Source organism: Lepus europaeus, chromosome 12 (assembly GCF_033115175.1).
Source record: "Lepus europaeus isolate LE1 chromosome 12, mLepTim1.pri, whole genome shotgun sequence".
Lineage (NCBI taxonomy): Eukaryota > Metazoa > Chordata > Mammalia > Lagomorpha > Leporidae > Lepus > Lepus europaeus.
The window spans coordinates 105,590,967-105,663,055 of record NC_084838.1 but is presented as its reverse complement, the minus strand read 5'-3'; the positions used below and the strand labels follow the sequence as shown (position 1 = coordinate 105,663,055).

The 72,089-nt window shown below is 44.4% G+C and overlaps 2 protein-coding genes and 1 pseudogene across 2 annotated transcripts; 1 reads left to right on the top strand and 2 right to left on the bottom strand.

The window, feature by feature from the left end:
• Window positions 1–16,969: 16,969 nt before the first annotated feature.
• Window positions 16,970–21,501, top strand: LOC133771104 (steryl-sulfatase-like). Its single transcript, XM_062206821.1, has 9 exons — window positions 16,970–17,228; window positions 17,589–17,710; window positions 17,857–17,979; window positions 18,336–18,759; window positions 19,201–19,337; window positions 19,556–19,693; window positions 20,411–20,570; window positions 20,779–20,900; window positions 21,164–21,501. The coding sequence occupies exons 1-9, from the start codon at window positions 17,071–17,073 to the stop codon at window positions 21,499–21,501; spliced, it is 1,722 nt and encodes a 573-aa protein (XP_062062805.1). The 5' UTR covers window positions 16,970–17,070.
• On the bottom strand, window positions 21,293–27,357 carry LOC133771103 (anosmin-1-like). The gene is made up of 9 exons (XM_062206820.1): window positions 27,214–27,357; window positions 26,101–26,148; window positions 25,429–25,491; window positions 25,123–25,345; window positions 24,198–24,382; window positions 23,947–24,076; window positions 23,555–23,742; window positions 23,240–23,372; window positions 21,293–22,932 (listed from the first exon to the last, which is right to left on the bottom strand). The coding sequence occupies exons 1-9, from the start codon at window positions 27,355–27,357 to the stop codon at window positions 22,748–22,750; spliced, it is 1,299 nt and encodes a 432-aa protein (XP_062062804.1). The 3' UTR covers window positions 21,293–22,747.
• Window positions 27,358–33,520: 6,163 nt separating this feature from the next.
• Window positions 33,521–35,820, bottom strand: LOC133771102 (SRSF protein kinase 2-like; annotated as a pseudogene).
• Between the last annotated feature and the right edge of the window lie 36,269 nt (window positions 35,821–72,089).

Sequence of the window (72,089 nt, the reverse complement as noted above, 5' to 3'; positions counted from 1 at the left end):
AGTTTCATCATGGATCGATCAACAAGGTGAAAAATCAAAAAGCAAAGAGATAATCTACACTATAGACAAATGGATCTGATATCTAGAATGTTTCATCCAACAGCCACAGAATACAAAGTTTTCATCTGTAAATTGAACATTCTATAGGATAAACTCTATACTAAGAAATAATGCAAATCTCAATTTTTTAAAATGAAGTCACATCATGTATCATTTCTTATCACTATGGAATGAAGCTGGAAAATACTAAAATAAGACACTCTAGAAAGCATAAAAACACCGGCCACCACCGCAGCTCAATAGGCTAATCCTCTGCCTGCAGTGCCAGCACCACCAGGGTTCTAGTCTCGGTCGGGGCATAGGATTCTGTCCCGATTGCCCCTCTTCCAGCCCAGCTCTCTGCTCTGGCCCGGGAGTGCAGTGGAGGATGGCCCAAGTTCTTGGGCCCTGCACCCACATGAGAGACCGGGAGAAGCACCTGGCTTCTGGCTTCGGATCAGTGTGGTGTGCTCTCTCTCTCTCACTGTCCACTCTGCCTGTGAAAAAAAATTTAAAAAAAAAGAAAGTATAAAAACACATGATGGCTGAACAGAAAGCTCCTGAATAAATAAAGGATCATAGAAAAAAATAAAGAGAGAAATTTTAAAATTCCTTGAAACGAATGTCAATAAAATAGCATAGCAAATATTTGTGATACAGCAAAAACAGTATTAAGGGGAAAGATTATAGCAATTACTATCCACATCAAGAATTTGAAAATACATCAAGTATATAACCTAAGAACAAATCTCATGGACATGGAAAAATAAGCACAAATCATTAGAAAATAATAAAAATTAGAGAAAAAATTTTAAAAAGTGGAAACCAAAAATGATACAGAAGATCAGTGAAACAAAGAGTCTGTTTTCTGGGCTGGCACCGTGGCTTAACAGGCTAATCCTCTGCCTTGTGGCGCCGGCACACTGGGTTCTAGTCCCATTCGGGGCGCCGGATTCTATCTCGGTTGCCCCTCTTCCAGGCCAGCTCTCTGCTAAGACCCGGGAAGGCAGTGGAGGATGGCACAAGTCTTTGGGCCCTGCACCCACATGATAAAAAACCTTAAGCAAAATGAGTACAAAAGGAACAAAACAGCCTGCATCACACTGAATGGGAAATAATTGGAAGCATTTCCATTAATATCCAGAACCAGAAAAGTATGCCTACATCCACCATTGCTATCCAATATAGTTTTGGATTTGGCTACACTGGAAAACAAAAATAAAAGGGATACCATCTAATTATCCCTGTTTTGTTGTTGGGAAAACAAAAGAACCCACTAAGAGAATTTTGTAACTCAGATGTGGTAAAGTTGTAAGTTATAAAATCAATACTCAAAAATCAATAATATTTGTATAAACAAACAATGTCATTGCTGAGAAAAAACTTCTAAGATCAGTCCAACTCACAATAGAGATAAAAATTAAAATAGCTTGGTATAAATTTAATCAAGATGTGAAAGATCTCTACAATGAAAATTATAAAACATTAAGGAAAGAAATAAGACACAAAAAATGAAAAAAAATTTCTATGTGGATTGTAAGAATTCATATCACCAAAATGCCCATAATACCCAAAGCATTTTACAGATTTAATGTAATCCCAATCAACATACCAAGGGCATTCTTCATACATCTAGTTCAAAAATCCTAAAATTGATATGGAAATACAAGAGACTCCAAATAGCTAAAATAATCTTAAACACCAAACAAAGCTAGAGGCAAAATATCAAATTTCAAGACATATAGGATAGTTGTAATGAGAACAGTCAGAGTGGTAGAAAATATTTATTAGGCACACATACAAAGAAAGATTAACATCCATGATAAATAAGAAGCACAGGAAACTCAACAACAACAAAATAAACAACACAGGTAAGAAATAGGTGAGGGACATGAAAAGACATTTTTCAACAGATGAAATACAAATGGCCAACAGACTCATGAAATGCTCAGGATAGTTATGCAAATAAGACACAATTATGTATCATATCACCCTGATTAGAATGTCTATATTCCACACAATCAAAAATTCTGGTGAGGACATGGGGATAAGTGGACTCTAATACCCTGTTGATGGGCATGTAAACCATTATAGAAGACATTATGAAGATTTCTAAGAAATCTACAGATGTACCATATAACACAGCCATCCCACTACTGGGAATTTACCCAAATGAAATGACATTGGTATAAGAAAGGGCTTTCTGTACCCGATTTTTATAGCACTCTATGCACAATATCTAATATATGGAATCAATCTTCCTGTCCACTAACGGTTGACTGGATGAAGAAGTGTGAGAGATTCCAAGATGGTGGAATAGGGAATGATGTACCACACTTGATTAGGGATTAATAGTTAAAAAATAAAAGGGTAGGCAGTGCACTGTAAGGGCAGAATTAGAAACTGCAGGACTGGTGCTAGCATCCCGTATAGGGTGCAATTGAATTCCTGGGTGCTCCACTTCTAATCCAGATTCCTGCTATTGACCCCAGTAAAGTAGTCATTGGTTCATTGCAACAATGTGGGAGACCTGGAAGAAGCTTCTGGCTCCTGGCCAGACACACACACACACACACACACAGAGAGAGAGAGAGAGAGAGAGAGAGAGAGAGAGAGAGATGTACATTAAATATTGTCTTAAAAAGTGAAAAACTTGGTGGAGTAATAATAGAGAAATTAGCATACATGAAGGTATTTGGTGAAAAATAATTCATTACAGCAAAGTTTAACATATTTTTTACAGCCTGGTGCTGTGGCGTAGTAGGCTAAGCCCTGCCTGTCGTACTGGCATTCCAGATGTGTGCTGGTTCATGTCCTGGCTGCTCCTCTTCCAATCCAGCCTTCTGCTACGGCCTGGGAATGCAGTAGAGAGAATGGGCCAAGTACTTAGGCCCTCAAACCTGCGTGGGAGTCCCAGAAAATCTCTGTCCTTGGCTTTGGATTGGCCCTGCTCCAGCTGTAACAGTGATTTGGGAAGTGAACTAGTGGATTGAAAAACTTTCTCTCTGTCTCTCCCTCTATATGTAACTAAAGGTACCTCTAAAATAAATGAAAATCTTTAAAAAATATTCTTAATTGGAGTCCCTTAAATCATGATGAGATGTTTCCATTTTACATGGCATATTACAGGAATTATAGCAGTGTCTAGAATGCATGATAGAAAATTTCATACACAAGTGGTAAAGATCTAGAAAAGGTAAAATGTGTTAATTGGAAAGGAAGAATGAATACAACTGACCTAAGACTCTGAAGTATATACATGAAATATTCCAGATCTTACAGAACTTTGAGCAATCCGATGAACTAGCAATGAAAATGTAAGCCAAGCTTGGCATGGGATCATAGTATCACCCCTGTCTTACTAGGATGTTAGTGATACATAGGTTATAGCAATACATTAAAAAAAATAAAAAGTGATACAACTGTTATAAAAACATGGTGTGATTACTGACAAAAGTAAAAATGGACATACACAGTATGAAATAAGATATGATTACTGTGAGAAGTAATAAGTAATTTGAAAGGGGAAATAATGGTTTGAAAAACAGAAAGTTTTTTATCAATAACAGAAGTTACTGATAAATAGTTCAACACAATTTCATTAATATTAAAAAATATGAAAAAATCTCAGAAATTTAAATAATACAAAGGTCATGTTATGTTCTACAATATATGAAAGGATAGATTCACATATTTTGAATTACAGTGTGGAAGTTTTAAAAATCAAAGGCAAAATTTAGAGTTTCATAAACATGCAAAAAGTATAAAACATGTTACCTGCTAAATGAAATAACATGACTGTGAAAAACTGTGTACATGACAGTTTTCAGAAAACCTACAGATTTTGTGTTGATGCCTTCAAAAAAAGCTAACCAGGCTAAACACATAGTGTTTGGCTGGCTCAGACTAAGATATTAAAAATATACACTGGTGGGGCTGATTCTGTGGCATAGTGGTTAAAACTGCTGCCTGCAGTGCTGCATTCCATATGGGCACCGGTTCATGTCCCAGCTGCTCCACTTCTACTTTATTTATTTATTTGACAGGCAGAGTGGACAGTAAGAGAGAGAGAGACAGAAAGAAAGGTCTTCCTTTTCCATTGGTTCACCCCCCCAATGGCTGCTGTGGTCAGCACATGGCGCCGATCTGAAGCCAGGAACCAGGCACTTCTCCTGGTCTCCCATGCGGGTGCAGGGCCCAAGGACTTGGGCCATCCTCCACTGCATTCCCGGGCCACAGCAGAGAGCTGGACTGGAAGAGGAGCAACCAGGACAGAATCTGGCGCCCCAACCAGGACTAGAACCCGGTGTGCTGGCGCTGCAGGTGGAGGATTAGCCTACTGAACACTGGTGCCGGCCCCAGCCACTCCACTTCTGATCCTGGCCTGGGAAAGCAACAGAAGATGGCTCAAGTCCTTGGGCCCCTGCACCCACGTGGACCAAGAAGAAGCTCCTGGCTCCTGGCTCCAGCAGTCACAGCCAATTGGAGAGACAATCAGTTGATGGAAGACCTCTCTCTCTCTCTCTCTCTCTCTCTCTCTCTCTCTCTCTCTCTACCTCTCTTCTCTGTGTAACTCTGATCTTCAAATAAATATATGTGTGTATACACACACACACACACACACTGGTAATAGATAGATATAATTGAAAAAGTCAGGCAATTGTGAAAAGCCTATTATTATCACTGTAAGAAAAAATGAATAACTTGGGAGGAAAAATAGAAATAAGTTAATATAGACCAAATGACAGAAGCAAGATTATTTCAATTGAATTGAAAAAGAATGTTAAAAAATCCAATATAGTTATAGCAAACATAATACCATCTATCACAGAAGTAAAATAAGCAGCCCAAGGAACATGTTCTGGTGCAGTAGATTAAGCTACCAATGGGCATGCCCTCATCAAACATTGTGGTGCTGGGTTAGAGTACCATCTATTCTACACTACTGCTCTTGCTTCCTGATAATGTGTCTTGGAGGCAGGAGATTATGACCTAAATAATTGGTTTCCTGCCATCCCCATCAGTGGCCCAGATGGAGTTCCTGGATCCTGACTTAGGCTTGGCTTGGCCCCAGTTGCTGTGGCAATTAGGTGGGCAAAAAAATACACAGAATTTCCCTCCTCTTTCTTTTCTACTTTTCAGTTAAAATAAAACTTTAAAGAAGCTAAAAGGCTTAACTATGTAAAAGTATGCCATTTTCAATAATAAACGGTAAATTTAGATCCCCAGAATCATCAACAAAATCTGCAAAATGTTACATATAAAGGGTTAATGGCCAGGTCTCACCTTAAATTTCTCTGAAAAAATATGTATACAAAGTTGTGAGGTGAAGTTACGTCACAGGGTTGATAACATCACAATGAGTGGTAGGTAAAATGTCAAGGGCAGAATCTCAAAATGATAAGGGGATGTAAAAGTAATAAAATAGATACCACCTGTGATGCCAGCCTACGATATGAGCACCAAATGCTCCACACTTATCCAACTCTCTGCTAATGACCTGGGAAAAGTGGTGGTAGATGGCCTAAGGGCTCGGACCCTTGCCACCCTTGTGGGAGACCCAGAAGAAACTCCTAGACCAGAGCCTGGATCAGACTTGGCTGTTGCAGCCAATTAGGAAGTGAACCAGCAGTTGGAAGATCTATCTCTCTCTCTTCCTCTGTCCCTCCTCATAGCTCTGATTTTTAAATAATTAAAACTTTAGAAAAAGGAATGAGGTGTGAAAAACCAATGTCAGACAAGGTGCTAAAAACAGTCCATTATAATTGTATTAAAAGGAGAAAACAAGCCGGCGCTGCGGCTGACTAGGCTAATCCTCCACCTTGCGGCGCCGGCACACCAGGTTCTAGTCCCGGTGGGGCACCGATCCTGTCCCGGTTGCCCCTCTTCCAGGCCAGCTCTCTGCTGTGGCCAGGGAGAGCAGCGGAGGATGGCCCAAGTCCTTGGGCCCTGCACTCCATGGGAGACCAGGAGAAGCACCTGGCTCCTGCCATCGGATCAGCGCAGTGCGCCGGCCGCAGCACGCCTACCGCGGCGGCCATTGGAGGGTGAACCAACGGCAAAAGGAAGACCTTTCTCTCTGTCTCTCTTTCACTGTCCACTCTGCCTGTCAAAAATTTAAAAAAAAAAGATAAAAGGAGAAAACCATTTAAATCTCCAGGAAACAAATTAAGGATATATGATGATGCAGCGAGTTAACGCCCTGGCCTGAAGCTCTGGCATCCCCTATCAGTGCCAGTTCTAGTCCCCGCTGCTCCTCTTCTGATCCAGCTCTCTGCTATGGCCTGTGAAAGAAGATGGCCCAACTCCTTGGGCCCCTGCACCCACGTGGGAGCCCCAGAAGAAGTTCCTGGCTCCTATCTTCAGATCAGCGCAGCTCCAGCCTTTGTGGCCACCTGGGGAGTGATCCAGCAGATGGAAGACCTCTCTCTCTGTCTCTACCTCTCTCCATTTGTAATGTATATATTTGTTATATTCAGTGGCAATCACAGGAAATATCTCCTTAAAGGATTCAAAAGGATATTTCTAAATAATCCTCAGAATTTACACTACCATAAAGATGACAGCCATAAATTCAGTGATGTCTGGGGGCTGCTGCTGAGGCATAGAAGGCTAAGCCTCTGCCTGCAGCACCAGCATCCATATGGGCGCTGGTTCACTTCCTGGCTGCACCTTTTCTGATCCATCTGTCTTCTTGTGGACTAGAAAACCAGTAGAATATGACCCCAGTGCTCAGGCTCCTGCACCAATGTGGCAGACCCAGAACAAGCGCTTGACTCCTGGCTTTGGATCTACTCAGTTCTGGCTGTTGTGGCCATTGGAGGAGTGAATCAGAGGAAGGAAGACCTCTCTCCATCACTCTCTGTAACTATACCTCTCAAATAAATAAAATCTCTTGGGACCCCCACTTCTGGCTTCCAGATCCCCTGGGAGGAGCCACACCCCCACTACTGGTTCCCAGACACTCCACTTCCAGCCGGCCAAGGCTTATCCGTAGAACTTCTAGAACATACTGGGTGCACTAGGCATGAGTCTTGCCCAGGGGAGCAGGTCGATCAGCCGCCCCCCCACCCCCGCTGTAACGCTGCAGCCCCGGTTCCTACCTCCCCCGCAGCCCAAGGGCATCAGCGAGGATCTGCGCGGCTCCCCGCGCCAGCTGCTCGCCCCTCACATCCTCAGCTCCCAGCCAAGCGCCCGAGCCTGCACCAGGAGCTCCATCCGGGTCTCCAGCAGGTGCATGGGGCCCTGAGCCTGCACCAGGAGCTCCATCCGGGTCCCTAGCAGGGCAACGGGACCCTGAGCCTGCACCAGGAGCTCCACCTGGGTCTCCAGCAGGGGCACGGAGCCGGACCCTAGCCACCCCAGAGCAAGCCCATTTCCCAGTTGCAACCCCCGAGGCCAAAGGGCCGGACCGTGGGAAAATTCAGGGACCTTGTGAAAAAACCGCAGAGCATGGGAAATTTCCGGGTTGGCGCCTTGGGGCTCGGGGCGGGGAGTCCAGGGCCCGCCCGGGGTGGTCTCCAGGGAGCGCGCCTCCCGTGCACGCGCCCGGCGGACCGGAAGCCGCCCGCAGGGGGCCGCTTAGAGGCCGCTAGCTGCGCTCTCGGTTCGTTTCGGGGGTCGCCGAGCCGCAGCGAGGGTCTGAAGGACCCTTATGGGGGAGAGGGACAAGAAACTAGGCCTGGGCAAATATCAGGGGCTTCTTAAGAGGTTAGATGTTCCCCAGAGTCCAGCGGGCAGGACGTTCTCTGGGAAGGAAAAGTCAATCCCCTTCAGAGAACCTCTAGGCATGCCCAGAGCAGAGCTGCCACTCCCCTTCGGAGAGTCTCTAGGCACTCTCCTCAGCTGGTTCCCTCAGCACTCTCCTCAGCACGTTCCCTCAGCACTCTCCTCAGCACTCTCCCTCAGCACTCTCCTCAGCACGTTCCCTCAGCACTCTCCCTCAGCACTCTCCTCAGCACTCTCCTCAGCACGTTCCCTCAGCACTCTCCTCAGCACGTTCCCTCAGCACTCTCCTCAGCACTCTCCCTCAGCACTCTCCTCAGCACGTTCCCTCAGCACTCTCCCTCAGCACTCTCCTCAGCACTCTCCTCAGCACGTTCCCTCAGCACTCTCCTCAGCACGTTCCCTCAGCACTCTCCGGTATGCTAATTGTCCCTCCGAACCAGCCAATCCCGTGCCACCTCTGCATTCCATATGCTAATGGTCCCTCTGAACTGACCAATCCTATGCATGCGCATTAGGAATATGCTAATTCGTTGCCTATATAACCTGTGTGAAACTGCCGCTCAGGGCTCCTCACCGCCTGAGGTGGGGGCCCATTTGCGCAAACGTTCAATAAAAACCTCGTGCTTTTTGCATCAACTGGTCTGGAGTCTGGATCTTTGGGCGTCCTCCCGAGCAAGTGGGCATCTCTGCAACTGAGAGGTCCAACATTTGGTGGCCCGTACGGGGATTTTAGGTCGCCCTCAGACCCATTCTCTGCGGACCAGTTGGAGGTATAATTAAGTGTTTTCTGTTTGTTGTTCTTCGTCTTGAGTATTCTGATATTCTGACTGGCCAAGTACCTGACTCTGTGAGACCAGTGGGGGAGGCAGGCGTGCCCAGCAACCCCTGGTCCGTTCCCCGGAGGACGCTCCGGTCTGTGAGACCAGTAGGGGAAACCCTCGGTCCGTTCCCCCGGAAGACGCTCCCGGGGTGGTCTGGAGGTGGGTCGGAGACCAAGTCTCCCTCCTTCCCGGGGAGGGCTGGTCAGGCAGCCACTCCCAAAAATAGCGCAATAGCGTTCGATTTGTCCTAGCCATGTGGTTTGTCTTGCTTACTGTATATGTCTGTGCATTGGCTGTTCTTTTTGTTTGGGCTGAAATCCTTGCACCCATGGGTCAACAAATAACCACCCCTTTAAGTCTCACTCTAGATCACTGGAAAGACGTTCGAGAACGCGCGCGCCACCTCTCAGTGGAGGTTAAAAGGAAACAATGGGCAAAATTCTGTTCCTCAGAGTGGCCGGCCTTCGAGGTCGGCTGGCCAAGGAACAGCACTTTTAACCTCGATATTATTTTACAGATTAAGGCGCGAGTCTTTCAGCCAGGATCCAATGGACACCCTGATCAGGTGCCCTACATTACCACGTGGGAGGATCTTTCACGTAACCCCCCTCCCTGGATAGAACCCTTCTCCTTCCCGACGGAGCCCATACGGACCCCGTTACCCCTTCCTCGGCCATCCCCAACTCCTTTAATACCTTCCTCCCCGATACCCCCTCCTCCTATCCCGGTTGTGCCAACCTCCTCCCTATACCCTCTGAAGGAGATTCGAGATCCAAAACCTGACAAGCCACCGGTTCTTCCGGCTGATCAGGACTTTCTGCTCTTTGACTCTCCCCCACCCTATCTTCCCGGCCAGCCTACTCCCCCGCAGGAACCCCCACAACAACCAGAGCGGGATGTGCAACCTTCTGCACCATCCCCTGATTCCACGAGGGCAGGGGAAGAAGTCTCAGCGCCTTCCCCGCCCTCCAGCCGCCTGCGCCTCCGTCGGGGGCAGGCAGGGGGCTCGGGAAGCGTATGGACTTCACAGGCCTTTCCTCTTCGTTCGGTGGCTGGCCAGATGCAGTACTGGCCATTTTCTGCTTCCGATCTTTACAATTGGAAAACCCATAACCCCTCTTTCTCTCAGGACCCCCAGGCTCTGACTGGGCTGATCGAGTCAATTTTATTGACTCATCAGCCCACCTGGGATGATTGTAGGCAGCTTCTGCAGACCCTCCTCACTACTGAGGAAAAGCAGCGTGTCTACCTTGAGGCACGGAAAAACGTCCCTGGAGCAGATGGCCGACCGACCCTACTGCCAAACGAAATCGAGGAGGCGTTTCCCTTAACCCGTCCTGATTGGGACTACACCACCGTTGCTGGTAGGGAGCGACTTCGTCTTTACCGCCAGATTCTCCTTGCGGGTCTCAGAGGGGCTGGAAAGCGCCCCACCAATTTGGCCAAGGTATGTGCAGTAGTGCAGGGGGCTGAGGAAACGCCGGCAGGCTTCCTAGAAAGATTAATGGAAGCCTACCGTGTGTACACCCCGTTTGACCCCCTGGCAGAGGACCGGCAGGGAGATGTAATCATGTCCTTTATAGGACAGTCAGCGCTGGACATCCGCAATAAATTGCAGCGGCTAGAGGGGCTTCAGGGGTATACTATACAAGATTTAATGAAGGAGGCAGAAAAGATTTACAACAAAAGGGAGACCCGAGAGGAGAAGGAGGAAAGGATCCGCAAGGAGCAGGAGGAAAGGGAAGACAAAAGAGACAAAAGACGTAATCGAGAGCTTAGTAGAATTTTGGCCACCGTAGTGCAGGATACAGAAAGGAGTAGACCAGGACAGAATAGGGACTTGGGAGACAAACGAAAGCCTCGGGTGGAAAGAGATCAAAAGACAACTGAGCCCACCCAAGTATCGAGGGAACCACCTTTCCTCTATTCGGACCAAGACTTAGATACGATCCAGCGACTCGGTGCAGAGTATGATGAACAAATAAGGGTTTGGAGGCTCGGAGAGAAAATAGTCCTGCCACACCAATTGGCTAAAGAAATAATTACCAGCCTCCATCAATGGACTCATTTGGGACACAAAAAGCTAAAAGCAGCCTTACAGGAAGATAGGCAGTCTTATTACATCCCCGGACTTGACTCTTTAGTCCAGCAGGTGACTGAATCCTGTGTTCCGTGTGCCAAGGTAAATGCCAGACACCTCAAGCTCCCGGAGGGAGCTAGGGTAAGAGGAGACCGACCAGGAATCAACTGGGAGGTCGATTTCACTGAGATAAGGCCGGGCAGTTATGGGAATAAGTATCTTCTAGTTTTTGTAGACACCTTCTCCGGATGGACTGAGGCATTCCCCACAAAACGGGAAACCGCCCGGGTGGTCGTCAAGAAGATCATAGAGGAGATCTTCCCCCGGTTCGGCTTGCCTAAGGTAATCGGGTCTGACAACGGCCCAGCGTTTGTCTCCCAGGTAAGTCAGTTGGTGGCCAAAGCATTAGGCATAAATTGGAAATTGCACTGTGCCTATAGACCCCAAAGTTCAGGACAGGTAGAAAGAATGAACAGAACAATTAAAGAGACCTTGACCAAATTAGCGTTGGAGACTGGCGTTAAAGACTGGATCCAACTCCTCCCTATGGTGTTGTTCCGGGTCCGAAACACGCCCTCTCATTGCGGGCTGACACCATACGAAATCCTTTATGGAGGGCCCCCACCAGTAGCAGGCTTGCTTGACCTTGCCAGTGACTCCGTTGCCGATGCCCCTAAGTTACAGGCCCGGTTGAGAGCGCTCCAGATCATCCAGAACCAGGTCTGGAAACCTCTTGCAGCAGCCTACCAACCCAAGACGACAACCATCCCACATCCTTTCCAAATCGGAGACGCTGTGTATGTCCGAAGGCACCAATCTAAGACTCTAGAGCCCCGGTGGAAAGGCCCCTTCACTGTGCTGTTGACAACTCCCACCGCTCTCAAGGTCGATGGAATCGCTGCTTGGGTCCACGCCTCACACGTGAAGCGAGCACCACCTCCCCAGGGCCCCGAGGATCCGGATAGACCAGCCAAATGGAAGCTCCAGCGCACTCAGAACCCACTCAAGCTAAGACTTTCAAAAACTGTTTAATATTTGTGATGTTCCTGGCCTTTCCCCATTGTTTTTCCAATCCCCATGCTCCACAATTGTTAACGTGGAACCCAACCCAGTCCAGCAAGAACAGAGTTCCCTCCCTCCAGTGAGGCAGGCTCTCCCCAGGCCGGTCCAATAGATTTTAGGATTAAAATCTTTGCAAAAAGAAAAGGAGGGAATGAAGGACCCTTATGGGGGAGAGGGACAAGAAACTAGGCCTGGGCAAATATCTGGGGCTTCTTAAGAGGTTAGATGTTCCCCAGAGTCCAGCGGGCAGGACGTTCTCTGGGAAGGAAAAGTCAATCCCCTTCAGAGAACCTCTAGGCATGCCCAGAGCAGAGCTGCCACTCCCCTTCGGAGAGTCTCTAGGCACTCTCCTCAGCTGGTTCCCTCAGCACTCTCCTCAGCACGTTCCCTCAGCACTCTCCTCAGCACTCTCCCTCAGCACTCTCCTCAGCACGTTCCCTCAGCACTCTCCCTCAGCACTCTCCTCAGCACTCTCCTCAGCACGTTCCCTCAGCACTCTCCTCAGCACGTTCCCTCAGCACTCTCCTCAGCACTCTCCGGTATGCTAATTGTCCCTCCGAACCAGCCAATCCCGTGCCACCTCTGCATTCCATATGCTAATGGTCCCTCTGAACTGACCAATCCTATGCATGCGCATTAGGAATATGCTAATTCGTTGCCTATATAACCTGTGTGAAACTGCCGCTCAGGGCTCCTCACCGCCTGAGGTGGGGGCCCGTTTGCGCAAACGTTCAATAAAAACCTCGTGCTTTTTGCATCAACTGGTCTGGAGTCTGGATCTTTGGGCGTCCTCCCGAGCAAGTGGGCATCTCTGCAACTGAGAGGTCCAACAGGTCCTTGCTCTGAGGAGACCCGTCACCTCCGCACGCGGAGACTCCCGCCCCTCCCGCGCGCCTCCGCCCGAGTTGTCTGCGCACCCAGCAGGGAGTCTGCCGAGGTTGAAAATGAGGTAACAGGTCGCGGGGTCCTGGGCGCCGCCAAGTTGAGGGGCTCTGGGGCAGTTTGAGACAGAGACAGAGGCGCCCAGGAGGCCTCGCGCATGCGCATTGGAGGCGGCCGCACCCAAGGGCGGAGACAGGCATAGCGCATGCGAGAAACACTCTTTCCTCATTGCCGCATTGCTAGGCAACTCCGCGCACACGCGTTCGGCGTTCCAGGGCGCTGGGACTTGGCGCACGCGCCGTCCGGCTTTCTCCCCGTCGTTAGCAACCCCGCATAGCCGCGTTTTTGCCCCCGTGGGCTGGGACTTTGCGCCCGCCACGCGTGCTTCGGCCTTCTATGTTGCTAGGCAACCCCGCGCAAGCGCGCTCGCGTTCTGGCACTGTTCAGTTACCTCAATGGGCGGCTCCGGCTCCAGTGATTGACAGGAATGGGGCCGGCGCATGCGCAGTGCGGCTTCTGCGTCAGGCCCTGGCGGGATAGCAAACCCACAATACAAGTGTCTGTTAACAATCCTTAATAGAGGCCCGACGAAATTGTTTTCCCCCTCATGATGTGTTACGCACGGCTTCAGATCATAACGCCTACACTTTCTGGAGGCCCCACTTCCCCTGGGGGCCGTTCGTGCTGCGAGGGCGGAGCCTCCCCAGTGTGTGCCTCGGGTGCGAATTCTGACTTCTGACGGGGGCGGCAGCCATGTTGGAATCTGGCAATGACAGGAGCAGCGGCTATATTGGTTGCTGGCAATTTCTCGTTCTCACAGAAAATGTTGCCACATTGGATTCCAATGTCTTTTGACAGGAGTGGCAGCCATGTTGGATTCTGGCAATTTCTCGTTGTGACGGCCCCGAAAGCCATGTTGGATGCTGGCAATTTCTCATTATGACGTGACCGACAGCCATGTTGGATCCTGGCAATTTCTCCTTGTGACAGGAGCAGCAGCCATATTGGCTTCCGGCAATTTCTAGTTCTGATGGGCACGGTAGCCATATTGGATTCTGGAATTTTTTTATCTGACAGGAAATGTAGCCATCTTGGATCCTAGCGATTTATTGCTCTGATAGGAGCGGCAGCCATATTGGAGTCTGGCAATTTCTCGTTTTGACTGGAGTGGCAGCCATGTTGGATGCTAGCAGCTTCAAGTTCTTACAGGAGCGGCAGCCATATTGGATCCGCCCATCACGGATCCTGCCAACATTGATGGACAGGGGACAGCACACGGACAAGCCGCTGCTTCTAGAATTCCCAGAATTCCCATTCCCCATTTCTCTCCTCAGAAATTCGAATTTCTGACGGAAAATTTTCTGACAGAAACACGGGTACGTTTCTGTCTGAAAGGGTGTTTTTATGCCAAAGAGAATTTTTATGATTAAACAGAGCCTTCGCGAATTAAAAAAATTTTATGGAGTGACTGACAGGGTTCTGATGAGTGATTGACAGGCTTTCCGGTGTGATGGACAGGTGTCTCCACCTCTGCAATATTACAAAGTTCCAAACAACCAAGGCCCAGGGCTATGTGCTCAGTGATTGCCTCATCCTTTGCTAGAGCCTACCGTCCACACTGGTGACGCTGGCCTTGCACAACCCCGGGTGTTGACACAGGGAACAAATTCCTCACGGCTGTTGTTTGTGTGGCTCAGGTACTGTGCCCTCCGGACTGAACGTTCCGGACACACACAGCCCAGGGAGGATTACACACGGCCCTGAGCCTGCACCAGGAGCTCCATCCGGGTCTCTGGCAGGTGCACGGGGCCATGAACCTGCACCAGGAGCTCCATCCTGGTCTTCAGCAGGTGCATGGGGCCCCCAGGAGCTCATCCGGGTCTCCAGCAGGTGCACAGGAACCCCGAGCCTGCGCCAGGATCTCCATCCGGGTATCCAGTGGGTGCACGGGGCCCTGAGCCTGCACCAGGAGCTCCATCCTGGTCTCCAGCAGGGGCACGGGGCCCGAGCCTGCACCAGGAGCTCCATCTGGGCATCCAGTGGGTGCACGGGGCCCTGAGCCTGCACCAGGAGCTCCATCCTGGTCTCCAGCAGGTGCACGGGGCCCCTAGGAGCTCATCCGGGTTTCCTGCAGGTGCACGGGGCCCCCAGGAGCTCCCTGTCCCTGCCATGACCCTGTACAGGAAGTCCTCTGATGATTGACAGCCTAATTATGTGTGCCATGGGGCCTGGCAGGTACACTTAGCCACCCCCGGGGTGGCTCCATCACCCTTAGACTCAGCTGTGAGTTTTTTCTCACTGAGTCACAGCCGGGAGCCATTGGCCACCGACCTCTCTCTCTCTGACGTGGTGGTAATGATTGATTGATGTGGGGGTTGACACATGCTAGCTGTCGGCCAAGGCCCCAGGCAGACGGGGTCTGGCTCTGGCAGCGGGAAGTCGTGTCCTGGAGCCTCTGAGGGAGCGGTGAGTTGGGGGTCAGGGACGCGCAGGAGGGGGCTGTGCCAAGGTCCTGGGGTCACCTTGCTACATGGTACCAAGAAATCGCAACATGCATCAAACTTGCAACATTGTATTGAATTTGGCAGGTTGTATTGAATTGCTACAGTGTGTCAAGTTTGTGAATTGAAGCTGCCACGGTGGGTCAAATAGCTACAATGTATCAGAATTGCGACCTGTAATTGCTGCAATGTCTCAGATTCATAAACTGCAATCAGATTCAGAATTGCTACAATGTATCAAATTGCTACATTGCATCGAGTTTGTGAGTTAAATTTAAATTTAGAATCGCTACACTGCATCAGATCGCTATGATGTATCAGATTGGCGAATCAAAAAGCAAGTTAAATTCGCTACAATGTATCAAATTTGTGAGTTAGAATTGCTACAATGTATCAGATAGCTGGGATGTATTGCATTTGTGAGCTAAGGTTGGAGTCAAAATCGCTACAGTGTGTTGTATTGCTACAATGTATCAAATTTGACGAATTAGAGGTGGATTAGGAATTTCTACAATGTATCGAATTGCTACAGTGTATCAGGTTTGTGTTTTGAGACCCAAATCAAAATCGCTACAATGTATTAACTTTGCGAATTAGAATTGCTACAATGTATCTGGGCTATCCAGTTGTGGGTGGAGCCATGGTCGTTTCTGCTGCACAGAGTCTCCGCCCGCTCTCGACACTCCCCCTGGTTCTGTAGCTGGGATAACTCAGCATCCAGCACCCTACCCAGAGGACTCCAGAGTCTTCTTCGTAGCCAACTATTGATCCATCTATTCTGGGAGTGGGCCTGATTGAGTGATGGACACACAGGCCAGCGTGAGTCAGCATGACTCAGCAGAAGGCGGTTGGGGTTTCCGGAATGTTCTCTATGTGTGGTAGCCTTGAGGGATGAATGTGTGTCCCCAGCAATGAATGTGTCTTAGCATCTGGGTCAGAAGTTCATGCGGTTGATATGATTGACAGCTGTCAGTCTGTGCGGATTTGTCTGGAGGCCAGAAGATTCCAGCCAGGGCCGGTGCAGAAAGTTCTAGCACCCAGGAAATGGGCATTCGAATCTGACCGTGTCCGACTGCTGTGGGAGAGGGGACCGCCAGTGAAGACGTGTCTGGATCAGGTTATTGGTTAGGTATTTGTTATCGATTGGCTATGGCCGATTGGTCAGTGATTGGTTTTTGGTCTGTGATTGGGTATTGGTTAGTTATGGGTCAGTGATGGGTTGGTGATAAGTGAGTTATTGATAAGCCATTGCTTAGTTATTGGTTATTGGTCAGTTACTAGTTGGTTATTGATCAGCTATTCCTTATTGGTCAACAATTGGTTTTTGGTTAGTTAGCAGTTACCCATTAGTTATTGATTAGTTATTGATTATTATTTAGTTGTTGATTAGCAATCAGTTATTGTTAGCTCTTAGTTATTGCTGTTGGGTATTGGCTATCGATCAGTTACCAATTATCGATTAGTTAATGATTATTAGCTATTGGTTGGTGGCTGGTGATTATCGGTCACTTATTGATCATTTATTGGTCTGACTTTGATCCCTCACTCCCAGAAAAATGAATAAAATTTAAGCCTCAATTTCAGAAATTAATGAAAAATAAACTTAAAACTAACCATTAACCAATAATTAATCACCAATAATCAGCCAATGACCAATAACCGACAACCAATCAATATTCGATAACCAATCAATAATCTATAATTCGTCAACAACCAATAATTGATCAATAAACAATAGTGATCAATGGGTAGTCCATAGCTAGTCAGTGACCCGCCCATCACTAATGCAAACCAGAAAGCAAATCAATCAAAGCCCTGTCTCCTCCTGACATTGAATGGAGAGCCCGCCACTCAAGGCTCAGAGCCACGCCCTCTTTTATTGTAATAAAAGCTGTGGCGGAGAGCCTTGAAACAGAGAGGAGCAGGGAGCTTTGACACCGCTGTCTCTCTGTGCAGGATGATGAGAGCCTCATGCCTCCTCCTCCTCCTCTTCCTGGGTCCGAGCCAAGGCCACGCCCACACTGCCACCACAGCCCCACTCCCCAACATCGTCCTGCTCCTGGCCGATGACCTCGGCATTGGTGACCTCGGCTGCTATGGCAACAGGACGCTCAGGTGGGACATCAGGGTCTCTCAGGCAGCCATCTTGTGGCACTGTCATCTGGGTCTCTCAGGCGGCCATCTTCTAGCCTCCAGGGCTCATCCGGGTCTCTAGGGTGGCCATCTTGTGGCCATCTTGTACTTCCATGGTGGCCATCTTGCATCCTCAACAGTTCATCCGGGTCTCTCAGGTGGCCATCTTGTACCTCCATAGAGACCATCTTGTAGCCTCAATGGCTCATCCGGGCCATCTTATAGCCTTGATGGCACCCATCTTATAGCACAGTCATCCGGGTCTCTTGGGCAGTCATCTTGTAACTGAACAGTGGCCATCTTGGAGCCTCCATGGCTCATCTGGGTCTCTTCTGCCCCCAGAACCCCAAACATTGACCAGCTGGCACGTGATGGCGTGAAACTGACCCAGCACTTGGCTGCCGCCCCACTGTGCACACCAAGCCGTGCAGCCTTTCTGACTGGACGCTACCCGGTGCGCTCGGGTCTGTGGTTCACGGGAGTGGGGCTGGGAAAGGGCGGGGCTTTCCTTAGGGGTGGGGGAAGGGCCGGGGAGGGTTGGGCTTGTCCTCGGAGGTGGGGGCGTGGCAAGGGGCAGGGGGTGGGGCTTCATCTCTTCCCGGCCCCGCAGGCATGGCTACGCGGTCGCGGGTGGGTGTCTTCCTGTTCCCAGCTTCATCTGGGGGTCTCCCGGCCACCGAGGTCACATTCGCCAGGCTAGCCAAGGCCCGCGGCTACACCACAGCGCTTGTCGGTACAGAAGGTTCCGGAATGCCTGGGGCGGGGGCGGGACTTCCAGGGTGGGCAGAACTTTCAAAGTGGGACTTCTGGGGTGGGCGGGAATTCCGTTTATAAAAATGATAGGCAAAGCGTGGTCAAGTAGCAGCAATATGCAAGGGAGGACCCCACCCAGGGGAAGGCAGCAGAAGGTAGTCCAGTCACATGACTGGAAGTTGGCCATTGGGGTGGGTGTAGGCTGTCCATCACCTGCCCTCGGCCCTGTCAAATGCTGACAGGGAAGGCAGGAGAAGGCATTTCCAGTCACGTGACAGGAAGTTGGCCCTCTGGGCGGGACCAGGCTGTCTGTCACCAACGAACTTCCGGTCCCAGGGAAGTGGCACCTGGGCCTGAGCTGCTGGCACCCGCGTGACTTCTGCCACCACCCGCGGGTCCATGGCTTCGACCAGTTCTTCGGGCTCCCGGCCACCAACCTGCGGGACTGCAAGCCAGGGGCTGGCACAGTGTTTGAGGGTGCCGTGCGCTGGATCGTGGTGGTCCCTGTGCAGGCCCTGGGCGCCGCTGCCCTGACCCTGGCCGCGCTGCGCTGCCTCGGCCTGGCCCGGCCACCGCCTGCCGCCTTCCTGGGCCTCCTGCTGCCCGTGGCCATCTTGCTGGGTGGCCACTTCCTGTTCCGGCACTACTTCCGGCCACTCCACTGCTTCCTCATGCGCGACTTTGAAGTGGCCCAGCAGCCTCTGGACTATGAGAACCTCACGCAGAGGCTCACAGAGGAGGCCGCGGGGTTCATACGGCGGTGAGTCCGCGGTGGCCATTTTGAGTGGGTCTGCATGCTGTATGCCCATTTCCGGTGGCCGTTTTGGATCAGCTCTGAGCTGCTTTGCCCAATTCCGGTGGCCATTTTGAATTAGCTCGGAGAACTTTTCAGCCCACTTCCAGAGGCCATTTTGGGTCGGGTCTGAGGGCTTTCTCGCCCACTTCCGGTGGCCATTTTGGGTAGGGTCTGAGCATTTTATGCCCACTTCCAGTGCCCACTTTGGATCGGCTCGAAGTGCTTTTTCATCCACTTCCAGTGGCCATTCCGGATTTGCTGTTATACCCACTTCTGGCAGCCATTTTAGATACACTCTGAACCCTTTTTGCCTATTTCCGGTGCCTATTTTGCATCACCTTCTATGAACCAAAAAATTACCTGTTCAAGTGTTTCGCCCATTTTTTCTTGCCCACCTCCCTCCAGGAACTTCCAGAAGCCCTTTCTGCTGCTGCTGTCCTATATCCACGTGCACACAGCACTGTTCGCCTCCCCAGAGTTCACCCACAGGAGCTGGCATGGGGCTTACGGGGACGCCGTGGAGGAGTTGGACTGGAGCGTGGGTATGCACGTGTGTCTCTGGCGCCACCTGGTGGCCGGATCCCAGAATGCAACGTGAATTTATCTGGCGCACCGGTTGGCTGAATCTCATATTGCAACTTGAATTTGTCTCTGGCGCCACAGGGGGCCGAATCTCATATTGCAATGTGAATTCGTCCCTGTCAGCCATCTTGGTCCCCAAGCTGGTTGGCACCAGATAATCTGTTTTCTTCTGGTCCAGGCCAGATCCTGCAGGTCCTGGACGAGCTGGGCCTGGCCAGCCGCACCATCGTCTACTTCTCGTCTGACCAGGGCGCCCACGTGGAGGAGGTGACGGCCACGGGCGAGGTCCACGGGGGCAGCAATGGCATCTACAGGGGTGAGCAGGGGTGCAGACCGGTCTCAGGGTCACAGTGTCACAAGAAGAGTCCCCCAAGGCCCAGAGGGAGGCATCAGGTGCATCCTGGAGGGGACCCTGTCATAATAAGTGTCTCTGCCAGAGCAGGCCCTGTTATAATAAAAGTCCCTCAAGATCAAGATGGAGGCATCTGGTTCGTCATGGAGGGGACTGTGTCATAATAAGAGTCTCTCCTAGAGCAGACCCTGTCATAAAATTCCCCCATGGTCCAGATCGAATCTATGATGTCATGAAAAGGACCCTGTTATAATAAGAGTGCCCCGTGGTCGAGGTGGAGGCATCTGGGTAGTCTTGGAGGGGATCATGTCACAATTATAGTCCCCGCTAGAGCCGACCCTATCACAATAAAAGTCCCTCCTGGTCAATATTGAACCTAAGATGTCATGGAGTGGGCTGTGTCATAATAAAAGTCCCCAGGGTGGAGCTGCAGGTGTCTGGGTCATCACTGAGGAGTCTGTGTCAAAATAAGAGTCCCTTCTAGAGCATACTGTCAATATAAAAGTACCCTATGGTCCAGATCGCATCTATGAGGTCAGGGAGGGGACTCTGTCATAATAAGAGTCCGTCATGTTCAACGTAGAATCACTGAACCTGTAGGATGAGACCAGACCATGTCATGAGACCCTGTGGACAAGGCTGATCCAGCAGCCACCTCTCCCTCCCATCTGTCTCCTGCAGGTGGCAAAGCCAACAACTGGGAGGGCGGCATCTGGGTGCCGGGGATCCTGCACTGGCCTGGGGTCATCCCTGCCGGACTCGAGGTGGATGCGGCCACCAGCAACATGGACATCTTCCCCACCGTGGCCGGGCTCACAGGGGCGCCACTGCCCCACGACAGGTGATTGACAGATGCAGGCCCTGCCCCAGGGTGATTGACAGATGGGACATGGGACCCCCAAAGTCAGTCTCACACAAGCTCGCCCCTCAGGGTGATTGACAGAGTCAAGACCTGCCTCCAGGGTGGTTTACAGATGGGACCTGGGATTCAAGGGAGACCCCCCCCAGGGACCCCCAAAGTCAGTCACACACAAGCCCCACTCCCCCAGGGTGATTGATGGGTGGGACCTGATGCCCCTCCTCCGAGGGCAGAGCCAGCGGTCGGCCCACGAGTTCCTGTTCCACTACTGCAACGCCTACCTGCAGGCTGTGCGCTGGCTGCCACGCAACAGTGAGTGTGCACCCCAGGGCATGCTGGGAACGGCGGGCGTGGGCCTTGGGACATGCTGGGTAGAGGTAGATGTCAGCCCCATGATTGATTGACAGTTCATCCCCATGACTGACAGGTCATCCATAGTTGATTGACAGGTCCTCCGTGACTGATAGCCCTGGCCCAGCCCTTCCCTGTGACTGACAGCCCTGGCCTCCCCCTCCCCCCGACTGACAGCCCAGCTCTGTCCCTCCCCATGACTGACAGCCCGAATCCACCCCCAGGCTCAGCCGTGTTCAAGGCCTTCTTCTTCACGCCCAAGTTTCACCCGGCCGGCGCCAACGGCTGCTTCCCCACCCACGTGTGCCTGTGCCAGGGTCCCACCCACGTGATGAACCACGACCCACCCCTGCTCTTCAACCTGGCCCGCGACCCTGGTGAGGCCATGCCCCTCATGCCGCACACCGAGCCGCGCCACCAGGCAATCCTGGAGGCCATCCTGGAGGCGGTGGCAGAGCACCGGAGCTCTGTGTCCCCCAATGTCCCCAACCAGCTGGCCCCGGGCCATGTGGTCTGGAAGCCATGGCTGCAGATTTGGGCAGCTGGGGCCTCAGGGCTGTAGCCATGCACCTGCTGGGCAGCTGGGGCCATGCGTGGCTCCCAACGTGGCTGTTGGCCATCTTTATCTTGGGCACGGACCTGGGGCCACGTGTGGCTCAGTCGGCCGTCTTTATCCTGGACACAAACCTGTGGCTCCATCTGTGGATCAGTTGGCCACCTTTGACACAGACAGGAACCTGGACTCAGGGTTCACAATGAATCCCATAAAGTGTTCACTGCAAAGGAAGCAGCAGGTGTTCCTTATAGATGCAGATGAACCGACTGGGATCCTGTCCGTCTGCCTCAGAGTCTGCCCCGGACTGTACCAGGAACCTGTCACCCTCAGAGCCCGCCCCGACTGGACTGGGAAACCATCAATCTGGCCCTGGTTGTGCAGAATGGAGTGGGGATCAGGGGTGGCCACCCAGAGGGTCCCGGGTCTCTTGGAGCAGCTGTCAGTCACTGCACAGCAGTCGGTCCCCGGCACAGAGCACTTTCTGCTGTCACCACAAGAGCCTATAGCTGCGTGACTCAGCAAGTGTAAAACCATGACTCAGCATGTATAGAAAGATGGCTCAGCAGGTATATGACTCAGCATGTATGGAAGCGTGACAGCAGGTATAGAAATTATGACTTGGCAGGTATGGAAGCATGACTTGGCAGGTATGGAACCATGACTTGGCAGGTATAGAAATAAGATTTGGCAGGTATAGAACCATGACTCGGCAAGTATGGAACAGCAGCTTAGAACCAGGAACTCTGGTCCAGGGGCCCCAGGGTGAACTCCAGGGACCTGAGGGTTCCACCCATCACTGGATTTGATGGTCGGGGCAGCCTGGACCCTCAGGACAACAGGGCCACTGTACAGAGACCCCGACCATGTTTATTGCAGTCAATAAATAACCAGGCGACAGGAAGCCATCTTGCAATTTTCCACATGGCCCAATCGGGAGGAATGAGAATTAAATAAAAAAAGTCACATGGTCACACGGCCGCCTGTCCGTGTCACATCAAACGTTGTGACCCTGGGGTCATGCAGCTGCCTCTCCATCAAAGATCGTGACCCCGGATCTGCGTGTGGCTGCCCTGTGGGGTGCACACGTATGTAGCCGGGTTTGCACATGCATGTTCATGGGTGTGGCAGTCATGCCTGTGTGAATCGAGGACTGTGCACCAATTGATAGGAGCCCCGACTGCAAAGGCTTCTGGGAAGTCTATTAGGCATGCAGATGATGCATGACTGACAGGAGCACTCCCTGCAAAGGCTTCTAGGAAGTCCTCTTGGCATGTCCATGGTGACATATGATTGACAGGAGCCCCAACTGCAAAGGCTTCTGGGAAATCCGTTCAAAATGTTGATGACCCATGATTGACAGAGTGCTCACTGCAAAGGCTCCTGGGAAGTTCGAGGGATGCTGACTCAGTGTCAATGCCTTGGGCTGGAGCTGGGGCCCTGTGGAGACGATACATCCATCAAGGTGATAGATACTTGTCAACCAGAAAGACATTCATGTCTGACGACAGCTCTAAAAAAGTCAGGAGATGTCACAGGGGGACTTCCAGTGTGCGGAAGTCAGTGGGTGGGACTTCCAGTGTCACTGTGTCACTGACTGAGAGCAGGAGTGGGCGGGACTTACAATGTGCAGAAAACGTCACTCACCGTGAGCAGATGTATGTGGACCGGATTTCCGGTGCCCGGAAATGCCACTCACTGTGAGTGGGGGTGGGCGGGACTTCCGGTGTCCGGAAATGTCACTCACCGCCGGCGGCTGTGAAGTGCAGGGCAGCCTTTGGGCTCTGCAGCCGTGTCGGCCTCCACTGGCTCACAGCCTGCAGCTGCACGGTGTAGACGCCACCGGGACGCAGGCGCTGCAGGGTCACTGAGCTCCGGTGCTGCGGGGTCGGGGGGAGGTCCCTAAGATCCCAGGGACCCATCAGATTACCTGAATCCCTCAGTCGGATCTGTCCAATTACTGGGATTCCTTAGAGATTCCTTAGATTACCTGGGATCCCAGGGATCTCAGATTACCAGAACCCCTGCGAGGGGGCCGCAGCCCCTCCCCCGCCCTGCTCACCCCGTCTGCTGTCTTCCTCCACCGCTGCCCCTCGGCCACGCGGCCCCAGGAGACCCTGTAGTGGTGCACGGGGACGTCGGGGTCCTCAGGGGGCTCCCAGGCCACGGTGGCAGCCACAGTCCCATCAGCGCCATGCACCGTGGAGTTCCGCACACGCAGGTTGGCAGGGGCCGGTGGGGCCGACGGAGCTGCAACCCAGTGGAGAGGGGCCATGAGGCGCGACGGCATCACCCAGGGGCCGGCCTGAGCATGGGCATGGGCCATGGAGCCCCGGCCACGGGAGCCCCCGGTGGACCAGGTTTGGGGGTCCATAGCCCCATGGGAGCCACAGCCACGGAGCCCCCGATCGACCAGGCACAGAGGAACCTGGAGAGGCGGGGCCCTGCACTGACCTCTGGATGACCGGAAGTGCCTGCCAGGAGTGGTGAAGCCCCGGGTGCCGTGCACGTTGACGGCGGCCACTCGGAACTGGTACCAGCGGCCTGGCCGGACATCGGGCAGCCGGACTCGCTGGTCTGTGGTCTGGAACAGGGGACACAGAAAATGGCCCGGATGTGAACCGGAAATTAAATAAAAATGATGGACGGGGACCCAAGATGGCTGCCAGGCCCCGCCCACCAATTTAAATATTTCAATGACTGACCTGGGCCACTGTCTCCCATGCAGTGGCCCTATGCTCACTGGGCGCCATCCCATAATTCCACCGGCGCTGCACCACGTACACCACGGGCTCCAGGGAGACGTTGAACCTGGACGACCACCGGACCTCCAGGGGCCCTGACCCCAGCTCCCTGAGCCGTAGCTGCCTCCGGGGTTTCAGGGGGACCCCTAGGGTGGAGGAGCCTGGGTCAGGGAGACCCCAGGGGACCCCTGGGAGTCACAGAGACCCCTGGGGACCCCTGATAACCCTCAGAGGCCCCTGGGGGCCCCTTAGAACCCCTGGGACCCTTGGAGACCCCCAGAGACCCCTGGGAGTCAGAGAGACCCCCAGAGAACCCCGGGGACCCCCAGAGACCTCCTCAGACCATTAGAGACCGCTGGGAGTCACAGAGACTCCTGGAGACCCCTGGAGCTCACAGAGACCTCTGGGGACCCCTGAGAACCCTGGGACCCTCGGAGACCCCCGGGGACGCCTTAGAACCCCTGGGACCCTTGGAGACCCCCAGAGACCCCTGAGAGTTAGAGAAACTCCCAGAGAATCCCGGGGACCCTCGGACCATTAGAGACCCCTGGGAGTCACAGAGACTCCTGGAGACCCCTGGAGCTCACAGAGACCCCTAGGGATGCCAAGAGACCCCTGGAAACCCCTGGGACTCACAGAGACCGCTGGAGACCCCTTGGAGTGCACAGAGACCACTGGAGACCCCTGGGACTCACAGAGAGCCCTGGAGACCCCTGGGACTCACGGAGACCCCTGGAGACGCCCTGGAGTGCACAGAGACCCCTGGAGACCCTCTGGAGCTCACAGAGACCCCTGGAGACTCCCTGGAGTGCACGGAGACCCCTGAGACCTCTGGAGCTCACAGCGACCCCGCCCTGCCCCCACCATAATTGACAGCCCCGCTGACCTCGGAAGGCCCCCCGGGGTGCCTGGCAGGTGCGGCCACAGCCATTGGAGCAGCACTTCCGGCCCCCGGGGCACTCGGCGTCGACCTCGCAGCCAACCACGCAGGCCGCTGCGAAGCCGCTGGCTCGGGCCGGCGCCGGACACGTCCCCTGCTTGGCCACCAGCAGTGAGCGAATGAAGGCGCAGCTGCTCAGGCACTCGTGGCTCCACACGGGGAACAGCGGCTGGGGGGAAGGGAGAAAGACGGGGGGCTTTGAAACCGACAGTCAGCTGCTGGGGGGGGGGGGGCAGAAACCGACATCCTCACCTCACAGAAGCTCTGACATGGCTGCGTCTCCAGCTCCCCTGGGTGCTTGCAGGGCTCCAGACACTGTCAGGAGAGAAGAAGGAGGTTAATCAGGTGGCAACAGGAGTCCATCTGGGGCTCAGCAGGTGCACCAGGAGCACCATCCGGGGCTCAGCAGGTGTACAGGGCCCCCCAGAGCTCCAACCCGGTCTCCAGCAGGTGCACGGGTCCCCAAGTCTAAATCAGGAGCTCCATCCAGGTCCAAGCAGGTGCACGGGGTCCCGAGTCTACACAAAGAGCTCTATCCGCGTCTCCAGCAGGTGCACGAGGGCCCCGAGTTTACACCAGGAGCTCCATCTGGGTCTCAGGCAGGTGCACAAGGGCCCTGAGCCTGCACCAGGATCTCCATCCGGGTCTCCAGCAGGTGAATGGGGCCCAGAGCCTGCAGCAGAGGCTCCATCCGGGTCTCCAGCAGGTGTACTGGGCTCTGAGCCTACACCAGGAGCTCCATCTGGCTCTCCAGCAGGTGCACCGGGTCCCCGAGTCAATGACAAGAGCCTGGGCTGATCCCTGACATCGTACATGAGAATGTCCATCAACAACCTGGGCAACTGTGCACCTGCTCCCTGTGGAGTTCCCGTGTCCGACACGTGTGTTTCATACATGGATTGCATCCACGTCTAGGAATCCTACCGTCGAACACTGCTTGTCATTCTGGCACCAAACCAGGGAACCATTGTTCTGCGGAAGAAAAAAGAAAACAGACACACATTCACACCCTCATCCCCAGGCACAACACCCCACAGTGATTTTTTTTCCAAGTTTCAGGACCCCATTAAGTATTAACCAACAGACACACATTCTCACCCCCCATCCCCAGGCACAGCACTCCACAGTGTTTTTTTTCCTTTATTTTCTCCCCCACGCAGTTCTCCTTAGGGCCCTAGGAGGGTCCCCTAAGATTCTTTAGGACCGTGGGGGGTCCCCAAGTCTCCTCTAGTAAGAGCCCCCCATGCCCCTGGCCCCCAGGCCCCACAAAATGGCCTGGAACCCTGGAGACTCTGGGGGCCCTGCGTGAGGGGCAGTGTTGCTGCTTCTGCCAGGGGGTCTCAGGGGTCGCTGGGGTTCTCTGTGGAGCCATGGGGGTCTGAAGGAGCCTAGGCAGCCCAGCAATCCCATTTTGGGCAGATTTCCACCTCCTGAACTCCCCTGGCTGGGGACCAGGGTCCCTCTAAGAGGACACCAATGGCTGATGCCAGGGCACCTAAAGGGACACCAACGGCCGATGCTAGGGAACTTTTGCAACGATGCCCGTTTACGGGGGTCTTGGGGATCCGTGGGGGTCCCTGACGGTCTCTGGGGTTCCGGGCGCCGGGGGAGCAATCGCGTCCTGGCCCGATTTCCACGTCGGGAGCACCCCCTTGGTGAGAGACGGGTCTTCTCTAGGGGGACACCGAGGCCGAGGCCCGGGCACCTTTGCAACACCGCCGGTTTACTGAGAACCGTGGGGATCCGAGGGGGCCCGTGGGGGATCTAGGAGATCTGTGGGCGTCTGGGGGTGCTAGGGAAACCCCGCGACTGCGTCCAGGCCGAATTCTGTGTCGGGAACCCCCTGGTTGGGGACCGGGGTTCTTCTGAGGGGACACCGATGGCCGATGCCCGGGCACTTTTGCAACGCCGCTGGTTGAAGGAGACCCGCGGGGGTCCCTGGGGGTCTCGGGGGTCCCTGGGGAGCCGGGGGAGCCCCACGATCGCGTCCCGGGCGGATTTCCGCGTCGCGCATCCCCCTGGCGGGGCCCCGCGTACCTGCAGCAGCCGCAGACTCAGGCACCGGGCCGCGCAGCGCGAACCATGGAGGACCCCGACCCACAGCGACCCCGCGCCCACCGCCCCGGGGCCCGAGCCGGCGGCCAGCACCGCACCCAGCGCCAGCAGCGCGCCGGAAGCCATGATGGGCGCGGTTGTCCGTCAGCGCGGGAGGCGGGTCCTCGCCAGGGCGCCGGGGCATTGGCTGGAGAGGCTGTCAATCTAATTCCTGGGCGGGAGTACAGGGGCCAAGGCATTGACCGGAGGGACTTGACTGCTATCAGGGGGCGGGACCAGAGTACAGGGGCCAAGGCATTGGCTGGAGAGGCTTGAGTGACAGGCAGGGGCGGTCGCAGGGTGATAGGCGGCTGTGCCATTGGCTGGAGGGACTTGAGTGACAGGCAGGAGGTGGGGACAGTGCGCAGGCGCTGGGGTATCGGAGGAGGGGCTGTTCGGGTCAGGGGGTGGGCGCAGCGGCTGGGAGTGACAGGCGGCTACGCTATTGCCTGGAAGGGCTAGAGTGACAGTTCTGGAGGCGGGCGCTGGGAGTGTGAATGATAGGCGGCTGTCCCATTGGCTGCAGAGATTTCAGTGACAGGTCCAGGGGCTGCGCCGGCGCCCAGAGGAGGCCGCGCCATTGGGTGCAGGTACTTGCTTGACAGAATTAATTTAAATTCTTCCCAAACTATTCAAAGCAATTGAAAGGGTGGCAATCCTCCCAAACTGCTTCTACAAAGCCTGCATTTTCCTAATGCTTAACCTGGAAACTATGCAACAAAGAGAACTATAGACCAATTTCTCTAATGAACATAGACACAAAACTCCTCAACAAAATATTAGCCAGTCGAATCTAGCAACACATTACAAAGATAATGCAGCCTGACCCCATGGGATTTGTCATCGGAGGGCACCAATAGTTCAATATTCACAAATCAATCAATGTGATAAACCACATTCACAAATAATAAGAATAAAATCATATGATAATATCAATAGATTCAGAGAAAGCATTTGATAAAATACAACATCTTTTATGATGAAAACCTCAAGGATAATGGGTATAGAAGGAACATTGTTCAGCACAATGAAGGCAACATAACAAACCCACGGCAAGCATCCTACTGAATGAAGAAAAGCTGTCAACACCCACTCCCAGAAATGACATCAGAAAAGGATGTCGAGTCTATTTTTTTTTTTTGCAGGCAGAGTTAGACAGTGAGAGAAAGAGACAGAGAGAAAGGTCTTCCTTCTGTTGGTTCACTCCCAAAATGACTGATACAGCTGGTGCACTGTGCTGATCCGAAGGCAGGAGCCAGGTGCTTCTCCTGGTCTCCCATGCCTGTGCAGGGCCCAAGCACTTGGGCCATCCTCCACTGCACTCCCGGGCCACAGCAGAGAGGTGAACTGGAAGAGCAGCAACCAGGATAGAACCAGCGTCCCAACTGGGACTAGAACCCGGGGTGCCGGCGCTGCAGGCGGAGCATTAGCCTAGTGAGCCACTGTGCTGGCCTTCACTATTATTTAATATAGTTCTGGAGATTTTAATTAGAGTCATCAGGCAAGAAAAATAATCAAAGGGGTAGAAATTAGAAAAGAGGAACTCAAATTATCCTTATTTGCAGATGACATGATGCTACTTAGAAGATTCAAAAATCTTCACTCAGACTATTGGAACCATAAAAGAGTTGGTAAAGTGGTGCTATATAAAATCAACACGGAAAAATCAAGAGCCTTTGTATGCACAGACAACGCCATGGCTGAAAAAGAACTTGTAAGATCAGTACTATTCACAGTAGCTCCAAAAAGAATCAAATTCATCAAATATCTTGGAATAAAGTTAACCAAAGAATTCAAAGATTACTATGATGAAAATTATAAAACACTAAAGAAAGAAATAGAAGAAGACATTAAAAATTGAAAAATCTTCCACATTAATGGATTGGAAGAATCAACATCACCAAAATATCTATACTTACGAAATCAATTTAGAGATTCAATATGATATCAATCAAAATATCAATGACATTCTTTTCAGATCCAGAAAAAAAAAATGATGCTAGAATTCATATGGAAACACGAGATGCTGGATAGCTAAAGCAATCTTGTACAACAAAAACAAAGCTAGAGGCATCACAATCCTGGATTTCAAGACAAACTACAGGATAATCAAAATAGCCTGGTACTGGCACAAAAACAGACATATAAATTAATGGAACAGAATAGAAACTCCCAAATTCAATCCTTGTGTCTATTGAAAGCTGTGATGTTATTATGTTTAATAAAATAGCAAAAATCAATCCATGTACAGGGACAGTCTCTAACAAATGATGCTGGAAAAACTGGACCTCCAAGTGCAGAAGTAGGAAATTGGACCCCTACTTTACACCCTACACAAAAATCCACTCAAAATGGATAAAGGAATTAAGCCTATGACCCAATTTCATCAAATTATTATTGAACAGTGAGGAAACTCTGCAAGTCACTGGCATAGGCAGAGACTTATTGGATAGACCCCAGAAGCACAATCAAAGCCAAAATCAACACATAGGATTAAATCAAGCTGAGAAGCTTCTGCCCTGCAAAGAAACACTCAGCAAAATAAAGAGGCAATTGACAGAATGGGAGAAAATATTTGCAAAGTGTGCAACTGATAAAGGGTTAACATCCAGAATATATAAAAAGCTCAAGGAATTCAACAACAACAAAATAAACAATCCAATAAAGAAATGGGCAAGGAACATACACAGGTGTTTTTCAAGAGAGGAAATTTAGATGGGAAACAGACACTTGGGAAAATGCTCAGGTTCACAGCCATCAGGGAAATGCAAATCAAAACCACAATGAGGTTTCGTCTCACTCCAGTTAGAATGGCTCTCATACAGAAAACAATAATCCACAAATGCTGGCAAGGATGTGGCAAAAAAGGTACTCTGATCCACTGCTCATGGGAATGTAAACTGGTGCAACCACTGTGGAAGACAGTATGGAGATAACTCAGAAACCTGAGTATAGACCTTCCACATTATCCTGCCATTCCACACTTGGCAATTTAACCAAACCAAAAGATTAGTACATGAAAGAGATACCTGTAACCCCAAGTTCATTGCAGCTCAATTCACAATAGCTAAGATGTGGAATCAACACAGATGTCCATCAGCTAGGCACTGAATAAAGAAATTATTATATATATGCATTATGGAGTACTACTCAGCTGTAAAAGCAAATAAAAAAAATGAAACTCTTTATTTTGCAACAAGATGATCCCCACTGTATATCATTATACTTAGTGAAATGTGCAAGTCCCCCACAAAAAAGAAATTCCATATGTTTTCCCTGATCTGATGCAACTAACAGAATACCTGAAATGTAATGTATTCAAGCAAGATAGTCATTTGGAGAATGGATGATTGCTTATAGCCCTGGTTTCTTCCATTTATGAACAATCTTCAGTTTTGCTTTATTTTGTTTTGTATTCTTTATCTTTACACTATTTGCTGAAATCCTCTACTTAGAGTAAGGCTAACTATAAGATAACTAAGTGAATTGATAATAGGTCATCATAAAAATTAAGAATGGGAACCCGGGAAGGAGGGAAGATTTGAAATGTGGGTGGGAGGAGGGAAAACCCCACTTTGTTCTAAACCTGCATACATGAAATATATGAAACTTGTATAACTTAAATTTAAAAAAAGACTCCATATTGATTATGACATCAAATGGTTGGTTTATGACATAACAATGATTGATTTTCGTATCTCAGTTGATTATGCTAACATGAGAGATTTTATGGCATAACAATTGATTATAACACAGCAATGGTAGTTTTATGACAACACAATGGTATTCTGTTTCATCACAATATTGGTTTATTCCATCACAGTTTATTTTATGACATCTAATTGGCTATAACATGACAATGGTCATTTATGACATCACAACTGATACAAGATCCCAATGGTTTATATGGCATAACAATTACTAATGATATCACAATAGTGGGTTATGGCAACACAAACTGATTATGACTTAGATTGGTAGATGTATAACATCACAATGATTTTTATGAATTGATTATGACATCACTATGGTAGACATGTGATATAACAATAATGGATTCTCACATCCTAGTTGATTAGGAAATTTCAAAGATTTTTATGAAATCACAATTAATTATGACATAAAAATTATAGGTTTGTCATTTATAACATGGTTTTTCATGCCATGATATCTGTTGACATCAAAATGGTTTTAATTAGATCACAGTTGATTATAACATTATATTTGTAGTTTTATGGCATTACAATGGAAGCTTAGGATAACAAAATATTGGTTTATGAATTCACAGTTGATGATGATATCACAATGGTAATTCATGTCATGTCCAGCCAGTGTCATTTATGATATCCCAATTGATTATAACCTCATGATGGAAGTTTTATGACAGCATAATAGGTTATGGTGTAAGAATTTTAATGAGTCCATGATTGATTTGACACTACAATTTATATATATATATATATATATATATATATATATATATATATATATACTAGACCATAGTACTGCTTTATGGCATCACAATGATTGTTGTGACATCATAATTGATTGTGATATCCCAATGGTAGCTTTATTATATCACGAGGTTTTTATGTTATAATGTTGGTTTATCTATTTATTTTTTATTTTTTGCAAGGCAGAGTTAGTGAGAGAAAGAGACAGAGAGTTATAGACAGTGAGAGAGAGACAGAGAGAAACGTCTTCCTTCCATTGGTTCACTCCCCTAATGGCCGCTATGGCTGGTGCTGCGCTGATCCAAAGCCAGGAGCCAGGTATTTCCTCCTGGTCTCCCTTGCAGGTGCATGGACTCAAGCACTTGGGCCATCCTCCGCTATCCTCCCTGACCACAGCAGAGAGCTGGACTGGAAGAAGAGCAACTGGGACTAGTACCCGGGGCCCCAACCGGGACTAGAACCCAGGGTGCTGGCGCCGCAGATGGAGGATTACCCAAGTGACTCACGGAGCCAGCTATAATGTTGGTTTACGAAACCACACTGGTTTTTATAACATGACTGATGTTAGCATCCTATTGGTGGTTTATGACATCATAATAGATTATGACATTAAATTAACCTAATAGTGTTTGGAGGAGGCACACCACATGGTACCTGGTCATCACATTTTTAAAGGAAAATCACCTTTAAAAGTCCTTTCAGAAATACGCAAAAAAATACAAATAGGGCTGCTAAATAAATAATAACGCATATTTTAGAATGATAAGCATGTCAGCCAGTGCCATGGCTCAATAGGTTAATCCTCCACCTGCGGCACCAGCACCCCGGGTTCTAGTCCCAGTCAGGGTGCCGGATTCTGTCCCAGTTGCTCCTCTTTCAGCCCAGCTCTCTGCTGTGGCCTGGGAGTGCAGTGGAGGATGGCCCAAGTGCTTGGGCCCTGCACCCACATGGGAGACCAGGAGGAAGCACCTGGCTCCTGGCTGGGATAAGTGCAGTGCACCGGCTGCAGTGCACTGCACTTGCCACAGCAGCCATTGAGGGGTGAACCAACAGAAAAGGAAGACCTTTCTCTCTGTCTCTCACACTGTCCACTCTGCCTGTCAAAAAAAAAAAAAGAATGAGAAGCATGTCTTTTCCCTCTTTAAAGTGCCATATGGGGAATGGCGTCTTGTAACCCAGAACCACTTCATTTCAAGTCCAATATAAAAGGACTGTTATGGAATGAAAATCTGCACAATGCCTTGGAGCAGTTAAAATCTGCCACATGCAGCTCAGGCTATAAAACACTCAAGACTTGGTAACTTTTCTGCATTTGAGTCCCCATCCCATTTCTAATGAAAGTTAACATTTACAGAGTGCATTTACATACACTATAATACAGGAATGATGTCCCTTTGCCAGAAGGTAAAATTGTACATTTCCTTGCTATTTCTTGGTTCCAACTTGGTAATATCTTATGATTTAAGTTATAGAGTACTCAGCTAAAATATTTCTTCATAAATAGTTACAAAACCTGCCAAAACACAAATGGGAAAGTATTTTTTATTCAAATCAATGACACCTGAATGTCACACAGCACAGGAAACAATGCTTAGAGACCAGAAGAAAGAGGGCAGTGAACTACTTAGCTGAAGACAAAAGACTACCCTTCCCCAGGACCACAGTGCACAAAAAGAAAAATCTCAAACAATAGCACCTCAAAGCAAAATGAAGGTCTGAGGATGAAGCCAGCCCACTCACAATCCTGTTAAAGAATGAGAGTAACCATTTAGGTCCAATGTACTGGAAAGCATTTGCTAGCACAGAATGCTATATTTGCAGAATTTGTTAGAATTCAACCACAGATGCCAAAGGCATTCACCAGCAGAGGCTTGCTTTTCTGGAACCATTTCTAACTTTGGGATCAGGAAATCTGTGAACTGTGCAGCATCTTCATGGGGCCAGCCATACCTTTCCACAAGTACATCAAACAGGCTCCAGGGCTTCAGCTTGGTGAAGTGCCACAGTTCTCCATGCATGCCGTACTCCAATGTCAGCAGGTGTACTGTAACCTGTGCCTATCAAAACCTCTAAGGACCTATACTACCATGTCTGGATGTCTTCTGTGAAGTGTTTATATACCCAACAAGCATTACCCAGATTAACAATTTTTACTCTAATTTGATCTGCTTTCTGAGGATCTAGGGGGCTCACCAACAAGTCAGCTGCCTGAGTTTTTGTTTTTGGCAAATCTCCATTACTGGAGGCTGAAACGGTCCTGATTCTGTTATGGGATGGACTGCTTTCCTCTTGCTTGGTTAGTGGTGATACCTCTGACAGGACAGAGCTGCAGGCCACAGGTTCTTAGGACCCTGAGAACAGGGAAGTAGAAAACTTGGGAAGCTGTGACTCTGGAATTTTATATTCCATTTGGCAATTCACCATTGAACTATTCGTGAGAGCTGCTATATGTGTAATCACTTTCTGCATTTGGCTCATCAGAGTTATACTCATTGGGATTTGGGCAGTCATCTTCATCATCTTCCTCCTCCTCCTGCTGCTGATCCAGTGAGAAGGGTCCATTCTCTATATGGTCATTGGTTTTCGGGGATTCTATCCATCTGGGATCTAGGTTTGCAAGTTCCAGTTCAACATAGTCTTCATCTTTCTCAATGTTTTCTTTCTCGGCATCTTCTTTCTCGCCTTGGTCCTCAGCTTCATGGCTGTCCTTCGCAGTCACCACCTTGGCAGCCTCCTCCAATCCGGCAGCTTTTAGTTGCACTTCTGGGCAGTATTCACCATCTTGCTCATTGGAAGGTACAGCTGAGGTGATGTTTTCTTCTATTATTTTCCTTCCAGCTCCGCACTCCAGTTCTTCTATCTCCTGCAAGTGTTTCTCCAATAATTCCGCCTGCCTCTCCTGCTTCTTTTTCAGCTTTTTCTTTTGGTTTTTAGTCATTTTTCCTATAGGTTTCTGCTGTGGAGACATACTTACTGCAGACCCTAAAGTAGGAGGAGCATCTGCTTTCTGCCACTCAGTGGACTCGGCAGCCATTCTTGTCACATAGGAATCATCCACACACATTAGAATGTTTTCTGGCTTTATGTCCATGTGAATGACCTTGCATTTACCGTGCAGATAATCTAATCCTCGAAGCACCTGTAAAATGATACTCTTCACACAGCATACTGAGAGGCCTTGATAGTTGGACTTGATGACCCACTCAAGGAGATGGTGGCCAAGCACTTCAAATACTATGCATATATGTGTTCCACTCATGCCTGAAATATTTAAGTTATCGATGAGCTAAGCCATCATGTCTGTGGGTCACTGGGAATACTTCCTCTTTTTTTTTGACAGATGGAGTTACACACAGAGAAAGAGAGAGAGATAGACAGAGAGAAAGGTCTTCCCTCCATTGGTTCACCCCCCTCCCCAATGTCTGCTATGGCTTGAACTATGCTGATCTGAAGCCAGGAGCCAGGTGATTCTTCCTAGTCTCCCATGTGGGTGCAGGGCCCAAGCACGTGGGCCATCCTTCACTGCCATCCTGGGCCACAGCAGAGAGCTGAGTGGAAGAGGAGCAACTAGAACCTGGTGCCCATATGGGATGCCGGCACCGCAGGCAGAGGATTAACTAAGTGAGCCACGGTGCTGGCCCCTGGGAATACTTTCTTGAACACATTTGAGCAATTTTATTTCATTCAAGGCTGTTTCTGTATAATGCTGGACACTTTTTACAACTTTCATAGCAATAAATCTTTTCCTCTGCATATCTCAACACAGCCAGACAGTAGAGAAGTGCCTCCATCCAGGCTTCCTAATAACATGACAATGGCCATTAAAGAGGTCTCCAATTTTCACTGGATGATTGGCACCTTTCTTAGTAGTCCCCAGGATCCTCTTGCTTCTCATCCTCTGATCCCAGGATTTCTTCCTCTGGCTCAGGGGGTGTGGGGTCTGGCAGATGTGGTGGAGGTGGTGGCGGTGGCAGCTAAGCTAGGAGTAGAGTACTCATTTCTGCCTTTCTCCCAGGTTCAGAGCTTGTGCACATGAAGAATTTCCAATGAAATTTTCAACTCATTTCTTCACCCTCTTGCCAGCATCCTTTAGCATGATCTTTAGGAAAGAATCTCAGTTGAGGACAGTGAGTTCCGCAAGCACAATGCCTGGAAGATGGAGGGAACACTGGCTTCATTGGAAGAAGTATTTCTATTCCTGATTTCAGAAAACCATCTTTCTATTTAAGTATGTCTTTCTCTTTGAGGCTAAAATTTTAGTCCTGAACTCATCCATACTCTGAAGAGACCAGGAGGTATTGAATGCAGGTACCAGGTTACAGCTTTCTCACCCAGCCAGAAAATAAACCAAGCAGAGTAAGGATACTTGGCTTTGTCAATTTATGGATACCTTGCCAGTAAAATAGGACAAAAGAAATTGACTTTACAGAGTTTAGGCCATTTATTTATTTTTACTTTATTTCTTCTTTATTACTATTTCTTTTCTTAAAAATTTTATTTAAGCTACAAAATTTTCATGCATTTCATATATACAGATTTAGGAACATAGTGATAGTTCCTTCACTCCCACTCATGCTCCGACTGTTTTTCCTCCTCCCTCTAACATTTCCAATCTTAATTTTAAGAAAGATCTACTTTCAGTTTACTTAATTATCGTAAGGTTAACCCTAAGCTAACTAAAGGGTTCACCAAATAGTATGAAGAAAAAAGCACTTCCTCAACAGAAGAGACAAGGACTGTAAACAATCATCAAATCTGAAAATGTCAATTTAGTCCTATACATTACCATTTAGGTACTCTAATAGCTACCCTTGATCACAGAATATGATAAATTTCTTTTGGGGGCTGGCTTATTTCACTAAGTATAATGGTTTCCAGTTGGATACATTTTGTTGCAAAAGACAGGATTTCATTTGTTTGCAGCTGATTAGTACTCCCTTAGTGTGTGTGTGTGTGTGTGTGTGTGTATATATATATATATATATATATTACAATTTCTTTATCCAGTCTTCAGTTGATGGACATATGTTAGCTATTATGAATTCAGCTGCAATGAACTTGGGGGTACAGTTAGCTCTTTCAAATTCTGATTTCTTCTGCTTTGGTTAAATTCCCAGGAAGGGGATCGACAGATCAAATGGTTGCTCTATGTTCAGATTTCTGAAATATCTCTGTACTGTCTTCCACAGTGGCTGCATCAATTTACATCAGCACCAGCAGTGATTTAGGATACCTTTTTCTCACATCCACAGAAGCATTTGTTGTTTATTGATTTCTGTGTAAGAGTCAATGTAATTGGGGTGAGGTGAACTGCCTTGTCATTTTGATTTGCAATTCCATAATGGCTAGTGATCCTGAACATTTTTTTTTCAAACATCTGTTGGCCTTTTGATATTCACTCTTGAAAAATGCCTGTTCAAGTCCTTTGCCTATTTCATAACTGGATTCTTTGTTTTGTTTTTGTAGAATGTCTTGAGCTCCTTATAGATTCTGGATATTAACCCTTTATCAGATACATAGTTTACTAATATTTTCTCCCATTCTGACAGTTGTCTATTCACTTTGCTCTTTCTTTTGCAGTGCAGAAGCATCTCAGCTTGATGTAATTCCAGTTCTCAATTTCAAATTTGCTGGACTATGCTTCTGGGATCATTTCCAAGAAGTCTTTGCCTATGAAAATATTGAGCAGAGTTTCTCCAATATTCTCTAATGATTTGATGGCATTGGGTCATAGATTTAGGACTTTGATCCTTTTTCAGTGGATTTTTATGTAAGGTGTCAGCTAGGGGTTATGTTTCTTTTTCCGCATGTGGTAATCCAGTTTTCCCAGCCTCGTTTGTTGAATAAACTTTGCTTGCTCTAGGGATTGATTTTAGGTCCATTCTCAAATTTAAGTAGGTTATAGATGCATGGACTGGTTTCTGGACTTTCTATTCTGTTCCATTGGTCTACACATCTATGTTTATGCCAGAACCAGGTTGTTTTGAATATAACTTCCCTGCAGCATGTCTTCAAATCTGGTATTGTGAGGCCTCCCATTTTGTTTGTAGCATATTATATTGCTTTAGCTATTCAAGGTCTCTTGTGTTGGTATATGAATTTTAGCATCATTTTTTTCTAGATCTGAAAAGAATGTTATTCATATGTTGGTAGAGATCACATGGAATCTGTGAATTGTTTTCAGTAGTATGGACATTTTGATGAAGTGATTCTTCCAATCCATTAATATAGATGATTTTTTTCCATTAGAGAACTTTGACATCTTTGGCTAAATTTATTACAAGGTATTTAATTCTTTTTGTAGCTATTGTGAATGGGATTTATTTTAAAAGTTCTCTCTCAGAGATGGTATTGTCTGTGTATACAAAGGCTATTGATTTTTGTATGTCCACTTTATATCCTGAAATTTTACATAACTCTTTCATGAGTTCCAATAGTCTCTTACTGGAGTCTTTTGGTTCCCCAATGTATTGTAATATACCTTCTACAAGTAGTACTTGTAGAATATTTGTAGTAATACTTGTAGAATACTTGTAGTAATAATTTGAATTTCTCCTCTATAGTTTTTATCCCTTTGGTTTTTTTTTCTTGCCTAGTAGTTCTGGCTCAAACTTCCAGGCTATACATAGAATCATATTATCTGCAAATAGAATAGTTTGAATTGCTTCTTTTCAATTTCTACACTTTTAACTTGCTTTTCTTACCTAATGGCTCTCCTTAAAACTTTGAGGACTATATTGTGTAGCAATTTTGAGAGTGGGAATTCTTGTCTGGTTGTGAATCTTAGTGGGAACACTCCCAATTTTTCCCCTATTCAATAAGATCCTGGCAGAGTATTTTCCTATATCCAATTTGCTTAAGGGTTTCATCCTTAAAGGGTGTTGTATTTTATTAAATGCTTTCTCTGTATCTATTGAGGTTATCATATGGTTTTTGTTCTTCAGCTTATTAATTTGATGAATCAAATTGATTGGTTTGTGGAATGTTGAACCATCCATGCATACCAAGGATAAATCCCACTTGGTCCAGTGAATCATCTTTTATGTGTGTTATTGGATTCAATTTGCTACTCTGTTGTTGAGAATTTTTGCATCTATGTTCACCAGGGATATTGGTCTCTAGTTCTCTATCTGTGTTGTATCTTTTTCAGATTTAGGGATTAAGGTGATTCTGGCTGCATAGAAAGAATGTGGTAAGATTCCGTTGCTTTCAGTTGCTTTGAACAGCTTGAGAAGTATTGGAGTTAGGTCTTCTTTAAATGTCTGGTAGAATTCAGCAGTGAAGCCATCTGGTCCTGGGATTTTATTTTTTGGGAGTGTCGTTATTACTGATTCAGTCTCCATTTTGTTTTTTGGTCTGATTTGGTTTTTTATATCTTCATGACTCAATTTTGGCAGACTGTATGTGTCCAATAATCTACTGATTTTGTTCTGAGTTTCCCAATTTGTTGACATACAGCTCTTCATTTAAATTTCTGATAATTTTTTTTGTGGTATGTGTTGTTTCAATTCCTTTTTCATCTCTAAATTTATCAATTTGAATCTTCTCCCTCTCTTTTTTTTTTTTGATTAGTTTGGTAAAAAGTGCACCACATATATTTACTGTTTAAAAAAAAGCTCTGTTTCTCCACTGGTCATCAATATTGATTTTTGCTTCAGCTTTGTTGATTATTCTCTAATTTTTGTTATTTCTTTAATTCTATTGAGTTTTTTATTTTTTAATTATTTTTTAAACTTTTATTTAATGAATATAAGTTTCCAGAGTACAGCTTATGGATTACAATGCCCCCCCCATAACTTCCTTCCCATCCACAACAGTCCCCTTTCCCGCTCTCTCTCCCCTTCCATTCACATCAAGATTCATTTTCAATTCTCTTTATATACAGAAGATCAGTTTAGTATATATTAACAAAAGATTTCAATAGTTTGCACCCACATAGCAACACAAAGTGAAAAATACTGTTGGAGTACTAGTTATAGCATTAAATCACAATGTACAGCACATTAAGGACAGAGATCCTACATGATATTTTAAAAAAATTGATTAATTTTCTATGCAATTTCCAATTTAACACCAAGTTTTTTTTATTTTCAATTATCTTTATATACAGAAGATCAATTCAGTATATACTAAGTAAAGATTTCATCAGTTTGCACCCACAAAGAAACACAAAGTGTAAAAATACTGTTTCAGTACCAGTTATAGCATTACTTCACATTGGACAACACATTAAGGACAGATCCCACATGAGTCGTAAGTACACAGTGACTCCTGTTGTTGACTTAACAATTTGACACTCTTGTTCATGGCATCCGTAATCACCCTAGGCTCTATTCATGAGTTGCCAAGGCTATGGAAGCCATTAGGGTTCGCTGACTTCAATCTTATTCCAACAGGCTCATAGTCAAAGTGGAAGTTCTCTCCTCCCTTCGGAGAAAGGTACTTCCTTCTTTGATGGCCCCGTTCTTTCCACTGGGATCTTACTCACAGAGATCTTTCATTTAGGTATTTTTTTTTTCTTTTCCAGAGTGTCTTGGCTTTCCATGCCTAAAATACTCTCATGGGCTCTTCAGCCAGATCCGAATGCCTTAAGGGCTGATTCTGAGGCCAGAGTGCTATTTAGGACATCTGCCATTCTATGAGTCTGCTGTGTATCCTGCTTCCCATGTTGGATCCTTCTCTCCCTTTTTGATTCTATCAGTTAGTATTAGCAGACACTAGTCTTGTTTGTGTGATCCCTTTGACTCTTAGACCTATCACTGTGATCAATTGTGAGCTGAAATTGATCACTTGGACTAGTGAGATGGCATTGGAACATGCCACCTTGATGGGATTGTATTGGAATCCCCTGGCAGGTTACTATCTCTACCATTTGGGGCAAGTCCAATTGAGCATGTCCCCAATTGTACATCTCCTCCCTCTCTTATTCCCACTGTTATATTTAACAGGGATCATTTTTCAGTTAAAATTTAAACATGTAAGAATAATTGTGTGTTAATTACAGAGTTCAACCAATAGTACTAGAACAAAAAAATACTATAATGGATAAAGTGTTGCATTGTACATCAACAATCAGGACAAGAGCTGATCAAGTCATTGTTTCTCATAGTGTCCAATTCACTTCAACAGGTCTCCCCTTTGGTGCTCAGTTAGTTGTTGCCAATCAGGGAGAACATATGATATTTGTCAATTTGGGACTGGCTTATTTCACTCAGCATAATGTTTTCCAGATTCCTCCATCTTGTTGCAAATGGCCAGGTTTCATTTTTTTGACTGCTGTATAGTATTCTATAGAGTGCATGTCCCATAATTTCTTTAAACTGCCAGCCCAGAATATTGTATCCTGCAAAACTCTCATTTGTGAATGAAGGTGAAATAAAGACCTTTCACAGCAAACAGAAATTGAAAGAATTTGTTGCCACTCGTCCAACCCTGCAAAAGATGCTTAAAGATGTGTTACACACAGAAACACAGAAACACGGTCATCAATATGAAAGAAAGTAAAGGAAGAAAACCTCACAGCAAAAGATCACAGAAAGTTCAAAGCATATATTAGAAAATATATTTGGCAAATGGCAGGGCAAAGTTACTCCTTCTCAATAGTCACATTGAATGTTAATGGCCTGAACTGTCCAGTTAAAAGACACAGATTGGCTGATTGGGTTAAGGAACAACACCCATCTATTTGCTACTTACAAGAAACACATCTTTCCAACAAAGATACATACAGACTGAAAGTGAAAGGCTGGAAAAAGATATACCATATCATACCAACAGAAATGAAAAAAGAGTAGGCGTAGCCATCTTAATATTGGACAACATAAACTTTAACACAAAATCTCTTAAGAGAGACAAAGAGGGGCACTATATAATGATTAAGGGATCCATTCAACAGGAAGATATAATGATTATCAATGTATATGCACCTAATTACAGGCCACCAGCTTATTTAAAAGACTTGTTAAGGGACTTAAAGGGAGACTTAGACCCCAATACAATAGTAACTGGGGAACTTCAATACTCCACTCTCAGAAATAGACAGATCAAAAGGACAGAAGATCAGCAAGGAAACAGTAGATTTAAATGACACTATAGCCCAAAGGCATCTAACAGATATCTACAGAACTTTTCCTCCTACAATTAAAGAATCTACATTTTTCTCAGCAGTACATGGAACCCACTCTAGGATTGACCACACACTAGGCCATAAAGCAAGTCTCAGCAAATTCAAAAGAATTAGAATCATACAATGAAGCTTCTCAGACCATAGGGGAATGAAGTAGGAAATTAGCAACTCAGGAATCCCTAGAGCATATGAAACACATGGAGATTGAACAACATGCTCCTAAATGAACAATGGGTCATAGAAGAAATCAAAAGAGAAATCAAAAATTTTCTGGAAGTAAATGAGGATAACAACACAACATATCAAAACTTATGGGATACGGCAAAAGCAATGTTGAGAGGAAAGTTTATATCAATAGGTGCCTATATCAAGAAATTGGAAAGGCAAATATATCATATTTCTGTGCAAAACCTTGAAATACATGAATATTTTAATGATACACATTGTTCATGAGTTTTTGAAGTATCAGTCTATGCACTGATATCATATTTTCTACCACCAAAAATAAACTTACCTTTTAGTTTCATTCTCCACAAACTTTCCAAAATTTTCATTGTTAATAATATATATGATATGGAAAGCCAAGACACTCTGGCAAAAAAAAACCTAAATGAAAGATCTCTGCGAGTGAGATCCCAGTGGAAAGAACAGGTCATCAAAGAAGGAGGTACCTTTCTCTGAAGGGAGGAGAGTACTTCCACTTTGACTATGACCTTGTCTAAATAAGATCAGAGTTGGAGAACTCAAAAGGTTTCCATTGCCTTGGCAACTCATGACAAGAACCTAGGGTGATTACTGATGGCATAAACAAGAGTGTCAATTTGTTAAGTCAACAACAGGAGTCACTGTGCACTTACTCCTCATGTGGGATCTCTGTCCTTAATGTGCTGTACAATGCGAATTAATGCTATAACTAGTTCTCAAACTGTATTTTACACTTTGTGTTTCTTTGTGGGTGCAAACTGTTGAAATCTTTACTTAATATATACTAAATTGATCTTCTGTATATAAAGATAATTGAAAATGAATCTTGATGTGAATGGGATGTGAGAGGGAGCGGGAAATGGGATGGTTGCAGGTGGGAGGGAAGTTATGGGGGGGAAAAAGCCACTGTAATCCAAAAGCTTTACTTTAGAAATTTATATTTATTAAATAAAAGTTAAAAATAATATATGTGATATATATTTTTCATTTTTAAAATAAAAAATGTAATTTTATTTTTCAAATAAGTAAATGAAAATAAAAACAAAATGAAAAGTTATTGATAGGTTTTAAGCTTGTTTTTTATGTATGTTTTTTATTTTTTTAAAGATTTATTTATTTATTTGAAAGACAGAGTTACACAGAGAGAGAAGAAGAGGCAGAGAGAGAGAGAGAGACAGAGAGAGGTCTTCCATCCATTGGTTCACTCCCTAGATGGCCACAGTGGCCAGAGCTGTGCCAATCCAAAGCCGGGAGCCAGGAGCTTCTTCCAGTCTCCCATGTTGGTGCAGGGGCCCAAGTACTTGGGCCATCTTCTACTGCTTTCCCTGGCCATAGCAGAGAGCCGGATCAGAAGTGGAGCAGCTGGGACTAGAACCGGTGCCCATATGGGATGCTGGCACTTCAGGGCAGGGCTTTAATCTGCTGTGCCACAGTGCTGGCCCCTCATGTATGTTTTGAAAGAATTACTTGTTTTGTTGAGACTGGATAGTAGGATGTTATAAGTAAATGCTAATGTATAAAAAGGAGAGCATAGAAGTTCTGCAAGAGAGAGTAATGGCATCTTGAATCAGGCAAGTTACAATAGAGAAATTGAGATCCTGACATCACTCACAATATTAGAAATATCTCCTAAGATTTACTGATTATATGTTAGCGAATGGTATAAGTATATATTATTTCTAGGTTAAGAGATTGGGATAAAATATGGTTTTTATTGACATTACTATTGGAAGGAAAGCTTAAATCAAAGAAAAAATTGGGTATTGTGGTTAGGAATTCCTTAGTAAAATAGAAAATTAATGACTTTGAATTGAGGAACACAAAAGAGAAAAAGCCTTTACTAAATAGGGAGAATATTTTCCTGATGAGTGGTATGATATTTCCACTAATTAAATTTGGAGGACTATGAAGCTTAAGGAAAGATAATTAAATGTTCTGAGCTTGCTCTCAGACCTGCACTCTCAGGACCTGGGGGACAGTGCACATGTGCTGTGTGAAATCATCCAGGGCTTGGTGCTATGTGATGGGAGCCTTGGAAAACTAACAAACACCAAGGCACTCTTCCTATTTTCTCAAATGCAGTCAGGCAACTCAGAGGAGTCAAAAACTAGTGCAATCATTGACCAAATGCTTGGAGACATAAGACTGTAGTGAGTCCTTCCATGATTTTTCATGAACCCCTGGAGCTACATTTTAAAAGTAATTTACTCAGATCCACAGGCAGACTGTGCTGTCAGAGAAATTGCAAGGATAAATGAGGAAACAGCTCCCAATTGCTGTGGAACAGACTAAATACGGTTCTCATTCTACCTAAGTCTTTCACATTTATCATTTTATGTTATATACACAAGGGTAATTTGAAGCTTAATGACAAAATAGAAATAAAGGATAAGTCTATTTTGCTGCAAAATATTAAAAACTCTGCATGATATTCATAATATTTCCATAAACTTTTGAAGAACTCCTTGTTTCTCTGGATTTTAATTTTTTGGCACCAAAATGAGCTAATCTTTTAGTTCCATTTTTCAATGGTTTAAAAATAATTTCTTTGAAAGGTAATGAGAGGGAGGTGAGAGATAGAGAGAGAGAGAGAGAGAGAGAGAGAGAGAGAGAGAGAAACTCATCTTTAAATGTTGGTACATTCTTCAAATGCCCAGAACATCTGGAACTGAGCCAATCTGCAAGCAGAAGTGAGAAACTCAACTCAGGTCTCCCAGCCAACTGTACCATAATCTCTGCTGCTTCTCATGGTGTGTAATAGCAGGAAGATGGAATCAGGACACTCAGTACTTGACCCTATATACTCTGGTATGGCATGTAGGCATCTCAATCAGCATCTTAACTACCATGCCAAATGCCTGCCCCTGAAGTTTATGAAGTAACATAAGTATGTCATTCTGCAGAAGATAATGTTTCTCCAGGGATGGCTGAGGCCCTGACTATGGTCATCTTTCATCCCACATTAAGCCCAATGACTGAACAACAACACACTAGGAAATAAACTACACCTCTATCAGGGACACCATCACACAGTCTCCTAGTCTCTATAATAAGTGTGGCTGATTCTTTCATTTCAGGTTTGGGGCACAGAGCCTTAGCCTGAGCCTATCACTGCATTCTATACTCTGGCCACAGTGGCTGATTTCTGTAATTGTGCGATAAGGACTATTGGTGCTTCAAGAAATGGACAGGGGTGTTTTAGCACCCTGTTTGAGCCCACACAAATAACGAATCTTTCTTACTTACTTGAGTGGGGCAGTGGTGTATGTCTGATGATATTGGAGGCTCTTATCCAAAGGTGCCTTAGGTGATGCAAGGTCAAGACATAGATCCAGTATTTTTCTTTTTTTCCCTGGATCATGCTGCTTCTGCAGGTAGATCCACATATGGACTCCGTAGTTGTGAGGCAAACATTTTGTTTCCCTTTTCAACAAATTTGCTGAGAGTTTTCCTTTTTTCTCTCTTTTAAACAATTATAAAATACACATGATACAATTTATTATTTTAGCCATTTTTAAGTATGCACTTCAGGGGCATTAAGTACACTCATATTGTTACACAACCATCACCTTTATCCATCTCCAGAATATTTTTCCTCACCTTCAATTAAAATTCTGTACTCAATGAATGTTAACTCCCCATTTCTCTGTGCACTCCAGTCTCTGGTGACTTTTCCCACCCCAGGCTGCTTTCTGTCTTTATGAATTTAACCACTTTAGTGATGTCATAGGAGCCAAACAATGTTCTTCTTTCTATGATCATCTTACTTCACTTAGCAAGCTTTCAAGTTCACTCCAAATGAAACAAGTGTCAGAATTTCTTTTCATTCTTTTTTTTTTACAGGCAGATTGGACAGTGAGAGAGAGACAGACAGAAAGGTCTTCCTTTGCCGCTGGTTCACCCTCCAATGGCCGCCGCGGTTGGCATGCTGCGGCCAGTGCACCGCGTTGATCCGATGGCAGGAGCCAGGTGCCTATCCTGGTCTCCCATGGGGTGCAGGGCCCAAGCACTTGGGCCATCCTCCACTGCACTCCCTGGCCACAGCAGAGAGCTGGCCTGGAAGAGGGGCAGCCGGGACAGAACCAGCACCCCGACCGGGACTAGAACCCAGTGTGCCGGCGCGGCAAGGCGGAGGATTAGCCTAGTGAGCCGCGGCACCGGCCAGAATTTCTTTTCATTCTAAAGCTGATTAATATTCTATTTTGTTGACTGACCACATCTTGTCCGTTCATGAAGCTGCTGCTAGGATATTAGTTTGATTCCACCTTTTGATTAATGTGAATAATGATACTATGCACATAGACATATACATATTTGTTTTGAGTCCCTGCTTTCCATCCTTTATGGTATATGAGGATACTTCAAGATACTTGTTGAGAAGCTGAACTAAAAGATAATTTGATTTTGGTGCAAAAATTTTGAAATCTATGCAAAGATTTTTTTTTTTTTTTACTTTTTGACAGGCGGAGTGGACAGTGAGAGAGACAGAGAGAAAGGTCTTCCTTTTGCCGTTGGTTCACCCTCCAATGGCCGCCGCGGCTGGTGTGCTGCGGCCTGCGCACTGCACTGTTCCAATGGCAGAAGCCAGGCACTTATCCTGGTCTCCCATGAGGTGCAGGGCCCAAGCACTTGGGCCCTCCTCCACTGCACTCCCTGGCCACAGCAGAGAGCTGGCCTGGAAGAGGGGCAACCGGGACAGAATCCAGCGCCCCGACCGGGACTAGAACCCGGTGTGCCGGAGCCACTAGGCAGAGGATTAGCCTGTTGAGCTATGGTGCCGGCCTGCAAAGATTTTTTAATACACAATTTCATAAAATTTTTGATGATATTTCATTTGCATGGATTTCAAAAATGTTTCCACGGACATGAACTCATATTTTAATTCCATTTTCCATGAACATAGAAATACCCATGTATCCAGTATGTTGAATAATATGTCAATTTTATTTTTAATTTTTTGGCTAAACTGCTATATTGTTTTCCATAGCAGTTGCACCATTTTAAATTCACACCAATTGTTCAATAATTGGATGTTCTATTGCAACTAAAATATTTATCCCCGATACAATTTCCCATTCTTTCCTCATCAAAATTGTTACTCCCTAAGAAACACCCTGTATGGTCTATTAAAACTGTTCCCCCACAGCTGTATATAAACACACATCAATATTAAGGCTTCTCCTGTGGGGGTTTCTTCAATCTTACATAAGTTTTCAGCAGTGGGAGGGAGTTGTGGTGGTATTACACCATGTCCTTTATCAGCAGTCCCATTTCCTTTAAATCTTTCTCCTAATCATGTTAACTATCCTGTAACCTCTTATGGAGTTCTCCTTTGAAAAAATTTCAATCAGAACATCTGCTTTGGTCATTATAAGTCCTTAAAATGCCCTAACATTCCTGACCATTCAAGACTGGTCATCCATTAACACCTACAGGAGTTCAGTCTGCATTGGTCCTACAAGAGTGTTGCTCAGTCCCTAGTTGCTGAAGGAGCAGAGGAAGAAGGAATGGCAATGTTGTCTGAACCTGTAAGAGGAGGGTCTAGGCACCTCATGCTCTGACACCCTATGCAAGCCTGAGCTCCCTCTGGGTGAAGTCCTCCTAGTGGAGAAATGGAAGGTAGCAGATGGGTGTTAGTGTCCCATCAACTTCCATCCAAGCTCTGTCTCTCTGATAATCTGCATGTGCACAGAAATGAGAAGGCCAAGAATCAAAAGGCCTGGAAAGATGCCCAAGACATTTATTGTGAGCAAGATTAAAACTTACACAGGCAGTACCCATCATCATGGAGAAAAACAAATTGTTCAGAGAGTAGAAAATAATTAAGACCTTGTAAAAAAAAAGTCAACCATAACTCTTAAAGTGAGAAATTGCTTTAAGGTTCAAAAGATAGGAGTTGATTTCAAATTCTTTTTCCCATTTTCCTTGTCTCTTATCTCAACCTCATCAAGCATACCTCTTGCTTCCATCCTGAGGAGAGGTGGGAGCAGGTGGAATGGTTGAGGAATGGGATCCTTGTCGGCCCTCTCTCCTCCGATGACCGCAGTGCTAGTGCTGCTGGAATCCCTTCCTTTGGAACTGGTCTCTTCCCAGGCAGCAGCTTCTCTGCCTTGGAAGCTAGGCTGAGTGAAGGGCTTTTCAGCTTAGAGCCAATAAGATCTGTGGCTATGACCTGGGCATCCTTCGATTCCAGGGCAGGTCCATTTCCAGTGATCCAACTCTTGGCTGGCAGAGCTGCCAGGGCTCTTCACAAGCTGACCTCTGCTGAAACCCAGGCTTACCTCACCCGGGAGCAGAACCCCCCAAAAAGTCTGTGAATTAATTGATTCGTCTGCCTGGGAAGATCTGTTACGCACCAGACACCTTACAGATGGTGCTGAAACTGGGGAGTTGAGGTTGTGAGCCTCCGCTTTCTGAGTTTGAGGCCCCCTCACTCCTTGAAGCTGTCTGGTGCCCCAGGCTGACTACAGACCATGCTCAACCAACTGTAAGTAACTCCCCCCTTGCTCTCCCTCCCTCTTCTGGGTTGGCCCAGTCTCTGCAATCTCTGGCTAGCTCTCCATCTGGACAGAGACCTCCATATTGTGCGCATGTGGCCTCTGTTCTGCGCTGTTTAGCCTCCCAGTGGCTCTTGGAGATGTCCAGCTGCTGGCTTGGCCCCATAGAGGACTGACCTCTGATCTGTCTGCTGAAGTCCGGGACAGGGGATGCCTTGACCGAATTTCAGTAGATCCAGGCTATCGGGGAGACCATGGGATCTGGCCAATCCTGAGGGTGGGACTCAAAATGCCCCCTGGCCTGCCTGCTAAAGAACTTGAAGGAACTGGGACTGGCCCATGACCTACAGCGTAAATGCCTAATCTTCTACTCCACCCAGGCATGGCCTAATCACCTTGAGAATTTCTGCTGCAGGGAGAGAAAATGGTCCCATATGTCCAGGCTTTCTGAAACCTCCTCTCCGTCCCTTCTCCCTTACTTTCCTCTCTGCCTGCTCCATGGCCCAGGCCTTGCTGGCCAAGATTGGGCCCCCACCTCCTAAGGACGCCTCCTCTGTGTTACTGTCAAACTCTCCACCCTCCACCTTTTCAGACCCTCCTGAGTTCCTGGGGACCCACAGCTAGCCAGGAACCTCCCGCCCCCATATGTGCATTCTTTCACCCTGCCCCACCCCATGTCCTGCCTCTCCCCACCACCATTGCTGGAAGCCAGGTAGCCACGTGGCCCAAACACCAGTGTCAAGCTCCCCACCCAAATCCTAATGGGATTCACTACTCCTGCTTCCCTGGCCACCCTCCGGCAAAGTTTTAAAAGGACCTGTTCCTGAACACATGGCTGTCTAGCCTCCTCTGGTTTCCTTTCTTTGAATCTAAAAATATCACTACCTTTGAAAATATTGCTTTGAAACTTGCTGAACTTATTTTTGCTATTTATTTTAACAGGTTTCCGGGTAATCAGTACTCAATGAAACAACAATGGGTAATTAGTACTTGTTTTAGATGAATGCAATTTTAATTTTAATTGAATTCAAGTAGAGATATATCATATTAGCATTTTAAGTCATTTAGGTGTAACTGATAATTTATTGTAAACTCTTGTATAATCAGCATGTTAAATTTGTGTTAAAATGTTATAGAAATGTGCATTTGGTAAGGAAGGTTAAAAGGAAAGAGTTATTTTGAATAAAGAAAGGACAAAGTTTGTAAGATTTACTCTAGACTGGAATGAAAATGATGGAATGTTTCAAGTAAGTTGAAGAGGGTGTGTGGAAGTCACAGAAGATTATGAAAGAAAGAAATCTTGGATCTTAATGAGAAAGCCACAGAGGCCTAAAGAATTAAATGTTCTGTAAAATCCTACAGGTGCTTTCAAAAATGCTCTGTGAATTCCCACCAACAGTGGGTTAGTGTCCCTTTTTCCCCACATCCTCTCCAGAATCTTCTGTTGGTAGATTTCTGAATGTGAGCCATTCTCACCGGGGTGAGATGGAACCTCATTGTGGTTTTGATTTGCATTTCTCTGATTGCTAGTGATCTTGAACATTTCTTCATGTGTCTGTTGGCCATTTGGATTTCCTCTTTCGAAAAATGTCTATTGAGGTCCTTGGCCCGTCTCTTAAGTGGGTTCTTTGTTTTGTTGTTGTGGATTTTCTTGATTTCTTTGTAGATTCTGGTTATCAACCCTTTATCTGTAGCATAGTTTGCAAATATTTTTCCCATTCTGTTGGATGCCTATTAACTTTCCTGACTGTTTCTTTTGAAGTACAGAAACTTCTCAATTTGATGCAATCCCAAATGTTAATTTTGGTTTTGACTGCCTGTGCTGCTGGAGTATTTTCCAAGAAGTCTTTGCCTGTGCCTATATCTTGCAGGGTTTCTCCAATGCTCTCTAATAATTTGATGGTTTCGGGTCATAGATTTAAGTCTTTAATCCATGTTGAGTGAATTTTTGTGTAAGGTGATAGGTATGGGTCTTGCTTCAAGCTTCTGCACGTGGAAATCCAATTTTCCCAGCACCATTTATTGAATAGACTGTCCTTATTCCAGGGATTGGATTTGGATCTTTGGTCAAATATAAGTTGGCTGTAGATGTTTGGATTGATTTCTGGTGTTTCTATTCTGTTCCATTGGTCAATCCATCTGTTTCTGTACCAGTACCATGCTGTTTTGATAACAGCTGCCCTGTAGTATGTCCTGAAATCTGGTATTGTGATGCCTCCAGCTTTGTTTTTGTTGTACAAGATTGCTTTGGCTATTCGAGGTCTTTTGTGTCTCCATATGAATTTCAGCATAATTTTTTCCAGATCTGAGAAGAATGTCTTTGGTATCTTGATTGCTATTGCATTGAATGTATAAACAGCAGATGCTGGAGAGGATGTGGGGAAAAAGGGACACTAACCCACTGTTGGTGGGAATGCAAACTGGTTAAGCCACTATGGAAGTCTGTCTGGAGATTCCTCAGAAACCTGAACATAACCCTACCATACAACCCAGCCATCCCACTCCTTGGAATTTACCCAAAGGAAATTAATTTGGCAAATAAAAAAGCCATCTGCACATTAATGTTTATTGCAGCTCAATTCACAATAGCTAAGACCTGGAACCAACCCAAATGCCCATCAACAGTAGACTGGATAAAGAAATTATGGGACATGTACTGCATAGAATACTATACAGCAGTAAGAAACAATGAAACTCGGTCATTTGCAACAAGATGGAGCAATCTGGAAAACATCATGCTGAGTGAATTAAGCCAGTCCCAAAGAGACAAATATCATTTGTTTTCCCTGATCGGTGACAACTGAGCACCAAAGGGGAAACCTGTTAAGTGAAATGGACACTATAAGAAACAATGACCTGATCAGCTCTTGTCCTGACTGTTGATGTACAATGTAATACTTTATCCTTTTTAGTATTTGTTGTTGTAGTTGTTGTTGTTGTTCTAGTACTAGTGGTTGAACTCTGTAATTAACACACAATTATTCTTAGGTGTTTAAATTTTAACTGAAACGTGATCCCTGTTAAATTTCAGAGTGGAAAAAGAGAGGGAGGAGATGTACAATTTGGGACATGCTCAATCAGATTTGCCTAAATGGTGGAGTTAGAAATGTGCCAGGGGATTCCAACACAATCCCATCAAGGTGGCATGTACCAATGCCATCTCACTAGTCCAAGTGATCAATTTCAGCTCACAATTTATGGCTCTGATAGGTCTAAGAGTCAAAGAGATCACACAAACAAGACAAGTATCTGCTAATACTAACTGATAGAATCAAAAAAGGAGAGAAGGATCCAACATGGGAAGCGGGAGACACAGCAGACTCATAGAATGGCAGATGTCCTAAATAGCACTCTGGCCTCAGAATCAGCCCTTAAGGCATTCGGATCTGGCTGAAGAGCCCATGAGAGTATTTAGGCATGGAAAGCCAAGATACCATGGAAAAGAAAAAAAAAGACCTAAATGAAAGATCTCTGTGGAAAGAACGGGGCCATCAAAGAAGGAAGTACCTTTCTCCGAAGGGAGGAGAGAACTTCCACTTTGACTATGACCCTAATGGAATAAGATCAAAGTCAGCGAACTCTAAAGGCTTCCATAGCCCTGACAACTCCTGAATAGAGCCTAGGGTGATTACGGATGCCATGAACAAGAGTGTCAAATTGTTAAGTCAGCAACAGGAGTCACTGTGTACTTACACCCCATGTGGGATCTGTCCTTTATGTGTTGTCTAATGTGCAGTGATGCTATAACTAGTACTGAAACAGTATTTTTACACTTTGTGTTTCTGTGTGTGTACAAACTGATGAGGTCTTTACTAATTATATACTGAATTGATCTTCTGTATATAAAGATAATTGGAAATGAAAAAAACAACCTGGTGTTAAATTGGAAATGGCATAGAAAATTAATTAATTTCAAAAAAATATTATGTAGGATCTCTGTCTTTAATGTGCTGTACACTGTTATTTAATGCTAAAACTAGTACTCCAACAGTATTTTTTTCACTTTGTGTTGTTATATGGGGGCAAACTGTTGAAATCGTTACCTAATATGTACTAAACTGATCTTCTGTATATAAAGAGAATTGAAAATGAATCTTGATGTGAATGGAAGGGGAGAGGGAGTGGGAAAGGGAAGGGTTGCGGGCAGGAGCGAAGTTATGGGAGGGGGGAAGCCATTGTAACCCATAAGCTGTACTTTGGAAATTTGTATTCATTAAATAAAAGTTTAATAAATGAAAAAAAAATGAAAATTCTATGAGCTACTTGAAAAAAACAAGCTCTGTGAAGTAACCAAGTGCCTCTTGTTGTGTTTATAATTTTAAACGTGGCAACTGAAAGTCTTTTGTCATCCACAGTTTTATATATCAGATTTGCTGCTCATAATACTAAAGCGTTGTTGGTTCTGTGCTTAGCTGTCCTCTTACAGGTTCTGATGGACTTTTCCAGCCACTTGTATTGTATTCAGTACTTTGGGATGGTGCTATAAACAGATGAAGCCAATAATGTATTATAGGTACCAACTGAAAGCATGGTTATCTGAGGTTACTAAGAACAGAAAGTAATTTGAATCAATTGGTAAATTAAAAAACAGTTAAAGTTTAATTAAAACTGCTGTATTTGTTATCTAATGATTAAAACTGCTTTCTAAATTTTCATTTGATATTACTATTGTCAGTCAGTGATCTGGGACCTGAGCACCCCCTTGACTTGCATCCTCTGGTCTGCTTTAACAAAAACCAGGAGGAAGAGAAAGCTAGGCATCAGAAATGGAAAGATAGGTGGCAGCCTATTAATGGCTGTTCTGTACAGTGATCTGCCTTCAAGGAGACCCAACAGGCCAGTCCACTACAATGGCTTTCAGTGTGGTAAGCCTGGGTATCAGCAGAAGTCAGCTTGTGAAGAGCCCTGGCAGCTCTGCCAGCCAAGAGTTGGATCACTGGAAATGGACCTGCCCTGGAGTCGAAGGATGCCCAGGTCAGAGCCACAGATCTTTATCCTTTTTTTTGACAGGCAGAGTGGACAGTGAGAGAGAGAAAGGTCTTCCTTTGCCATTGGTTCACCCTCCAATGGCTGCCGCAGCCGGCGCACGGCTCTGATCTGAAGCCAGGAGCCAGGTGCTTCTCCTGGTTTCCCACGGGGTGCAGGGCCCAAGCACTTGGGCCATCCTCCACTGCCCTCCCGGGCCACAGCAGAGAGCTGGCCTGGAAGAGGGACAAACGGGACTGAATCCGGTGCCCCTACTGGGACTAGAACCCGGTGTGCCAGCGCCGCTAGGCGGAGGATTAGCCTGTTGAGCTATGGCGCCGGCCTAGAGCCACAGATCTTATTAGCTCTAAGCTGAAGAGCCCTTTACTCAGCCCAGCTTCCAAAGTGACCACCGCAGCTGAGGGGATGGCCAAGTAGGGTCAGCAACACTGCAGGCAGAACTGTAAATTTCCTGTTAGAGATTCCACCTGCCTTTACCTGGCCAGCTCTCCTCCCAGACCAGCTAGGTAATGGAAGTCAACAGGGTGCCTTCCCCAAGGAAGTTCACACCTCCCTTAGGATGTACTCCATGTGAAGAGACAGATAGATCCAGGCCTCTTAATTTACAAGGCCTAAAGCCCACCATATTATTATCAAGCCCCTTCTGTCAGGTTCTATTTGTCTGTCAATTGGAGAACTTATTCGTGGCTTAGACAGCACCTTTCTTTGTAATCATAGCCTCTGCTCTAACATCAATGGCTCTGCTTCCAACCTGTGTGTACTGATGATCCTCTCCTCCACTTAATTTGCATGATTATTCAGAATTTCTCTACAGACAAACCCCACTAAGTGAAAAAGTTGAGTGGCCTTTCTCCCAGTCTTGGGTGGGATCAGATTTAAGCCACATCCATCAAACAATCCTCACAAGGGTCCAGGGACCGCCCCCCTCATTTCCTCTCCTCTATGGAATCTTTTCATTACCAGGTTAATGCCACTCTTAGGATCATTGGTTGCTATTCTCACCCTGACTTGTATATTACAGTGTCTGTTTAAGTGTTTACAGTAGGTGATAATGGAATGAACCAAGGCCTTCAGCAACCAGGCAGTCAACCAGATGCTTCTCCATCCATACATGCCTGTCCCTGCGGAGCCCCAGGATACCCCTAGTGGGCCCCTGTAGACGATGTCCCCAGTCAGCAGGAAGTAGCCAGAGAGACTCATCGTCGCCCCCTTTCCTATCATCAAAAGGTCGGGATGGTAGCTTTGGGATCTGCAAGGAGGGAAGGCCTACACTTCCTGAAATGGAGAGGCCTACTTCCAGGGAAGAAAGTCCTTGTCAAGGTCCCTGCGGGTGCCTAAAGGTCAACCAATGAGGATCAGACCCACCTCAAACTTTAACTCCCATGCTCTGAATCTATAAAAGGAGCTCTCCCAATCTCTGACGCGTGACTTCCCCGGCCCCCGCTCTGTTGCTCCGTTGGGCCCATGGAACCTCGCAGGGAGCAAAACCCCAATAAAAGCCTGTGAATTAATTGATTCATCTGCCTGAGAAGATCTGTTACACACCAGACACCTTACAATAGTTACAAGAACAAACATAAAAAATTAAAGATAGAGATGCTATGAAATCAAATTACTGTAAGAAACCATCATTTCAGAGAAACAATAGTAGAACAACAAGTAGATATAAGTATTTGGCTAGAAACTATATGACTACAATTACCCTAAAAAGGAAAATGGGTGAAAAAAATATGAAATAGAAATCAAAGATCAAATAAGTTAGCAGTGAAAATTCAAAGAAGCCAGCCTCTCTACCTATTCTACTGCAACTCTCATACACTGATAGTAAATATAGAGTCCCATAAAATTCAGATAAGTAAAAAATATGTTTCATGGGAGCCAGCATCATGGTACAGCAGGTAAATCCTCCCTCTGTGAAACAGGCATCCCAGATTGGTGCTGACTCCTATCCTTGATGCTTCACTTCTGATCCAGCTCCCTATTAAAGGCTTGAGAAAAGCACTGGAAGATACACCAAGTGATTGGGCCACCGGACTAATGTAGATGATGAGAAGAAACTCCTGGCTATAACTTGGCCCACATGGCTATTGCAGCAACTGATAGAGTAAGCCAGCAGATGGCAGATCTCTGTCTCTCCTCTCTGCAACTCTTTCAAATAAGTAAATAAATCTTTAAAAAAAGGAAACAAGAAAAAAATGGCTTTAAAAATTCATTACATGGATACTGTGAATTATCAGGAATGTAAAGACTTCTCAAAATATATGAACATAATTATTTATGATCTCATATTCAAAATTTAATTTGTTCACAGGTTCACAATGAATGTATAAACTTAGACTAGGATATTAAAAACACAGCTAATAGTAATCTGAAAGATGTAACATGAAAATGGGTGTTTTCTGAAATAATATATATTGTGACTAAATCCAGTGGGAGATATAATAGATTGATAAAAGACATATGGAAAATTGGCCGTAGACTATTACAACACATTAAAAAGGTAAATAAAGATTCAAGAAAAAAATCAAAGTCAATGGCACCAGAAGAAGCTTCAACTTCTTTAGCTTTCACAATTAAAGGGAAATTTAGAGTCCCATAAATATCCATAAAATGTTCAAAATATATTACCTGGAAGTGGTGAATGATTACCCCAGTCTAAGGTCTCTCTGAGAAACTGTGTTCTTGAATGTTGCCAGGACAACTTACAGAACTTTAAGGAAGCTGATGACCTCATAATGTAAAACCCAAGCAAGATGGCCTCCATTCTACTGGGCAAATACTGACCTAAACTAGGATATTAAAGATACATATAGGTGGTAGGTAGAAAGTCAAAGAACACATTAAGGACAGATCCTTGTGATTTAATGCTACAACTAGTACTCCAACAGTATTTTTCACTTTATGTTACTATGTGGAGGCAAACTGTTGAAATTTTTACTTAATATATACTAAACTGATCTTCTGTATATAAAGAGAATTGAAAATGAATCTTGATGTGAATGGAAGGGGAGAGGGAACAGGAAAGGGGAGGGTTGTGGGTGGGAGGGAAGTTTTGGGGAGGGGGAAGCCATTGTAATCCATAAGCCGTACTTTGGAAATTTATATTCATTAAATAAAAGTTAAAAAAAAAGAAAGTCAAAGAACAAAACTTTTAAATGTGCTGCAAATATGAATTGAAAAGCAACATGCTATCATTACCCTGAGAAGGAATGAGTACTTTGTTAGAAACAAAGCTAATGACAGGAGATAAGGGAAGTTATCTAAAAATAGCCCATAAAATTACATTACATCTGTATAGGTAGTTAAATATTCAAAGACTTAAACAAAACGTAAAGGTTGCAGATATTTTAAACTAAAATATGGTAATTATCATGTGAAAGAATGATTCATTTTGTGGGGGCTTCTCATTTAAAATGAAAAAGCAGGGTTATATATTTTCTGCCTTTTCAGAATTTTATGTTTCTAGTAATTTACATTTTATTTTACAAAATACCAATCCACAATGTGGTGGGGAAAATGCTTGTCCTTTCCTACAGGTAGTTTGAACAGCACTGCTCTAGCAACAGTCTAGAATACAAGAACTTCCACTTTGACTATGACCCTACTGGAATAAGATCAAAGTCGGCAAACCCTAAAGGCTTCCATAGCCTTGACAACTCATGACTAGAGCGTAGGGAGATTACTGACGCCATAAACAAGAGTGTCAAATTATTAAATCAACAACAGGAGTCACTGTGTACTTACATCTCATGTGGGTTCTGTCCTTAATGTGTTGTCTAATGTGAAGTGATGCTATAACTGGTACTAAAACAGTATTTTTCACTTTGTGTTTCTGCGTGGGTGCAAACTGATGAAATCTTTACTTAGTATATACTGAATCGATCTTCCGTATATAAAGATAATTGGAAATGAAAAAAAAACCTGGTGTTAAATTGGAAATGGCATAGAAACTTAATCAATTTTTTTAAAAATATCATGTAGGATCTCTATCCTTAATGTACATTGTGATTTAATGCTATAACTAGTACTCCAACAGTATTTTTCAATTTGTGTTACTATGTGGGGACAAACTGTTGAAATCTTTACTTACTATATCCTAAACTGATCTTCTTATATAAAGAGAATTGAAAATGAATCTTGATGTGAATGGAAGGGGAGAGGGAGCGGGAAAGGGGAGGGTTGCGGGTGGGATGGAAGTTATGGGGGGGAAGCCATTGTAATCCATAAGCTGTACTTTGGAAATTTATATTCATTAAATAAAAGTTAAAAAAAGAGTAATTCAAAACATACTTATTTATATTACAACCTCTTTACAAAATTACTAATTTTCAAGTTCATATTTGAATTACTCCCTCCTTATATGTCTACATATTTTAGTTTATAAAATTAAACAATATTCTCAGATACATTTGTATTAGTCATTTATCTGAATAAGAATTAAAGCATTATTTGCACTATCATTATTAACTATTTAACATTTTAAAACCTTGATACATTTTCTGTTCTTTTGATAATTCTAGTGAATTATCAAAGTACATTACTCTTTAGAAACATTTTTGGCAAGAAAATGTGGGGTATCTGTTTACCTAGAATGTCTGTTCAAAAGTGCCTTGAAAATATTTTAACTCTACTGCTTTATGAATGCCTATAAAGCTTAAATTTTTCTTGATCTTGAGAGAGTGTTTTCAAGAAATCTGCATTCCCTTCTTTATTTAAACTTTACTGTTTTTCAAAGAAATTTCATTAAATTTGTGTTTATTCTCAACAGCCTTGCTGTTTTCTTAATGGTGACAACAAACATTTTCAAACTGTGGTTGTCATCTTTATTAATTCTTCAATATTAAATTTTAAAGGACATACCTTTCCTAACTTCTAATTTTCTTAATGTACAGTTTCTTAAACAATTTATTTAATTGATGTTTTTGCTTTGATGTCTCCTGTAAGAAATTTCCCCTAAATTGAATGATCGTTTTGAGTGAAACTTAGCAAGTTTTTTTTTTTTTAATTTCTGAAGGATTTGAAGGGAGGAATTGCCTAAAATCAAGTTTTGAGTTACAATGTTTTTCCAAGTTGAAATTCTAACAGTTGAGAAACCAAAATATCCTAAATAAGTTTATATCCTGTGTTACCATTCTCAGTCCATCCACTTCTACATTGGAGATTTGTTAAAAATTTCTTTTCTTTCACATTCATGAATTAGGTTATCCAATTTTGTGATGTTTTGTGTGCTCATGACCATGCAAGCTGCCCAATCAGGCACGGTGACGCCCACGCCATGCAATCACTCAGGGTCTGGATGTCACTGTCATCTTAGAGTTCTGCAGGTAAGCATGGTTGTAGGTGCTGCCTGTGCTGCCTGGAGGCTTGCAAGGCAAGTCTGGCTCTGCTGCTCTCCATCTTCAGCCACCAGGGGACACTGGACAAGTAGGAAGCCAAAAAGCATGACTTGGTGAGTGTGTGGGCCAGGGTGTCTGGAGAGGGAAAAGGCAGAGCCTGTGGAAACTGATGAAGAGCCAGGAGGACACGGGCCTCCCAGAAATCATCTCTGGAATCTCTGGGCACCATATTAGTGCTGTCCGAGTGCTTCCTTCAGTCCCCTCAGACCCGTGGGTTGGGGACAGGACTGGCACCTGGGACCCCGATGTCCTGGCCCTTCTCTGCTCAGCTGTGTGGTGTCCACCCCACGTCATTCTCCATGGTGCAGTGTTGACAGGGTGGTCACAAGGGAGAATGTGGGGTCTGTGTATGGAGTTCATGCAAGACAGGCATTGCTGTCATTTATGCAGCCCTCGGTTCTGCCTTCCTTCTTGTGAGGACTTGATTTCTCTGAGTTTTCTAAACATGTGGGCTGCAGGGGCTTTTCTAGGACTCTAACTACTTCATATAGCTGTTTTTTTAAGATTTTATTTATTTATTTGAAAGAGTCACATAGAGAAGGAGAGAGAGAGAGAGAGAGAGAGAGAGAGAGAGAGAGAGAGAGAGAGGTCTTCCATCTGCTGATTCACTCCCTAAATGGCTGCAAGGGCCAGAGCTGTGCTGATCCAAAGCCAGGAGCCAGGATCTGCTTCCCGGTCTCCCACACGGGTGCAGGGGCCAAAGGACTAGGGCCATCCTCAACTGTCTTCCCAGGTCATAGCACATTTGAAGAGGGGAAGCTGGGATTAGAACCGGTGCCCATATGGGATGCTGGCACTTCAGGCCAGGGCTTTAACCTGCTGTGCCACAGTGTTGGCCCCACATATAGCTGTTTCTAGGGTGTCTCACTTCGTTTTATGTTTCCAGTAAAACAGTAACATAGATTGGATAAGGTAAAAACAGAAGTTTTATTTGGCTCAGGGTTTTTATCCAGGTTTAAGAGGGACAGGAGGACCCTATAACTTGGTACATGGGTATCATCTTAACCCTTACACTTTCTCCTGACAGGCTGCCATCTGTATTTGCACTTTCAAAAAAGAAATTTTGGCTAACAAATTCATGAGTATTTTAAAAATTGTTTCTGTTCCATGAAAGCCTTCCTAATCTCACAGATATGTCTAGTTTACTAAGTTATTTTGAATTTATATTTTAACATAGAAGCCTGTTTCTTTATGCTTGTTTTAATTTTTTCAGGATTGTTAGAGTATGAGTGACAAAATTTGTGTATACTCAAGGTATGTAACCTAATGTTTTCATATGTGAGGGGACTTTCAAAAGTTATGGGAAAATCACATTATCTTTTAATTGCATTTTTCATAAACTTGAAATCCGTGTGTGTATACACTATGAAATGATTAGCACAGGGCCAGTAGCATGGCTCACTTGGCTAATACTAAGCCTGCGGCGCCGGCATCCCATATGGGCACCAGGTTCTAGTCCCAGTTGCTCCTCTTCTAGTCCAGCTCTCTGCTGTGGCCCGGGAGGGCAGTGGAGGATGGCCCAAGTGCTTGGGCCCTGCACCCTCATGGGAGACCAGGGAGAAGCACCTGGCTCCTGCTTCGGATTGGTGTAGCTCTGGCTGTAGCAGCCACTTGGGGAGTGAACCAACGGAAGGAAGACCATTCTCTCTGTCTCTCTCTCTCACTATATCTATCAAGAAAAAAAAGAAAAAGAATGATTAGGACAATGTAACATATCCTTCACCTTACATCCCTATATTCTTAAAGAATATGAAAGCTATTAGCATATTGTGAGTATGTGATAGAGTAATCATCTAGTCATTGTATTGAATATTAAGGTCTTGATGAGTTAATTTATCTCATAACTGCAAATGTGTGTTCAGCTAACATTTTCCCATTTCCTTCAATCTCAGCCCCTGACAACCACCATCCTGTTCTGTGGTTGTGATTTTCTTACAGTTCACATATGAGGGAGATTTTTGTGCCATTTGTCTGTGCCTTCTTAATTAGCTGAATGACCACATTAATATTTTTTAATACATGTTTTGACAAAATGGCTGAATTTCCTTTTTAAGGTTGAATGTGATTCCAGCGTGTGTGTGTGTGTGTGTGATATTTTCTTTATTCATCTATTGATAATGTGTTTTTTTCTATATCTTGTTCTTGTAGATAATGCTGGCATGAATATGGACACTTTTGTCTCTTTAAGATACTGATTTCTTTGGGAGTCAAACACAGTCATAGGATTTGTCATACATTCAACATTTAATTTTTTTGAATTTTAATTATTTATTTATTTTTGACAGGCAGAGTGGACAGCGAGAGAGAGAGAGACAGAGAGAAAGGTCTTCCTTTTGTCATTGGTTCATCCTCCAATGGCCACCATGGCCAGAGCACCACGCTGATCTAAAGCCAGGAGCCAGGTGCTTCTCCTGGTCTCCCATGGGGTGCAGAGCCCAAGGACTTGGGCCATCCTCCACTGCACTCCTGAGACATAGCAGAGAGCTGGCCTGGAAGAGGAGCAACCGGGACAGAATCCTGTGCCCTGACCGGGACTAGAACCTAGTGTGCTGGTGCCGCAGGCAGAGGATTAGCCTATTGAGCTATGGCACCTGCCAAAATATTACTTTTTATTCTTGATGTTATTTAACTATATGTTCATGCCCATGCATAATTTGTTATAAAATATAAATTTAAAATTTTGCATTATATGTTTGCTTTTATCTATGTTATATACTTATAGCCATTTTAGAGTCTATATAAGATTCACAATTCTTAAAATGCACAAAAAATATTGTCCAGTTTACAAGAAAATGAACAGTTGTCTAGACTTGGATATTTTGTCATATTTCCTTCATGCTTTTTAACCATAATCAATATTTTGAAAACCGCTTATCTTCTATAGGGTGCAGACAATTCATATTTTCCTGAAAAGTGCTATAATTCTTTGCTAATCTCCTAAGCTGTTTATTATTTAATGCTATTCTCTTGATATATAAAAAGGAAAAAGGAAAAGACAAAAGTACTATGTTGTGATAATCACTCATGTTTTTCTTCTTGCTTGTATGAGGGAATGAGAGTCAAAATTAGATTTAGAAGAGACAGTATTACTGCCCTTCCCTGCAAAATAAAGTAATACTTCATATAAAAAACTATATTATCAAGTGGATACCCAGGGAGTGAGAAAATGTGTTTTCAAGTGAAAAAAATTGATAAATAACTGTTTCAAGCATCACAAAGTGAAATTTTAATATTATGTTAAATTATATCAATATTAATATGAAAATTTATTTAAATTATTTTTTGACAGGCAGAGTGGACAGTGAGAGAGAGAGACAGAGAGAAAGGTCTTCCTTTTTTTTTGCCGTTGGTTCACCCTCCAATGGCCGCTGCGGCCAGCGCATCTCGCTGATCTGAAGCCAGGAGCCAGGTGCTTCTCCTTGTCTCCCATGCGGGTGCAGGGCCCAAGGACTTGGGCCATCCTCCACTGCCTTCCCAGGCCATAGCAGAGAGCTGGCCTGGAAGAGGGGCAATGGGGATAGAATCCAGTGCCCCAACCAGGACTAGAACCCGGTGTGCCAGTGCCGCAAGGCGGAGGATTAGCCTGTTAAGCCATGGTGCAGGCTGATAATTTATTTAAATTATTAACAATAACTTACATTGATTTGCACGTGGAAGAAATTTTTCCTCACTTTTTGGGTATATATATTTCTTGATCAGTATACATTCAATGATAATTTTTCAATATGGATTTCTGTAGATACTAGAAAAGACATTTGATCCTTTCTATAGCATGATTAATAAAAAATTTAGATAGTTTAATTAAGAGGCTGGCATTGCAATGATGCTAATTACTCTGCAACCAGTGACACTGGTATCCCACATATACAGCAGTTTGAACTGTTGAGCAACAGTTTGGCTGCTCCACTTTTGATCCAGTTCCCTGCCAATGCACCTGGAAAAGCAATGGAAGATGGATCAAGAGCCTGGGACCTTTACACCCATGTGGGAGACGTGGATAGTGTTTGAAGCCACTGGCTTGGACATTGCCTCGTTCCAGACATTGTAGACATTTTGGGAGTGAACCAGTGGATGGAAGAGAACTCTTTCTCTTTTTCTCTATCTCTATCTATATATCTCCCTCTCTCCCTTCCTCACTCCCTCCCTTCCTTCCTCCCTCAATCCCTCCCTAAAATTTGTCTTTCAAATAAATAAAATACATTTTGTAAGGAAGGTAGCAATTTTTAATTATGTATGGCATCCATCAGAACAGACGGAACCATAGGGAGAGTGCCCAGTCATTTAGACTGGAGGATGCAAGGTTACATGGTTTGCTAGAATACACATGATGGGCAAGGTGGGCCACTAATCAGCAATGTCTTAAAACTTTAGAGTTGACTTTAAGGTTTTTAAAACTCTACTAAATTCTCTTTTATAAATGATAGTTAGAATTTGGAACAATGTTCCACAAAGTGAATTTTTATATTTCTATTTCTCCCTTGCTAAACAACTTGGAACTTTATTATACACATCTCATAAATAATGATAATAAGTTAGACCAGGTTTTATCTTAGAAGATAATCGTTTATGACTGACTAAAGTTCATAGTCAAATAAAAATATATTTTATTGGCTAAGTTAATTTAGTTTGCTACTTTGCTGACTTTTAATTCCATGAGCATTTTGCCCATATATAACATCACCTCAACTGTTAAATGAATGATTTTCCATCTAAATAGTTATGGATACTAACAACAAATATTAGGTAGAGTTTTGTTAACAATGTGTGAGAGACAAAAAAGAAAAATTACAAGGAAAAGAAATAATTTATTTATTTCTATCACCAAAGCATTGATTAAAGAACTAACATTTGTATAATGTGATATATATATAAAATCCTTTTTCCCAACTAGGCTTCTAAATAATTTTGTGCAGAATTTAGAAAATCAGTTTCCTATGGCAATTTTAATAAGTACTAACAGGTTTTTTTTAAATACTTATCATTCTTTATATGTCAAAATATCATATCCTGGGGCAGGCGCTGTGGTGTAGCAGGTTGAACTACAGCCTGCCATGCTTGCATCTCATATGGGCTGCAATTTGAGTCCTGGCTTCTTGATTTCTGGTCACCTCTCTGGTAGTGTGCCTGGGAAATCAGCAGAAGATGGTCCAAGTCCCTGGGCCATTTGCCCATGTGGAAGACCTGGAGGAAGCCACTGGCTCCTAGATTCAGCCTTGCCCAGCCTTGACCCTTTTGGCCATTTGGGGAAAAAGAGGGGATGGAAGATTGTCTCTATCTCCTACTCTCTCTCTGTAACTATACCTTTCAAGTTAATAAATCAATCTTTTTAAGAAGTTTCATGGCCTAAATTTAATTGATAGTCATAAGCATAACAAATGGACATATATATAAAAACAAGAAACATATCTTAACTTTAAATTATCTGAACTTTTTACTATACTTTTCTCATCAATTAATCAAATATCTATTCTTGTTGAAGATTTCCAAGTTAGTTGTTGTTTTCACTGCAGAAGGAGAGTTGATGATAAATATAAGCAAAAATTAGATAATAAATGAGCTATCTATGTATCTCATGGACCCAGAGAAACAGTAAAACACCACAAATTAGTAGGAGAAAAGAAATAAAGAGAATAAACAAAATTGAAAAAAATACAAAAGATCAGTAAAATGAATAAATGTTTTTTTCTGAAAAAAAAAAAACAAATTTTGACACAGTCACATCATTGGCCTAACTATCCAAAAAAGAAGGATATAACATAAATCAATAAAATCAGAGATGGAGAATGAAATGTAACAACAGATATGAAATTAACACACAAAAATCAATAGCCTTTGTCTACACAGAAAATGCCATGGCACAAAAGCAGCCATGTAGACCAATGGAACAGAATAGAAACTCCAGAAATCAATCAACACAAAGGAGCTAAAATCAATCTCTTGAGCAAGGACTGTATCTTCAAGAAATGTTGCTGGGAAAACTGGGGATCCATGTGGAAAAGTATTGCACAAAAATCCACTCGTAAATCAAAGACGTAAATCTATGACCTGATAAAATCAAATTATTAGGAAAAACTGGAAAATCTGCAAGATATTGGCTTAAGCAAAGACTTCTTGGAAAAGTCCTCCAAAACACAGGCAATCAAAACCAAAACTGGCAAATGGCATTACTTCAAGAAGAGAAGCTTCTGCATTGCAAAAAAAAAAAAAAAAAATCAGCAAAATGAAGACAACCGACAGAATAGAAGAAAATACTGGAAAGCCTGCTACTGATAAAGGGTTAGTATCTAGAATCTATAAAGAGCTCAAGAAATTCAAGGGCAAGGAAAGAAAAAAATCCAGTTTAGAAATGGACAAGGGAGTTGAACAGGCATTTTTCAAGAAAATAAATTCAAATGGCCAGCAGACACTTGAAAGAATGCTCAGGGTCACTAGCCATCAGGAAAATGCAAAACAAAACCATAATGAAGTTTCACCTCACCCCAGTTAGAATGTTCTCATACATAAATCAACAAGCAACAGATGCTGGCCAGGATGTGGGGGGAAAAGTACACTAATCCACTGTTGGTGGGACTCTAACTGGTCCTTCCACTATGAACAATAGTGTGGAGTTTTCTCTAAAATCTGAATATAGATCTATCATATCACCCAGCCATTCCACTCTTGCAAATTTACCCACACACAAAAAAATGATCATATGAGTTATCTGTAATCCCATTCCACTGCACTTCAATTAACAATATCTAAGATATGGAATTAACCCAGGTGTTGATTAATTATTGACAGGATAAAGAAATCATCATATACATTTATATATATTATATCATATATAAACATTATATAAAATAATATATAAAGGATAGTTTCATATTATGCATAATATGAAGTTAATTGTGTATGTATGTGTATATATATCTATATAAATGTGACATGCTCTGTCTCAGGTGTTACACTCAGCTGTACCTCAGTGCTGCCAACTGTCACAAGAAGAAAGGCAGCCACTTCAACTACTTCTACCTAGGGTCCTGCACCTTGGTGTAGTGACTTAATCTGCCTACTACACCAACATCCCATATGAGCACTATTTTGAGGTTCAACACCTCTGTTTCAGATACAGCTCCCTGCTATTGTGCTTAGGAATGCAGTGGAATATGACCCAAGTGCTTAAGCCCCTGAATGTATGTGGGAGAACCAGAGGGAGATCCTGGCTCCTGGCTTAGCCTGACCCAGCTCCAACAATTGTGGACATTTGAGGATTGAACGATGGATGGACAATGTCTCTCTGCCTCTATATCTCCTTCTTCCTACATTTGACACTGACTTTCTTTTTTTCTTTTTATAGGTTTTATTTATTTATTTGACAGGTAGAGTTACAGACAGTAAGAGACAGAGAGACAGAGAGAAAGGTCTTCCTTCAGTTGGTTCACTCCCCAAATGGCCACAATGGCCATAGCTGGCGCTGATCCGAAGCCAAGCCAGGTGCTTCTTCCGGGTCTCCCATGTGGGTGCAGGGGCCCAAGCACTTGGGCCATCCTCCACTGCCCTCCCAGGCCACAGAAGAGAGCTGGACTGGAAGAGGAGCAACTCGGACTAGAACTGGTGCCCATATGGGATGCCAGCGCCACAGGCAGAGGAGTAACCTAGTGCTCCACAGTGCCAGCCCTGACACTGACTTTCAAATTAAAAAAATCATTAGGGCCAATGCCATGGCTCACTAGGGTAATCCTCCACCTGCAGTGCTGGCATCCCATATGGACGCCAGGTTCTGGTCCCGGTTACTCCTCTTCCAGTCCAGCTCTCTGCCGTGGCCTGGGAAGGCAGTGGAGGATGGTCCAAGTGCTTGGGCACCTGCACCTGCATGGGAGACCAGGAGGAAGCACCTGGCTCCTGGCTTCGGATTGCCACAGCGCCAACCGTAGTGGCTATTTGGGGGGTGAACCAATGGAAGGAAGACCTTTCTCTCTGTCCCTCTCACTGTCTATAACTCTACCTGTCAAAAAATAAAAAGAATCATTAAAAAATGTTTAAAAAACTAACAAAAATCCATCCACCCCAAGAAGGTCAAATAAGGCTCTACCTATAAAGGGATGCCCCCATCCACACCCCTTGGCCTCGTGGCCTCAAAAAATTTCTCATTTGTTAAAAAACATATAGAATGAATGCTATGTCTACAAAACATTTTTTTTCACATGGGCAGAATAACTTTCAAAGACAAAGTATAAAGTGGGTGTTCATGCTATGGAGTAAATATTTAAATAAAGCACAGCATTTAGATTATTTTAGCAAAATTGAGTAACAATATGAAAAATAACAGTGTAACAAGCTGAAATAGAAGTATTTGGTGGAAAAAGATATTCCACAACACTTTATGTAATATAGTGACCTTCTCTGTGGTACAGCAGTTAAAGCCCTTGAGTGCAGCACCAGCTTCACATATGGCCACCGTTTAGAGTGCCAGCTGCTCCATTTAAATTCAGCTCCCTGCTAATGCACCATAGAAAGCATAGGAGAATGGCTCAAGTCCTTGGACCATTGCACCCATGTGAGAGACATGGAAGAATCTACTGGCTTTGGATAGGCTCAGTTCCAGCCATTATGGCTATTTAAGGAATGAACCTGCAGATGGAAGACCTCTCTCTCTCTCTCTGTCTCTCTGTCTCTGTCTCTTTCTCTGTCTATACCTCTCTCTGTGACTCTTTCATATAAGTAAAATAAAGCTTTCAACAATAAATAGAATATTTTTAAATATCTTGAATCCAAGAATAATCTAACATCACTTTGGAAAATAAACTTAAAGGAATCATCTTAGTATCTAGAAATATTTTTTTAAAAATTCTAAAAACAAAGGTTAAGTTATATTCCATAAATTAAAATAAAAATTAGACATGAGGAAATTTGTTGAAAATTGGTTAATTTCAAAACAAAAAGGATTTTAAAAGTCCTGCAATTGTGAAGATCTATTATTATTTCTAGAAGATAAAATGAATAACTTCAGAGGAGAAATAAAAATGAGCTACACAAAGTGACTGAAACACAGACTATTAAAATGGCATTAAAATCAATATTAAAATTTCAAAAAAGCTGTAACAAAGATCATACCCTCTATCACAGAACTAAATAAGCATGTCAAGGGGAAGATGTTGTGGTGCAGTGGAGTAAGCCTCCAATGGGTATGCCCTCATCAAACATTCAGGTTCATGGTTAGGGTTCTACATATTTTGCTCTACTGATACAGTTTCCTGATCGTGTACCTTGGAGGCAGAAAATGATGGCCTAAATAATTGGTTTTCTTCCAACCACATGAGTGACTTAGATGGAGTTTCTAGATCCTGGCTTAGGAACTCTCAGCCCCAGTTACTGTGGCAATTATTTGAGTGAAGAAACACATAGAATTTCACCTCTCCCTCTCTCTTTTTACACTCTGCCCTTACACTTTAAAAAAAAACAACTAAAATTTTGATTGTGTAATAAAATACATATTGTCATCACTGTGAGAAAAATAAGCAATTTGTTAAGCGACGGTAAGGGCTGAATTTTTGGTTTAATGTGTCGAGACACCACCTTTGATGCCAGCATCCTGTATGGGCACCAGATACTCCACATCTAATCCAACTCCCAGCTAAGGACCTGGGAAAAGTGGTGAAAGATGGCCTAAGGGCTTGGATCATTACCACATATATGGGAGAAAGATAAAACTCCTAGCCATCAGCCTGGAGCAGCTTTGGCTATTGCAGCCATCTGGGAGGTGAACCAGCAGAGAGGAGATTCTCTCTTTCTCTCTCTCTCTCTCTCTCTCTCTCTCTCTCTCTTATTTCTATCTCTTTCTCTGTCCCTCTTCCACTCCCTCCTTTCCTTCTTCCTTCTCTTTAACTCTGGTATTCAAATAAATAAAACTTTAAAAAAAGGAACAAAGAATGAAAAATCAATGTCAGGCAAGGTGTTAAAAATAGCCCATTGTCATTGAAGTAAAAGGGGAAAACAAGTGAAATCTTTTGCAGAAGGTATAAATCAAAGATTTATGGCACCACCTATCTGAATAACAATAAAGAGAACATCACACAAATATTCTATTGAAACTCTTATAAATCAAAAGCAAATTCTCATTAAAATTGAGAACAAACAAAAATTTGTTACTCAAAAGGGTGAATTATCAGAGGGCTTAAGACTTTTTCTGAAAATATGTGTGCATGATAACTTAAGGATCACTCTTTGTGAAGAAATGAGTAATCTGGTAAGAGTAATAATAGAGTGACAACCAATTGAAAAGGCAGTTGCTGAAAAATAAATAACATTATATATTTAAAGAAAAAATAAAGGGAAGGTAAAAAATCAATGCAAGAGGATAGTGCATAGAAGTATTCAATTGAGTATTTTAAATATCATAGGAAAATTCAAAGTCCCCCAATAATTAAGCCAAAATTTAAACAAATCATCAACAAAAGGCCTAAATTGGGTCTCAGATTTGTGTAAATGAAGATTGCCAGAACAACTTATAGTTTTGATGTAAATTATGCTGTCACAATGAAAAGGAATATTAGTATATATAGATAAAACATATATTATCAAATAAAAACTAAAGAATTGGAAACGTGAAATAAAAATATAGCCTATGTACACAATGGAATGCTACTCAGTCATAAAAAAGTATGTAATCGGTTTTCTAAACAAAATGGATGCAACTGGAGACCATTATGCATAATGAAATAACCCAGTGACAAAAAAGGCATTGCGCATTTTCTCTTATATGTTATTTAATATAGAATACAAAAACCCATAAAAATGAAATTGACATCACGATATAACCATTGTTTATATTGCTTCTCTATATTCCTGTGGAATAATGTTTTTTCTATTTATTTGTTGAACATTAATTACTGCTGCATTAAGTCTGTGATTGAAAAGGACATTTTATTACTTATTGCAAAACTAAAGATAAAAGGGAAGAAAGGAGGGGAGAGAGAGATGAATATGGTTGTCTTCTCAAGTTGTATCTATAAACTGCATGAAAACTGTTCTTTTATAGTAATAAAAATTTAAAATGAAATAAAATTTATTTGCCATTACTCTGAGAAGTATTGAGTAATTTCAGTTGGAACACTGTGCAAAAAACAGATATGAGACATTACTCTAAAGTAGACCAATAGAAGTACATTGAAAAAGGGAAAACAAAATCTATCTCAGAAAAGACAACTCAACGGCCATATAACTTACCACAAAAATCTGATATTTTTCTTTTTAAACACAATTATTCTAAAGAAAATATGTATGGAGAACTATTCTGTTGAGACTTTCAAAACTGAAGATAAGAGTTTCAAATAATCAGAGAAGGTAAAACTTTGTTAACTGCAAGAATGAATTATCAGAATTATCAGATGAATCTATGAGGCCTCTGACATTGTGTCCATAATGGCTGCTAGAAAAAAACTGTAGTGTTTGGATTGAGTTGATGATCTCATCATGACAAAGCTGACCAGGATGACCATGCATTCATAGTGCTGGGGCTGACTTAAAGCACAAAGTTAAAGAGATATAGGTGTTAGCTATGAACTCAAATGCAAAAGCAAATAAAAAGGTTGTTATGAAGTAAAATATATTATGATTACTATGAAAAAATGAGTGGCTTTTAGTAGCAATGATAGAATGACAAGAAGATAAAAAACAATTGAAAACTAGACTATTGGGGCTGGCATTGTGACACAGTGCATAAAGTCACTGCAGTGCTGGCATCCCATATAGGTACCAGTTCAAGTCCTGGCTGCTCCACTGCTGATCTAGCTTTCCCTGCTGGGAAAGCAATAAATGCTGGATCAATTCTTTGGCCCCTGCATCAATATGGGAGACCTGAAAGTCTTCTGGCCTGTGGATTCAGTCTGGCTCGGCCTTGGCCATTACAGGCATTTAAAGAGTGAATCAGGATGGAAGATCTCTCTCTCTCTCTCTCTCTCTCTCTCTCTCTCTTCTACTATCTTTCTCTATTCCTCTCTCTTACTCTCAGTCTCACTCTCTGTCTCCTTCTCATGCTGTAACACTGACTTTCAAATAATAAAGTATTTTTAAAAGTGTACTATTATAATTAATGTAACAAGAAAAATAAATGAAAGCTTTTTAATAAAATGTAAATCAAACACCACCTGCCAAAATAAAAACACCAGTAAGATATCAATATTTAGAACTAACCTACTGACATTTCTAAAAGAAATGTAATGTGACAGTTCCATAATCAATTACCATGAATTCTGATACTTTGAATGGGGTAATGACAAGATGCTCCTAAAATGGTTCTGAAAAATGCACAGGAAAGTTCCCAGAAAGCAGTAGAAGATGCCGCAATTCCTTGAGTCACTGCACATGCATGGGAGACCCAGAAGAAGCTCCTGACTCCTGGCTTTGGATCAGCACTGCTCTGGCAATTGCGGCCAACTGGGGAGTGAACCAGCAGATGGAAGAACTCTCTCTCCTTTTGCCTCTCCTTCTCTCTCTGTGTAAGTCTGACTTTCAAATAAATAAATAAATCTTTAAAAAAGATATACAGAGGTGATAGTTACAAGAACAAACAAAAATTAAATAAGTATTGAGTTGCTATGAAATCAAATTAATGTAAGAAACAATGATTTCAGAGAAACAATAGTAGAACAACAAGTAGATATAAATATTTGACTGAAAAATATATGACTACAATTACCCTAAAAAGGAAAATAAGTGAAAAATATACAAAATGGAAATTAAGCATCAAATAAGTTAGCAGTGAAAATTCAAAGAAGCCAGCCTCTCTACCTATTCTACTGCAACTCTCATACACTGATAGTAAATATAGAGTCCCATAAAATTCAGATAAGTAAAAAATATGTTTCATGGGAGCCAGCATCATGGTACAGCAGGTAAATCCTCCCTCTGTGAAACAGGCATCCCAGATTGGTGCTGACTCCTATCCTTGATGCTTCACTTCTGATCCAGCTCCCTATTAAAGGCCTGAGAAAAGCACTGAAAGATACAACAAGTCATCGGGCCACTGGCACTAATGTGGATGATGGGAAGAAACTCCTGGCTACAGCCTGGCCCACATAGTCATTGCAGCAACTTGTAGAGTAAGCCAGCAGATGGCAGATCTCTGTCTCTCCTCTCTGCAACTCTTTCAAATAAGTAAATAAATCTTGGAAAA

Excerpts from the sequence above, each read along its gene's own strand:
- LOC133771104 (XM_062206821.1), top strand. The coding sequence starts at position 17,071 with ATGATGAGAGCCTCATGCCTCCTCCTCCTCCTCTTCCTGGGTCCGAGC. Across the intron at positions 19,694-20,410 it reads CAGCAATGGCATCTACAGGG|GTGGCAAAGCCAACAACTGG; the intron begins GTGAGCAGGGGT and ends TGTCTCCTGCAG. Across the intron at positions 20,571-20,778 it reads GCGCCACTGCCCCACGACAG|GGTGATTGATGGGTGGGACC; the intron begins GTGATTGACAGA and ends CCACTCCCCCAG.
- LOC133771103 (XM_062206820.1), bottom strand. The coding sequence starts at position 27,357 with ATGGCTTCCGGCGCGCTGCTGGCGCTGGGTGCGGTGCTGGCCGCCGGC. Across the intron at positions 25,492-26,100 it reads ATGACAAGCAGTGTTCGACG|TGTCTGGAGCCCTGCAAGCA; the intron begins GTAGGATTCCTA and ends CTCTCCTGACAG. Across the intron at positions 22,933-23,239 it reads GCACTTCACAGCCGCCGGCG|GGCCCCAGCTCCAGCCCAAG; the intron begins GTGAGTGACATT and ends TCGTCTCCACAG.